Source organism: Tribolium madens, unplaced genomic scaffold (assembly GCF_015345945.1).
Source record: "Tribolium madens isolate multiple individuals breed KSU strain unplaced genomic scaffold, Tmad_KSU_1.1 Scaffold_91;HRSCAF=231;Tcas5.2_LG7, whole genome shotgun sequence".
NCBI classification, from domain to species: Eukaryota; Metazoa; Arthropoda; class Insecta; order Coleoptera; family Tenebrionidae; genus Tribolium; species Tribolium madens.
The window spans coordinates 17,495,572-17,567,106 of record NW_025401063.1 but is presented as its reverse complement, the minus strand read 5'-3'; the positions used below and the strand labels follow the sequence as shown (position 1 = coordinate 17,567,106).

Sequence of the window (71,535 nt, the reverse complement as noted above, 5' to 3'; positions counted from 1 at the left end):
TGGAATATACAGGATGTTCGGTCCAAGTCGCTCCGGCTAATAACACCTAAACTTACTTCTTTTTTTCAAAAAGTAAATATTTAAATAATAATATTATTTCTTTGCTTTGTTAATAAATGTATCAAATTTTTTTAGCACATCCGGTGTTGCCGGAAATGCTACCAAATTTAGTTTTTCAAATGGAACACCTATGTTTTTTGTCCTACAAACAATAATAATTGACATGAAAAATACTGTAAACCACTATTTATTACATTTTGCGTAACACAATGCAATCAAAAAACATCTTAAATCTTAGAATTTTATAAGGAAATTGGCCGCGTAGCCTGATTTTTAATTTTAAAGGAAAGGTGTGAATAAAAAAATGCTTGGCTACAGTTTAAATGTTGGTTTGACAAATCTAATTTGTCAGTTGATGAGCGAGTTCTCTTATGGAAACTCTTAGATTTTCTTCGACTGATAACAAAACATCCAGATTTTGATTTTCTTGTTCTTTCAAAGAACCACAGGTTTTTTATTTTTAAGAAGCGAACCTATTCGTCTCAGTTGTTTTTCAATTCGACTAAATTTCCAACGATTTGGGTGAACTCTATTTGAGTATTTTTCTCTAAACTGTCTTTCAGCTTCCGCTCTATTTTTATTGCACTTAAAAAACACTTCAAACTGATCTACCAATTCGTCGTAATTAATATCATCCATTATTAAAAATCTCAATAAGATTTATTGACAAATTAGGCTTTGGCAAAATAACAATTAAACGGTATGCAAGCATATTGCTTTTTTGCATGAATACCTTGACAAGTAAAATTCCATTACATTGTAAAATTTGCTAATAAATTCTAAAATTTAAATTATTTTCTGAGTGTATTATGTAAAGTAAAATGTAATAAATAGTGGTTTACCGTATTTTTCATGCCAATTATTATTGTTTCGAGCAAAAAACATAGGTGTTCCATTTGAAAAACTAAATTTGATAGCATTTCCGTATGTGGCAAAAAAATTGATGCATTTACTAAGAAAGCCAGGAATGAATAGTATTATTTGAAAATTTAGTTTTTCAAAAAATAAGTAAGTTTAGGTGTTCTCGGCTGGGGCGACTTAGACCGAACACCCTGTATTTTTTTAAGATTACTTGGAACTTTTAATTAAATGCGTATTACCTAAGTAATGAGACGTGCTAAGGACACTCTAGAGTGCAATAATAAATTTAATCAAATTATATTATATCTACCTCTTCAAGTTTCAGGGTACTGAAAAAATGTCATTTATTAGGAAAACTGCATTAAGAGATTTACTCCTATTTTTAGCAATACTTGTAATTCTTTGAAAATGTCACATTTCGTGCAATGATTGTTATACCACGGTGCAACAAAAGTAAATGACCGAATTTTTAAGCACCAAGAAATTCATACCCAAGTAGTTTGCATTAATTTATAATTTTTTGTAATTTTTTGTCCTATAATTTGACCGGTATTGGAATAATTGGTGATTCTTGTTTTTAACTAATTTAAAGTGAATATATTACGTTTAAAATTAGGCAAAATTGTCCATTTGTTAAGATGTAATGTTAGTGAAATACATTTATAGTAAAATCGTATTCCTAAGACCTACTAAAAATTTTATTACTTTTAAGTTAAATGCGGTATTGTTCAGAGTAAACCAGAGGGTAAACAAATCATAAATTACCCGGACCCTAAAACAGGTCAGTTTTTAACAGGGCCGGATTACTTACTTTCTTTTTGTCTAAAATACTTGAAATGTTTTAATTGTTTTTGATGTAGTTGTTATTAATATCAAGTATTTTAAGAAATTTAAAAATGCCAGGTGGTTATTAACAAGCTATTATTAAATAAAGCTGATTTTTTTAATAATAGCTTGGTAAAACTCTACCACTACTTTAGTTTAAAATACGGCCCTGTTTTGTTCTAGTGAACACTTGCAAAGGAACGTGCTTTTTATGGAGGGTTACAAATTCGAGCCATTGTTTGGTTAATTCCTTATAATGTGTCATAAAATTTTTAGTAGGTCTTACGAAAACGATTTTACTTTAAAAGCTTTATTAAATGAGGTAAAAAAAGTCATTTATTAAGAAAAATAGCAAATGTATAATGATTGTCATATAGGATGTATCAGAAATTAGTGATCTAATTTTAAGCATCAGAATTTATTTCGGTGTTAGAATAAGTCTATTCCAGCACTCAAATGACGTCATTAGAGTGCTTTAATAAGTCGTTGGCGTTAATTTAATTTTAGTGACGGACTTTCTTCACTATTCATTTTTAAATGTGAAAATAAGAATATTTTTATTTTTCACAGCCGCCTAAAATTATTCCACATAAATGTCGCCCACCGTCGCAAAATTCTCTAGATTTACAATTTCTGTCTGTTAATTTATAAAATGATATAAAGCGGCAAAATAGAAAAAATGGTATAAAACACTCGTTGTATAAGCTTCTTCAAGCACTCATTTGTTCCTCAACTCACCGCTACGCGGCTCGTTTCGAAATTTCAAATTCGTGCTTCTGCAACTTGTATTTTAATATACTATTTCTTTATAGTTTGTTGCAAAAGTTTATGTATTTGTACAAATTTTTAATCTGTAATTTAGGCCAGTGTTTAATATTATAATAAGTTTTCACCTAACAAAAATTTTTCTTGTCTCTATCTCAACAAACTTGTGACAATCATGTAAAATCTTTTTTATTGCGAATCTTAATCTAACTCTTTATTGAGTGTATTCTAATCAAGTACCATTAAAAGTTGGTGAATTTTCCCATTTGAACTACATTTGAAACAAGATTAAAGAAAAATGAAGACGTAACATCTCTTGCCAAAGAATATTAAACGCCCCTGAAAGATACCTACTTATACCTACAGGGTGCACCAGAATTCGCGCCCCAGAGAAAATTTTCAAGTAAGGTAAGATACCAGGAACATGAAAAAAATGTTTAAAAAATTCTATCTGTCAAAACATTTTGACATTTATTTTTTGACATTTGACATTATTTATATCTATTTAAGGATACTGATGATCTTATATATGTTTATTACAATTATTTAGTAAAGGGACAAAAATTTTGCCACTAAAAGCCACAAATGACATTGAACAGAGTTCCAATTTAGGATGGATACAGCTTGCTTGTTTCCTCTTTTAATAGCCTATAGCAAAAAAACTTGGAAAATTATTTTTCCAACAGAAATAAATAGAGTCAAAGTGCAAACTTTAAACCCTCATAACTTCGAAATTTTTATAGATAAAATTTTGTTAACATTTTTTCCAGGTTCCTGGTATCTTACCTTTTTCTCTGGGACGCGAGTTCTGGCGCAGCCTGTATATTCTCACATGCTAAAATAAAAAGTTTTGTAGTTGCATGCAAATTTGTGTGATAATTATGTATAATTTTGAAAAAAGATTTTTTTGTCGGAGGTTATTAGTTTTACTATACTTGTTTAAAAATAGAAATAAATAAAAGCTTTAAAATATTGACCAAATAAGTAAGTTTTTAATTTTTTTACTAATCGCAATAATATCACACGATAGGGGTATGTCTAAAACTATAGAGAAACTCAAAACCCAAAAATTTTGCTACAATTTATCATTATAGTTTGTTACAGTGGCGTAATATAGCAGAAGCCTAAGAAGCCCGGGCTTGCGGCGCGGCGCAAAGATTTCAAGAGGCGCAAAATTTTGAGAAAGAATTTCTTTCTTAAAAAAAATAACAAAATCGTGTTTGTCGGAGCAAAATATTATTTTTTCATTATTTTTTTTTTGTACACATAGGGTGCTGCATTTTGGATGTCCGAATAGGAAATCTCCGAAACTAAAAAATTAGGCAAAAACGAGTAATACATTCTGGGGCTCATTTTTTGAGAAAATAATATTGGTTAAAACCGCATCCCGCTATCGTCTTTTGTTTTCGACTTATAGACAAAAATTGACATTTTAGCGAAATCTAAAAAAATTCATATCTTCGTTATTATAGAAGACACAGATTTGAAATAAAGACATTATACAGGCACTTTTTTACGTAGAATTTAATAATGTAGTTAACAATTTTTTTCAGTTGTTTGTTTAGCCGTAATAAAATAAAGTTGTATTTTTTTAAATGGAAATCATAGGCAGCTATGGCAATTTTGAAAAGCTTGTTTTTTTCTTATCTAAAAAATATATATTTGTAACAAATTATTATAATACATTTTTAGTAAAAAATTATCTTTGAATTTTGTTCGCAGTTGGCCATGAAAAAATGTTGCATCTTTAACCAAAAGGATTTAAACTATATTATTCAACCAGTGTCACTAATGAAAGAGTTTTCTAAGTACTAAGTAATGGAAAAGATGCAAAATAAATTGTAAATCAACTTATTGGCGACTAATAACATTTCTTTGTTTTTAAACAAGCTAACATTACCATTACAACTTCTAGTGATATATAGAGTGTTGTAAAAAAAAGCCGCTTTAATTCCTCAATAAAATATATTTTATATGACACAAAAATGGCTATTCAAATACCCAAATTTCGTCTATGTGAAACGTTATCCTACCTCCATTAGATCATCAAAAAAATGTTTTTTTCTAATTGTGTTGACTGTTGACAAATTTGTTTTTCCTATTTTTGGATTTTTTAAAAATATGTAATAATTTTGTTCTGAGGCGCTCGGATATTTGTTTAATGCTTCTACCGTATCGTATTTTTTAAATCTCTATAATTTTATATATTTTTTTTATCTATTTTACAGTTCACAAAACTCTTATTGATTATTATTTACACATTTGGAGTGAAATAGTTTTTCCATGGCCAACTATTATCACACAAAATATGTATTTCACTTTTTAAGTATAGTTATAAAAAAATATTTTGTTACAAATATATATTTTTTAGATCAGAAAAAAATAAGCTTTTCAAAACTGCCATAGCCGCCTATGATTCCCATTTAAAATAATACAAGTTTATTTTATTACGGCTAAACAAACAACAAAAAAATTATTAACTACATTGTTAAATTCTACGTAAAAAAGTGCCGGTAATGTCTTTATTTCAAATCCGTATCTTCTATAATAACGAAGATATAAATTTTTTTAGATTTCGCCAAAATGTCAACTTTTGTCTGTAAATCGAAAACAAAAGACGATAGCGGGATGCGATTTTAACCAATATTATTTTCTCAAAAAATGAGCCCCAGAATGTATCACTCGTTTTTGGCTAAACCTCTTAGTTTCGGAGATTCCCTATTCGGACATCCAAAATGCAGCACCCTGTACAATGTTCGCTCACAATCTCACAAAATGACAAAGGTTTCTCGAATTTTGACTTAGAAAGCTATTACCTATGACCTGTTTTTGGAAAAGATAATACTAGAGAGTATTACCTATGACCAAGTGAACTAAAAACTTCAATCTGTAAATATTGATCCTGCAAGCAATCAAATTGTGTGATAATGCAAGTTACCAGTATGTCAGTAGAAGAAGGAAGAAGAGATTGAAGCAATTTGATGAGACAGGAGGAGACCGAGACGTTGAATCCAACGAAAAAGATGAATTTCGCATCCAGGTATTTTTTTCCACAAACCGACAACCTGAAAGCTGAGCTTTCCAAGAGGCCAGAGTCGTATTTAGAGAATAATGATGAATTCGGATTTTTGAGCTCCTTTCCAGTTATCACACCGGAGGAAATCAAAGAAAAATGCTTAAAGTTGCATGTAACTTACAAAGAAGAAGGCAAATTGCTTCAAATCAAGGACTTCTAGGTCTTTCGTCTAATGGACTTAATTAAAAAAAATTGAAGCTGAATAATATTGACGACTTGTTTCCTAATACTGTAATTTTGTTGAGAATGTTCGTTTCTAAAGTGGTGACTAATTTTACAGGTGAAAGATTGTTTTCAGCATCGAAGAGAGTAAAAGGCTATCGCAGATCTACAATACCTAATCTTAAATTAAACGCGCTAGCAATAATGTGCATCAAAAATGAAATGCTTAATGCTCTCAGTTTTGATAAAATTATTAACGTATTTGCTGACAAGAAAGCCAGGAAGAAACCTTTTTGAATCAACAGTCTTGTTTTTTTAAATCATCCCCCGTTTTTTTTTTCTATTTTTGAATTATGTATTATTAACAGAGACAACTTTTATTAACTAATTACTATAAATAAACAATACGCGTATATTAAGTAACAATTTTACAATCAATTTGATACTCACCATTACCATTATCAAAATTAATAAAAAAAACAGAAAAGAAGAGAATGCTATATCAAACACTAAAATGTAAAAAAGTAGGGGGAATTGACTTAAACGTAATCTAGTTAAACCACAGTTTGCCATTTTGAACCGTCTCCAACTGTAAATGTCTGTGGCTCCGTCGAATATTGCCAAATATCTGAGAATTTTATCGATAGCAAACTTAATTTTAACAAACACATTTCTGTTATGAAGCAAAACGCAGCATTTTAAATCTTTTACCTACAAAAACAAAGGCTCAATTACCGAACAGCTACTCATATCTACAAAATGCTCTCCAAATTTATTCTAGAATCTAAAGAGAAATAAAACGTCTGGCTCAAAGAAGAATAGAAATTGCAGAAACGACACTCGAAGAGTCACCACAATCTGCTAAAAATTCCTCTCTGATCCCAGAAACCCCAAAATCCTTAATTCTCTAAAATCACCCCGGAATTATATGCAAACGGACAAAGAAAACCAAACAGGCTGAAGGACTCCGGTTGACGGCCCATTGTTTGTTTAAATTTAATCAAATATTCTATTTATTTATTATTTGTATTATACTGTATTTTCAGCCAATAAAACAATTTCTTTCTTACTACGAGTCCATCAATATTTGTTGTCTTATTAACATGTTACAGTTTAATTGAATAATTTTCTTTACATAAATAAGAATACAATTTGTGTTACTTGTAAAATGTGAATAATGAGTTTTTTGCTTTTTTTGTAAACATTGGTACAGTTGGAGACAAAATAGTTTGTCAAATAGTCACTTGAGTGACATTAAATTGTAAAGCATGCTTTAGGACTGTTAACCTTATTTTTAGCTACAGTCAATCATAGTTGACAAGTTTTTGATAGGAAAATATAATATCTGTCATTAATTTTAAATTGTCATTCATTTTAACGTTAAAGCTTGAATTACTTTAAAGTGTCAGAAAAGTGACGACCAAAGAACATTATAAGTAATTATTATTTTTGCAACGTTATGTTTTCACCTATCCACACGTACAGTTGGAGACAAAATACTTTGGTCGTCACTTTTCTGACACTTTAATGGAATTCAAGCTTTAATGTTAAAATGAATGACAATTTCAAATTAATGACAGCTATTATATTTTTCTACCAAAAATATGTACAGTTGCGGAATTAAAATTTCGGGCAGTATTGTCATCTTCATAGTGTAAACTCTAAAACAATCTTTACATTAATAACCTCATTTATACTCTTGTCATGTTTATGTCATGATGACAGTAAAAGGTAGTTTACAGTGAACTTTTTGAAGTGACAGAAAAATACTGCCCGAAATTTTAATTCCGTAACTGTACATACAACTTGTCAACTATGATTGACAGTAGCTAAAAATAAGGTTAACAATTCTAAAGCATGCTTTACAATTTAATGTCACTCAAGTGACATTGACGACTAAAGTATTTTGTTTCCAACTGTACGTATGTTTACTTTTTTTCTATTTTTTTTTTCTATAAAATAAAATTATTTTTTTCTATTAAAACAAATGACATTAACGACACACGTATTATTTGTATTCATAATTTTTACAGCATACACTGGCGGACACAGAATTTTGGACGATTTGTCATTCGACAGAAATAAAAATGTAAAACGGGCCTTAGACAACTAACCACACTTTCAGTTTTTGTAATTTTTCATCTGATAGCTAAAGAAAAAACTGACAACAAATCAAAATAATTTATTGAACTTATATAAAAACACGTATTACTGGCATTATTGTTTCGGAAAATCGACGCCAAAAATAAATTTCTACAACTTTCAAATTGTAGTTTCAAACGTCAATCACAATGACAATAAAACGTGGCTTACATTGACATTTTTTGAACTGACATAAGTCCAAAATTCCGTGTCCTGTGTATGTATTTATAGTAACTAAAAAAACGCAAAAGTTGCAAAATAGGTTTAGCTATAGAAATCAATCAAATCAACTTAATTAAAAACATAAATTTAACACTTTTTCATATTAATAGTTATTTATTCGACGAGTTTGAGTGTAAATCGGACGCTTTTTATCACGAGTGGATTGTTAAACCAATTGCTTTTTCATCTACGAGGTGGACTAAATGAACCGATTTATACGAAGACGAGTTGAATACAACATTTTATTCTTCGAATTAGACTCGACAAGGCTTTAAATTGCTTTAAATCTGTTAAAAATAATCTGACGTTTCGCATTGAGATATGCCAAACAGTTGTCAAAACTTCCTTACAGAGAAAAAAAACCGTAAATTTTGACAATGTCGAAGAATAAAATATAATATTTTTAAATTATAGTAGTTAAATTTCTAGAAATTAGATTTAGTGTTTATTTCACTAAAAGAATAAAACTGAAATTAAGCGTAAAACTCCAACAAAAAAGCAGTTGTAGTCTGAGCTTTTGACCTCTTCCAAACCCATGTTTTTGGACTTGGGCCAAATATTTGAGGAAGCCAACTTTATTAAACTTACAATAAGTGTGACAACAAACAAAAACCGTGGAGACTGATGCTAAAAATACAAATCTTAATTAATTTATTTGTAATTTTATATCACCGTAGTTGTTTTTGCCAAATGTGTATAGTATTAAAATTTTCAAAACTTTATGCAAGGGCTTATCCGATTTTCAACATTATATTTGGCAGTACGTTGAAGTAAAGCACAAATCCATCTTGTCAGTCATTGGGTGCCAAGACAGGCTAGCGTGGGCCACCTGTCTGCAAATCCATCGAAAATCTGATTAAAAATAAAATACAATATGAATAATCGTGGCCTAGTTTTATTCGAATGTGGCATTTTGCGTCAAACTAAAGCTTTTCCTAGGAAAATCTATTCAGCAACGCGCGCATATTTATTTTATGATTTCCGGGGTCAAGGATAACAGTTCAAGGCAACCACTGTGCCACTTTGTCTGCATGTATTAAATTGAAGCCAGAAGGAAAATCGCTTTTCTGAATCACATTCTACATGATTTATGAGGAAAATTACCCGCCTGAAACTAATTCGATCCATTTTAAACTGTTGATATTTTCGTTAATGGGGAAAATTTGCTTTTCAAATTTTTTCATTTGGCAACGAACCAGTTAATGAATTATAACTCAAAGAAAAGTTGCTTTATTCTTTGTTTGTTTTTTCTTCAATAAACAATTAATTTCGAGCTAATATTATTTTTAAGCGAGTCACTAGCCAAGACATTAGGACCTAATCCAAAGAGACCAGTTTTCAGAAAAAAAATAACTAAATTAAATTATTTTATTCTGAAACGATGATTAAGTATGTTTCTAATCTGAGCATAATCGAAAATTAAGTGTTAATATGAAAATCAAACTATTCATTTAACTTGGACATCAGCCAGGTAGGCATCTACTTAACTTTTATTAATTATTTTAAAACAAATACTTTGAAGAAACTAACAAAAATCATGTGGTTTTTCTCGTTCTTTGAATTTAAAGTATTTTAGATGGACTCTTTTTCAGAATCAAATCATTTACTGTAGTTTCAGGAAGAAACTAGAAAATTGACAGGCAAATGTAAACACAAGAAAATACTGTTTTGAATGAATTTCTGTGAAATGTGGCTTGTGTATATGAATAAACTGTTTATACAGTAGGTGTCAATAATTAGCTTTCTAGTAAAAGCAATTCAAAAATATAAAATTTAATTTTTGTCAGAGTTATTTCATTATTTTTTTGCCACCTTATTAAAAAAATGCCACATTCGGATATGTTGTTTTATAAGACACGTGTGTAATGCCCTAGGTATTTTAAATTTTTAGTTTTTGTAATTTTTTTGATTGAAATTGACATGCATGTAGTTATGACATTATTATCATTACATCTTAGATATGTTAATAGTTATTTGTATTACAAGGGAGGAAAGTGTATCTTTTCCTTCCACAGGTGGAAGTTTTGCGATGGGTTTTGCCTTTTCATAAAAATCATTTCAAGTAAATGTCACACAAAATTAGTTTGGCTAATTAGAGCTGTCCGTAAAGACCAACCCATATAATAATTCCTAAGCAAAAACCGTCCTCAGTGAAATTAATATAAATATTATATTTTAATTTGTTATTTTTTAGGTTTACGTATTGGGCTTAGTGCCTTTATATTAAACCTATCTATTATTTTAATTTATTTTTAAATAGACGAATAATTAAAAAAAATGAAGTTTTGGAATGAACTAACAATTCTCTTCTTGAGGGGTGCAGATGCTATCTTTGCTTTGAACAAACGCAATAAAACGATAATGTTGTGGGTTACACCCTGGGGTGCGGTCGTATATCTTACAGCAGGTACCGGACCTTATGAAATGATTGTGTATTATTGGTTGCCTACTTTCCATTTAATTTTTGCTTTATATCAAAGAATCAAGAACAGTTATCAAATTCGCATTATATCAGGGCACTCTATTTTTAAATTACCTATAAAATGTTTTTTTTTTAATTCAATACGGTATACCGTTATCAAAAAATCTTAATAATTAAAATTTTCACATTTTATTCAATAAAAAAATATCTATTAACTTATTTAAAGCAGGAATATTTCTCTGGTCTCCATTTACCTTTAAAGAAACACTACAAACATCAAGAAACTCTTCAAGTCTAAATTTGCGGCTAAAAACAATGAAATAAATTTACATGTAATAGGTATACGCCAGCTTTCAGGGGGTCTGGAGCCTTAACTACCGTCATGTATTTTGAGGCGTAGATTACGAAAATATAATCGTTTTCATGTTAATGTGCATCGAAGTAGTCGTTGAAAGGGATCATTTAAGGTGGCAACCATGCGAAAATTCAAGCAATCCCAACCTCGATCTGCCCCAAAAATTATTTTCTCAAATAATTATGTGTACCCCAGTTTTTGAGGTAACAAAAAATAATTAAAATTAACAACGTAATTAACATAAGGTGGAAAAAAAAATCTCATTATGCTGAATGACATTAATGATACTTTTTGTGTGAATCGTCCTTTAAATAAAAGACGCATTTAGACTTTTACAACTTACTTGATGCACATTAATATGAAAAAGTATAGATGTTTTGAACTCCCTCCTACTACCTAAAAAATTAGAAAAATCAAAAATTATAGGTTTTACAAAAATATTAAATATTCCTAGATCTACATATATGATTTTTTGCATAGGGAAATCTCTGTTCGCAAAAACAAAAATTTTTCATCTTTTGTGTCTCTTTATACAGGGTTATTCACGAGAGGATTATTTCTGATTTTTTTGCCGCAACCCGTTATACATATTGCAACAATTTCTTGATTTCAAATTTTGTAAATAATTGTAACTGAATCCACGATATCTGTTATTAGTCTTGTCTCTTTGACATTAAAGCAAAAAAATCATCTCTCAAACGATGCATTAACATTGTTAATTTATTTGTTGAATTTTGATTAAATGTAGGTTATCTGTCAATCTGACAAATCTATTCAACTTACTTTGATTTCTAATTTCAAAGAAATAACATATTTAATTTAGCAGTTAGTGATATTGGTATTGTTGGTTGCGGCAAATTTTTTTCAAAAATAACCCTCTCGTGAATATACAATACTATACAATACTTAGTCAAAAAAAAATGAGTTATTTGCCAGTTACAAATAAAAGTAATTTTATTTTTAACTGTTTAATAATAATAAAATTAAAACTTGTAATAAACGTAATAAAAGTAAAAAAATATTTCACTTCAATAAAATAGCAGGATAGGTGCAACACGTGGGTAAACTTTTTAATGAAAAAGATATACATTTTTAACGTTAATAGAATGCTTTTGCAAAGACAATTTAAAAAATTTCATAAGTAAAAACAAGGATTTGGTGTAAAGTAAGTGCATGAATCAAATTTCTTATTTTTTTAACTTTTTGATTGCAGTACGTTAAAAAATTAGTTTTTTCGCTTTACCCCTCTTTTTCCTACTAAAACAGCTTTTTTACAAACAATGTTATGCAACCAACAATACACCATTTTTAAATATTTGATGGTGATTAATTCCATTATCAGTGATTATTTGCGAGACCGTTTGAAGGTTTTGCCAAAAATACATTTTGATCTTTGGTAAGTAATATGCATTTAAAGCTGTCACATAATTTATTGAAATTAAAAATGATAGAAAAGTGGGCAGAATTAAGCACTCTAGTGTCATCTGTGGTCGATTGTGTGAACCTTGTCTATTTTTCGCTTGATTCTGATTGGTGTAAAATTACGTCATGTGAAGTTCTATTTTTAGCAAAGCGCACGCGTAACGTCTTTTAAATTCGCCATTTTTATAATTTATTGTTGTGTGTTTATTAAAAAAGCATGAGATTTTGTTATGTAAATGATCAGGGAATCGAAGCATTGGTTTCGTGTGGAAAGTAATGTAAGTGTATTTAGCAAGCCATTGTTCGTTTTGAAATAGCGTCTGTTTACATCGTTCGTAGTGTCAAAATTTTGCACGTAAACACGATAGTTTTGAAAAATTTTTAACGAAAATTTATTGATTACAGCACGTGGAGTCGAATTAAGATGGAGCGCCGTTGACAAATATTATACAACCAATTATATACAAAGAATGGGAGCATTTCTTGACAAGCCAAAGACAGATAAATTCCAAGAGTGTGGAGAAGGCAATGGGCTGCGCTATGGAGTCGCCAGCATGCAGGGCTGGAGGGTCGAAATGGAAGATGCACACATGGCCAAGACAAACCTGGGGGACGCTCTTAAAGACTGGTCTTATTTCGCCGTTTTCGATGGCCATGCTGGGGCCAAGGTAAATCGTAGTGTGGCCAAACGAATTCCTCCTCAAGAATAAACAATCATTTTAACAATATTGACTGTTATGCAATGACACTTGCCACTTACAACCAAAAAGAAACAACAAAAGTGTTAAATACTTTAATTTACGTAATTGCGTTAATTTATTTAAGAAAAGGACAACCTTTCAATGGCTTTAATTGTTGTTTTTAATCACGAATTCCTCAGGACTTATTACGTCACCTCCATCTTAAAATCTGATGAATTATTGCATTTTTTAACAAAATTTGATATTTGGGTTATTTTCCTGGTTTAAACATATTGAAATGTAAATAATTTTAACATACAAGAATCTTTTTTGTTTTTTTTTTCATTATTGTTTATAAACAGTGTAGTGTATATCTACACAAAACTATAAAAGTAAGTATGGAACATTATTTTATAGAATCATAAAAGTTCCTTTACGATATACTACTTTTAATAAAACACAAATAACTATGTATTACTCTAAATGAAACTTTATTTATGTGTCACTATTAAACAAACTATGAGTGGGTTTTTCGTATTTTTGTCACATTTGTCTATTTAACAAAGGAAAGCTCATGATGGAAACGCATTACTAAATATTTATCTAATGCACATATTTAAATACACAGTAAACAATGAAAAATATATGTAACAATTTAACAACAAAAATATCTTTATCACATTTAGATTAAGATCTACATGTGTGTACCAATTTGTCGGCCAAAGATTCCTTTTAAATCATTAAAGAATAGGTTTTTTTTTACTTTTTGGGGTGTATTGGTGTTAAAAAAGGTAGAGTCAAAAATTGTTCAAAATCTGCAGCAACTATAGATTTTTTATTTTATGCAATAAAAATAGAAGTGTTAAGAAGACTTTTTCTAGGATTTTTTACTAGTGTAAATAAATGACTAATCATGTGTCAAGACCAGGCGATGTTGGTTTAACAGGGGCGGACTGACAAATTTTTATATGGAGTGCTAAGTTGAAATGAGGGCCCAATATACAATACAATAAAAATATGCATAAAAACTACTTGTCACTTAATGTAGTAATTTTTTTTTGAAGGAGTTTGTTGTGACGTCAGTTAAAATCATAATGGTTTAATAAACGGAAATAAAGTTTTTAGATGAACGTTTTCAGAGGCTGCTCGTAATTTTAATTTTTGCTTTTCTTTTCGTTTCTGTGCACCAAATTAAATTTATCTTATATTTAGAATTCTCCATTATTTATGCCCACTAATAATTTAAATTAAATTAAATAAAAACGATATTTTATATCGGTTGATTAAAAAATGTGTGGCATAATTTTAATTCGAATACCTCTCTACAATTGAGAATAAATAGTACAGTATTTATTGACCCACCTCAAAAATTGAAAAATTACAACTTCGGTATGAAAAAATGATTTTCTGGAAATATTTTTGTTACTGTTTATCCGATTATTATTAAATTTTGCATGTTAAAGGACAAAAAGACACTCTTTGATTTGGTGTAAACGGAAGTCTTGTAGAAGCAGTAGCAGTTTTGGGATCATAACTTTTTTTCGGCTTATTAGTTTCTATTTTTGATACAGCCCAATCATTTTTTTTTATAAAAAAGGTAGATTCATATCGCCAAAATGTACCGTTCTCGAGTTATTTGAGTTTAAACTAAATTCTACACCGCGCTGCAAAATCAGCATTTACAAATTTTGAGCGTACCTTAGAAACAATATATTTAATGTTAATTTCATTAAATCCAAAGGAACATTTGTTTATTTCTTGATGATTATAAAAGCTGTAATTTTTCTATTGCTTAATGAGTTGGATTAATAAATACTGTGTAATCTATGCTCATTTGTAGAGGAGTATTCGTGATTAAAATTATAACACAAATTTTTGAATCACCTGTATAAATTCACGTGGAATTTTTCTTACATGCGTGTAAGACCTAAACAAAATTGAGCTAAAATTATAGAACTTATAGTTTTATTTGTTAAGATGGCAATTTTTTAATTCCTTCAAACTAAACACACTTAGCTTCTGCGAAAATCGCGGTTTATTAAAAAATTTAAAATCATTGATATTATTTCAATGAGCTCTTGACATAATAAGTCTACCATAATTGGGGGCCCCGTAAGACTCGAGGGCCAGTCCGCCCCTGGGTTTAATAATGTATAAGCGATACTTTGTGTTAATTTATGTACTTTATTTAAAGAATATTTGAGCTATTATCCAATACCATAACGTGCTTATCGCTATGCTTATACAAAATTCCGTAATTTTTAACGAAAAGTATTAAAAAAATTAATAGAAATAAAAGTCAAGTTTCCAATATGGATTAGCATCTGAAATAGTATAAAATAAATAAGTAAATTTATTAGTGGTAACAATAAGTATTCTAGAAAATATTTTGCAAAGTAATAATTTTTTATGAATTGTAATTTTTGGGTTTTGTAACGCATGTGGTTAGTTTGCAATTGTTGTTGTGTTCACTTTTCACATTGCAACTGTGAGATTTTAATATTTATTTTTGGCAAAATGAAGTAAATGTTTTGTTGTTCAATGAGCATTTATTTCAGGCTGAAATCAGAGTATTCATAGGTCATGACTCCTAAGATAAAAAAAAATAACCCAATTACATAAATAATTTGTTTCCTTATCAAAACAAAACCTTTTGCGTCTTAATGTTGGTATAATTTGCAAAGGTATCAGCCCACTGCGCGGAGCACCTCCTTGACGCCATTATGCAAACGGAGGAGTTCCAAGAGGACGTGATGAAAGGCATCCACAATGGTTTTCTAGAGTTAGATAATAAAATGCGCTCGTTACCTGAAATGACGTCCGGTGAAGACAAAAGTGGGACAACGGCCGTCTGTGCATTCGTTTCACCTAGACTTATTTATGTAGCGAATTGTGGGGATTCCCGCGCTGTTTTGTGTCGTGGTGGCAGCCCCGTTTTTACCACCCAAGACCACAAGCCTGGTTTACCCTCAGAAAGAGAGCGCATTGTTAAAGCAGGAGGCAACGTAATGATCCAACGAGTGAATGGAAGTTTGGCCGTTTCGAGAGCTCTGGGGGATTATGAGTACAAAAATGTGGAAGGAAGAGGACCCTGCGAGCAGTTGGTGTCGCCTGAGCCTGAAATCTTCGTCAGGGATAGGGATGATAAAGAAGACGAGTTTCTAGTGTTGGCCTGCGATGGGATTTGGGATGTGATGAGCAACGAGGATCTCTGCCAGTATATACATAATCGCCTTTTAGTCACCGATAATTTACAGGAAGTTACCAGTCAAGTTATCGATACGTGTTTGTACAAAGTGAGTGGGTTTTAAGGGTTTTTGGGGGGGTTTTAATGATGAGTTTGTTACAGGGTAGTCGAGATAATATGAGTATTGTGTTAGTTGTGTTTCCTGGCGCTCCGACCCCCACTCAAGAAGCTATCGATGCCGAAAAGGAATTCGATGCGAGTCTGGAGAGGCGTATAAAAGGTTGTTTTAATTTTTTCTCTTGTCAGGGTATTTAACGTTGCTTTCTTTTCTATCAAGTGATCTTAAAACATGTTAACTCTCTAGTCAATGCCTGATCTTAGTATTTTTTTTAACATTTTTTTTTATCATAGCTGTGCTTTTTATGTTGTTTTTTGTTTTGTTTGCAATTTACAAAGATATTTTATGAAACACTGAACCAAATAATATAACTGCCCTCCTTTTTCATCAAGTTGTGATTATTTCAGTATTAGATTCCTCTTGCTCATTTTATTTTTACAATTAGTGATCCTCAGTATTAACAGTCATATTATACAATCCATAAAACATACCATAGCTGATAAGTTTTAAATAGTTCAACTCAAATAATGTATAATCACTCAATTCCCTTTAAAATCACAAGCATAGTAGATTCCTTCCTTGTTAACACTAGATTTTAATTAGGAGTAAATTTTACCACGATGTATGTGTTCATAGTTTACACAATAAATACAATGTATTATTTTAATAATTATGAGGAATGCAGAGGTCTTTAAAAACTCACTTTAAGGATGAGTAATATGCATAAACAATCAACTGTTTAGACAGTGACACCTTTTTTTCTGTTTTATTACCGTTAGTAAGTCTAAAAATCTCTAAATAAAAAAGGTTGTGGGCCAATAATATACATTGCAAGCTTGTTTTGGTTGTGACTTTGTTTGAAAAAGAAATGATCAACATCTTATGACTTTATGCCTACAAAAGAAATATTTTGGCAAAGTCAATTAGAATAGAGTCAAAAAAATAGTCTATTTTAGAAAATTGTTAAATATAAATGAATGTTAATTATAAATTCTGTGGTAAAAGTGAATAGTGCCATATTTTAACTACTGATCTTATGCATAATCCTAACAATTTTTTGCATGTTTACAGCATGCGACACTTAACTGTTGCTGTAATAGTGTTTTTAATAAATTTTTAGTGGTATTCAACATGTGACAAAAATATTAAACTAAGACACAAGGCAAAAAAATGACCAGTTTAAATGCCACTGGAATTGAAGTTAAAATAAAAGTTGCCAAATTGTGTACCTAAAATACGGGTAATAATGTAGTAAATTTTGTGTTTTTAGTGGAGTGGCTGGGATTGTTTATTAGTTTTTGAATTGCATATATTCAACCTTGTAGAATTGGATTTAACTTTGAGATCTCTGAATTCTCTTTGTGATCTCCCGACAATTTTAGCTTTACAATCACCCTAGTCCTAAGAAAATTCTCTCTAGTCTTTTACAAAACACTTTATATCGTTAATCTCTGTGAAAATTTTCTATATATTCTATGATACACTTTAATTCTAGTTATTTGAAAATTATGTCTTCCTGATTGTTTTTGTGTTGTCATTAACCATTTTCGTGTGTAACTTTGGCCATTACAAGAAGTTAAGGTGAAGACTGACCTAAAAATCGTGATTTTTACTCAAAGCAATAATTTTATCGCAGCATCCTTAACTTCTTTGATCAAAATTGATATTCAAGCTTCGGCTTGGACCATTCCATTTGTTGAAAATTTCTGGCTTGACTCGTTCTGTTCGTTGCTGTTTTATGTGCCATTGTAATATGGTTTGTTTGAATAAACGACTGTTTTACCAAAGCACGTGTTTTATTGGTTTTATTTTTTTCTTTGTTTGCAGAAATTGTGGAACAAAACGAAATCAATGAATTCTCCACGGTGCTGCATAAGCTTGCATCACTCAACATTGAAGGGTTTCCTCCAGGTGGTGGACTAGCTGCAAAGTAAGTAAATTCTACAGTTTCAATATTCATCAATTAGCAATCATGTTTGTTTCAGACGTACACTGATTGAAAAAATTTTCAAAGAACTGTGTCCGGATCTAGCTGAAACTGTAAGTTATGTTGTAGGTTGTAGTTTTTTGTATCAATAATACGATGTAAATATATCGTTTTGGGTGACTGAATTGTATTATGTTTTTATATTTATCATTAAAACGCAAATCTTCAATCAGGCTATTTGGGTTATAGCATAACTCATGCAAAGGGTGTGTGTCATCATTTTAAGTTGACTGTCTTTCGTGCCAATTTCATTCATTATGCTTCATTTCATTCATTTTTATACTTAACAAGGAAATTTGGTGGCTCAGTTGGCCATCACAAACTACAAAAAACAAAAACGTTTGTTTTGGCCTAAATTAAAACACCAGAAAGTTATACAGGATTACTTGATACGTAATAATTGTCTCTATCTTACATCTATGAAAAGGATTGTACAACAAGCATTAAGTTTGAAATATGTTCCTAATAAACTGAACACAAAATAGTATCGTAAAATGTCTAATTTCCTATAGCAGGATTTTGTTTTTTTTTATAATTGTAGCAAATTAAAGATAAATTCATACATAGCTGGTATTATTTATTATTTCTTGTTAATTAAATCTAAATAAGTTAGCTTGTTACGTGTCAAATGCATGTATTTTTGTAAAATAATGTCAGATTACTTACATTCGTTTTAATAATTTAATAAAACAGCACACAATACAGGGTGTTTCATAACTCGCGTTTTATTAAAAAGTACCAAGTAAGATACCAGGAACATGATGATCTTGTATATGTTTTTTCATAATTATTCAATAAAGGTAAAAACTTTTTCAATAAAAACCATAAATATCGTTAAACATTGTTACAATTCAGAGGATACAGCTTCTTTGTTTTCTCTTCTAATGGCAAAAAAACATGTAAAATTATTTTTCCAACAGGAATAAATAGGGTTTTAACATTTTTTTCATGTTCCTGCTGTCTTATCTTACTTGATTGGCACTTTTCTATAGGGTGCGGGTTTTGATACACCCTGTATGTTCCATATTACAAATAACTTACAAGTTTTTACGTTGTAATCTGACTATATTGCACAAAATTTTCCTTAAGTAAAAATTGTGCTTCGTTTTTGGGTAAACACAGTAGGTGTTGATTATTGAAAAGTAATTTACTGTACTGTATTTTAAAGATATTTCGGTAGAACAACAATATACAGGCTGTTCGGTCCAAGTCGCCCCGGCCGATAACACCTAAACTTACTTTTTTTTTCTAAACTAAATTTTCAAATACTATTCATTCCTGGCTTTCTTAGAAAATGCATCAAATTTATTTAGCACATACGGTGTAGCCGGAAATGCTACCAAATTTAGTTTTTGAAATGGAACACCTATGTTTTTTTGCTCGAAACAATAATAATTGACATGAAAAATACGGTAAACCACTATTTATTACATTTTACTTTACATAATGCACTCAGAAAACAATTTAAATTTTTGAATTTAATTGCAAATTTTGCAACGTAGGCGGATTTTACTTGTCAAGGTATTCATGCAAAACGCAATATGCTTGGATACTTTTTAATTGTTAGTTTGACAAAGCCTAATTTGTCAATAAATCTTATTGAGATTTTTAATAATGGATGATATTACGACGATTTGGTAGATTAGCTTGAAATGTTTTTTAAGTGCAATAAAAATAGAGCGGAAGCTGAAGGATAGTATAGAGAAAAATACTCAAATAGAGTTCACCCAAATCGTTGGAAATTTAGTCGAATTGAAAAACAACTGAGACGAACAGGTTCGCTTCTTAAAACCAAAAAAACGCGGTTCTTAGTGAAGAACAAGAAAATAGAAATCTGAATGTTCTGTTATCACTCGAAGAAAATCCAAGAGTTTCCATAAGAGAATTCTCTCATCATAACTGACAAATTAGATTTGTTAAACCAACGATTAAACTGTATCCAAGCATTTTTTTATTTACTCCTTTCTTTTAAAATTAAAAATCAGGCTACGCGACCAATTTCCTTATAAAATTCTAAGATTTAAGATGTTTTCTGATTGCATTGTGTTACGCAAAATGTAATAAATAGTGATTTACCGTATCTTTCATGTCAATATTATTGTTTGGAGGAAAAAAAACATAGGTGTTCCATTTGAAAAACTAAATTTGGTAGCATTACCGGCAACACCGGATGTGCTAAAAAAAATTGATACATTTATTAAGAAAGCCAAGAATGAATATTATTACTCAAATATTTACTTTTTGAAAAAAAGAAGTAAGTTTAGGTGTTATCAGCCGGGGCGACTTGGTCCGAACCAACCTGTATATCAACTTCTGGAGTAGTTTTTATTAGCTAGATACTCTATATGGATAGAAAATGAATAATATTTTTTTATGAAGAGATGTCATGGATGTCGGTGTATAATCATAGTGTGGTAAAAGTTTTAAACTTGTTGGGTTATTTTTAAAATTAGACTTGTGAATTTTCGTGAATCTTAGTCCATCCTAAATGTAATAAAATTTCGTTGTGTTAGCGAGAACATGAAAGACTTTAAATTTGTTATATAAATTAGTGTCGCTTTGATTGGATCATTTTTCGATCACAATTTAATGTAGTGAATTAAATTGTGGTTTAAAAAACATGCTTGCACTGTTTGTGCTTGATTGCTTTTTTCTAAAATATTTTGGGTGACTTGAGCTGAACTGAAAACTAAAATGTTAAGTTTATTGCAGGATTTGGACCCTTTCAACTAAATTTGGAGAGCACTTTCAGGTGTTGAGGTTAATTTTAGGCTATTGCTGTTTTATTTATTTAAAAGGATAAGCTTGATTGGCATTAGGAATTTGTAATATTAAAATATAATTTTATCGCAGCCTCTGTACTTTTTATTCATTAACACCAGGAACGATTTTGTAATTGCTTATTATTCCTTTTAAAATTAGGGCCTAATGTTTTCTTTTATTAGTTACCAATATACTATAAAAGTGATCCTGTTTTTTTTCGTAAGTAGTTAAAGTTTTGTATGTTATGCACAAAGCTCATCATTTTTCATCAGCGTTTTCCTCATAGGATAATAATGTAAAATTTGTAATTACTATTTTAAATTAGAGGTGCCACTGTACGTTTAGCCAATTGTATGTGGCCATCCTCTTTACCACTTTTAAAAATAATAAATGTTTGTAGTTGTTTTCTTTACTTTTATTTTGCGATCTATGCAAACATTTATTAACAACGGTACTTCTCATCATATCATTGCGCATTGATTCGTTATCTCTGTACAGCCATCGTGATTTCAAAAAATTCGTTGAAATTCTATTTTTTAACTACATAATCTATATCAACATGTGTATAAATCAGAATGTGTGCTGTATATTTCAGATAAATTGAGAATACTCTAATAATTATGATTAAATTATTTAAGTATAACATTTTTTTATTTATTGCCCCAACCCTCCACACCACTGTTCTTTACTCAGCTTAATTAAGAGATTTTTTCACAATTTATTTTTTTCAAATCATAATTTCTCCAATGAAGGAATCTCAAAATTACACAGGGCGACAAAAAAAAGTCATGTAAGACAAATCAAATGCACTAAAAAAATTTCAAGTCCACACACTTTGAACTAAATAATTTTGCACATGAAGCATCTGACTTATTGCATTCAACATCACTCGAAAGTGATGAGAAAGCATTTACTCAGAACATTTTCAAAAAAAAGTTCAGAAAGCTAGAACAAAGTGAACAAGTCGAAATCTGAATGAAAAGTGATTTGGTTTGAAAAAGATTTGCCCTTATATTTAAGGCTTGTGCCTTAAATTTCTACATCCTCTTTGCTCAATGATCAGTGGTCATTTTTACCACAAAAAAACTCTTTATTTGCTTTAATTAGTACGCAGGTACTCTTTATTTGTTATAAGTAAACAAACAGTTTTTGTTTATTCTGTTTAGAACAAAGAAGGTGCAATTGACCATTTTTAAGCAAAAGAAGAGTCTTAAAACAAATACTTTTATAAAAATGCAATTTTAAGTAAGATTAACATGCATTTCTCCTATATGGAGCAATGCTTGACTTCAAAAATCATATCTTGAAAACTACTCGGTATTTTTTTGAAAATTTGGATTACAACTAATAAAGAGATGCTTTACACGATGGTAATGATGAAAAAAAAATACTCGTAAGGTTTTTCTTAGATTATTTCGATTTACTTCGAACTTTTTCGAAGACTGTTCGAAAAAAGTTTGCCATTATTCAATTTCAAATTGCATATCATTCTAAAGGGCAAGTCCATCCCTTTAGAATGGTCTTTATTTGAAGGAAATCGGCCTAATAGTTATTGAGTAATGATTTTTTAAAATTAAAGTATTTTAAATTCATTTAAATTAGAAAAAATTATTTAGTTCAAAGTGTGTGGACTTTTTGAAATTTTTTTTAGTGCATTTGATTTGTCTCACTGAGACGAACAAAATAATATAAAATTTGTCAAGTTGTCCCGACATGACTTTTTTTTTGTCACCCTGTGTTATTTATTTTGAAAGGTTAGCAAACAGATTCAAATTTGGCGCGTTGTTTTTGACAGGTGGCGAAAATTTTTGTTTTGTTAGAAACTAAACAAACGTGATTTTTTACTGTTAATTTCCCTTAATTTTCTTTAAAAATTTCCGTGATTTTTCACTCGCCTTTGGCCTCTTTCGTTATCATTCCGCGAGTTATTAGTTGTTAAAAAGTGACTCGTGCATGAATAAATTAGTTTTGTTATGGCTACCAGCAGTTCAGACGAAAGTAGCACTGCTCCCAAAGATTTTCATATTTCCTCGTCGATAGACAGTGGCAGTCGTCTAAGTTTGTCAAGACAAAAGTGCTTGTTGTGCTGCAACTCCCGAAAAGTGTTTTATTGCAAAGATTGCATCCACAGTGGCCTCTTCTACCATTCAAAACATCAAGTCGCGGAAAGGTAAATATAACTTTCCAAAGGGTAACAACGCTCGAAAACTTATCTGTGGCTTTCAGTTATTTAGATAAACGTAAACTGTTACTAGAACTCGAGGATAACAAGAAGAATTTGGAGAAGAAGTGTCTTAAACACTTTGAGTCAAGACAGAAGGCTGATGTGTTGGTAAGACATTGTTGTTGGTTGGTGGCTTCGGGGGCTTAAGTTTGATTTGTAGCATTCCAAGATCAGGCAGTGCAGAGACAGGAATAGAATTATTAAACTTGCCGTGGAAGAGAAAAAGCAGAAACGTCTCAAATACATCGCCGACTTAAATAGGTTAAAAGAGGAAGTTAAAAGAACTTCGGAAAAGTTGATCAAATATGACCAGAAAGTGTCACAAATTGAACAGTATGCTGCTGATAAAAGAGACAAAGTTGAGAAACAACGAGAGTTGCTTGAGCAGAAACGACGCGAGATTATGAAACTTGTGAGACTCAGAATTGACCAACTCAAATATGTGTTTCCTATCAAAAAAGTGGAACCGAAATTGTACGTAAGCAGTTTGTTTTTATGGTTATGTAAATGGTATTTTTAGGGAAGTTGAATCGGCTGAATCTGATATGGTTAGTGCAATCGCAGAAGCCTCACAAACTATGTATGTAAGGGATAGGTGGGAATATGCAGATTTTTTAACTGATTCAAGTGAGCTGCAATATTCCATTGTGGAACCGACTCTGCCCGGGTCAGGGAATTACTCGCTCTACAATTTTTGGGGTAAATTTGCGTTATTTCATGAATTTAGAAAACAAATACAAAAGAAATTTTTATTATTGCGCAATTGTTTACATCAGAAATTGGGATGTAAAAAATTGCAAAATAAAACGCAATTTATTTTATCACTTCACTACAAACTGACCAACAAAACAGCGCAAATAATCCTAGATTTACAACATCTTAAAATGAAAGTCAATTTTTAATCTGGTTTAATCGTGATTATTTTTTTAGAATTTGAAAAAACTGCATGACAAATAATTTACAACAGCAAGGAAATGTACCTAAATAATTTTTCATCATATGTTGTGGGGCTGCAATTACTTTTTATTAGAGAAATAACATCGTTGTCAAAAAAATAAAACCGCCAATATGAAAGCAGAGAATAGTATATTACGTTATGAGGAGCTAAAGTGAATTTTTATGTACTTTAGCTTTTATGGTTCCAGCAGAAAATACGTTTAAAAAAAAAGAACTTTTCTTTCCACCGAGTCAGAATGATAAAGTTTTAATTACAGAATTACTCGTTATAAGTTAAGCAGAAAATGTTATTCCTTTGAAGTTTTAGCGTAAAGTCAAAGATAAAAATTGTTTTCCTCTTGTAAACTTATTCCGGGGACATACTGTCGATCAAAAAACCTGTAGATGTATTTAGGTACACATGAGTTTCAAGCAAATTTTGTTTTTCAAACACTTTAGTTTTCAAAAGTTTACAAAAAGAACCTTATAGTAAGGACAAAATTATAGAAAGACAAAACTTTTCTTATTAATAGATAACTTTTAAACGTTATTTCACTTTTAAAACCCAATAATGCAGCATTGGGCGAAGAAGTTTGTCTTGAAAGATTAATAATTTCTTGAATGATCTATTTCTTTGAGCTGGAATGGTTATTGATCATACAGGGTTAGTCACAGGAGAGTTAGTTCTGAAATAATTTGTGCTGCAACCCATTATACAATTCACATAGGCGTCTAGCTTCCTCATTTTTAAAAATTATAACATTGAATCCAAGAATACTTTGCATATCTTTTCAATTTGACATTTAAAAAGTAACAGTGAGTTTTCGTTAATACAATGTATTATTACACAAATAAGGAAAAATGGGGTTAATCCATAGAGAATGCAAGAAAATTGCTCCTGCGGCAGCATATTTAATTATTTATTTTAATTTTTAAATGTTTTTTGCAAGTCTACAATTTTTTTAATCCTGCATATCTGACACTTTCTTAGTCTCCCCAACTGTCTTTTGTAGCACGATGTTTTTAAACGTCTCTATTAACATTTTTTTTTAATCTAAGCACTTTTTTAATACATTTTTAAACTTTTTTTGCAAGTCTAGAAATTTTTTAATTCAGTACATCTAACACTTTCTTAGTCTCCCCAACTGTCTTTTGTTTGGAAACGTCTCGATTGGCATTTTTACTACCAAATTTAAACATTTCCCTAAGAATTTTTCTTCTTTTGAAAATCAAAAAGTCAATACATTTAACACATTCTTTTTACTCCAAGCCAAAGTAACCCAAAATGACCTGAACCGACCTGAAGCTACTCAAAGTGACCTAAACATTATTGTTTGCAATCTAAAAAATACTTTACTAAATAAAAATGAAACTCTTAATCAAATCCGACAGGATTTGACCACATTTACTAGTTTTCAAACTAATCACTGTTACATTAATAGTCATAAACTGCAGTTTTTCTGAAACAATTATCATTTGTTCTATCAAGAGACGGTATGAATATGATTCTAGTTTATCTATCTTAATCACGAACTAACTAAAAACGTTGTAATTTTTGAAAGGGTGAACAAACTAGAGAAGATTATCCAATTTTTCAAAATTTGTAATCGAGTTCGTAACGGAATATGTATTATTGATTGCATCTTACAGGCACAGGCCTTGTAAAATTATGTGAAACACCCTGTATTTAATTTAGTAGTTAGTACCATTGGTATTGTTGGTTGCAGCAACAAAATTCAGGAATACTGCTCTCATGAAGTAACACTGTACAGGGTGATTTTGAGGTATGTGCAAATATTAAAACAGGTGATAGTAGAGCTCAAAACAAGTCAAAATAACTCAACTTGTCTTATCTGAATGTTAATAGTTTTTCAAATAGAGAGGGTTTTGTTTGTCGAATAAAATTAAATTTGCGACACAGCCTTAAACTTCACCAACTTAAATCGTAAACAAATATGATCTCTGAGGTTAGTAAAAACAGCCACAGAAAGAAGAAATCATAAAACGGTAAAAATTTAGGATCAATTTTTTTTGTTGAAAATATCATGCAATTTTATTACCTTAAATGTTACCGGTTATTGCACCTTTTTCAAGTGTAATTCAGAAACCATCACATGTAATTCAGATTAGTATTAGTAAATTTAGTTTCAGAAAGTGTTAATTGTAATTCAAAAGAGTAAAATGAGTTTAAGAAACCATGAGATGTAATTCGGATTAGTTAATTTAATTTCAGAAAGCATAAATTGGAATTCAGATTAGTCAATTGTATTTCATAAAGTAATAATTGTAATTCAGAAACCATTACATGTAATTCAGAACAGTAAATAAATTCAATTTCATGTTACATGTAATCCAGAAAATATCAATTGTAATTCAGATGAGTAACTTACTGTTATCTCAAAATGAAGTTTACACATAAACACGAGTTATTTTATTTTCAGTATTAAAGAATTACATAAACTTGCCAGTTTGCAAAATAAATGAGATATTTTATTTACAAAGGAATTTTGGTAATGTAATTTTTAAATGAAAATAACGAATTCTGAATAACAATTGGCGAATTCTCAATTACAAATGACAAACTCTGAATTATAACTAACACTTTCTGAAATACAATTGACTAATCTGAATTTTAATTTACACTTTCTGAAGTTAAATTAATTCATCTGAATCACATCTGATGGTTTCTGAAATTCAGTTTACGGTTCTGAATTACAATTAATACTTTCTGAAATACAATTGACTAATCTAAATTACAATTAACGTTTTCTGAAATATATGTTACGCTTTCTGAATTACACTTTTGAAAAAGGTGTAGAAATGTAAACTTTGGGATAGAGTACTCAAAAGGTTCAAAATTAGTTTATGTTGCATTATTTTGATATTTTTTCAATGCCATCGCCAGGAGGTTTCACCCTCTAAATCTGAGAAACATTCGGATAAGACAAGTTGAGTTATTTTGACTTTTTTTGAGCTCTACTGTCGCCTGTTTGCACATACCTCAAAATCACTACTTTTGGCTCAACCGCACGACTAGGTGTTTTTTATTACCATTTGCTTAGGACATGAGGTAAACAATCACTTTTGTTCATAAAAATGAAGCCTTAATATACAGGCTGCGCCAGAACTCGCGCCCCAGAGAAAAATGTCATATAAGGTAAGATACCAGGAACAAGGAAAAAATGTTAAAAAAAATTATCTATAAAAATTTCGAAGTTATAAGGGTTTAAAGTTTACACTTTGACTCTATTTATTTCTGTTGGAAAAATAATTTTTCAAGTTTTTTTGCTATAGGCTATTAAAAGAGGAAACAAAGAAGCTGTATCCTAAATTGTAACTCTGTTCAATGTCATTTGTGGTTTTTAGTGGCAAATTTTTTTTACTAAATAATTGTAATAAACATATACAAGATCATCAGTATCCTTAAATAGATATAAAAAAAATGTCAAATGTCAAAAAATAAATGTCAAAATTTTTTGACAGAGAATTTTTTAAACATTTTTTTCATGTTCCTGGTATCTTATCTTACTTGAAATTTTTCTCTGGGGCGCGAGTTCTGGCGGGCGCACCCCTGTATATTAGAATTTATTACGTATTACCATTAATAAATCAAATAGACATGTATAAGTAAAAATTACAAAACAAAAATTTCGGCTAATAAGGCGGACTCTGAGAAGGTGCCCCAAATGCTAGCAGCATTTCCACGTTGAATTGCAAGGGAGATCTTCTCAAACAAGTATTGTTTAGCTTTTATTTCGCCAGAAACAGATATCAGCTTGTTACCAATTATAGTGAGAAAATCAAAAGCTTCCTTACACCAATTGTTCTAAAACATGTAATGAGAGTTAAAATAGTTTGTTTTTTAAATCCATATACCCTGATGTTGTAAGACTTATGTTGTCTGTCGCAGAAATTCGTTTTAAAAAGAAACTTCGAAGGAAGAAAATGATGTTTCCTCTTGAAGTCGTAGTATAGTCAAACTAGAATACAAAAAAATGTTTTTTTTTAAGTGTTAAACACCAAAAATTGATTTTCATTTTGAGATTCGTGCTTAAAAAATATTATACAATTTTAGTTTCGAAGAACAAAGATGTCGTCCCTGTAAACCCAAACCCCGACCTGGTCGAACACAACCCCGGTTATAACATCAGCGCAGCCCTTACTTACACGGCCCAACTTATTAACGTTTTAGCATTTTATTTCAACGTCCGTCTACCATATCGTATGGTGTACAGGTACAGTAAAATACCTAATTTCGGTTTATTCATCTTGTTTTAACAGCGATTTCTGCGGGAGTTACATGGACGAAGCCCAGTTTACACGACGAGTAGCACGACTTAATGCTAACGTTTTATACTTGTGTTTCTCCCAAAATATTGATCTGTCTTATCTAAAAGCGTGCGAAACTATACATAATCTACTGAGGCTGATCGACACTAGCAATCCGCATCTCGGAAGGTTTGTGTTTTTACTGGAAAAACCATCCAAAAACAGATTTTTTAGACAAGGGCCGTTTGAAGTTGATGGTCATCAAGCCGAATCGCTTGAAAAACCCCTAACAAGGGATTTGGAATTCAGTGGTGATAATACTGATTCAGATGAGGGCGATAGCTTCCACCGGGAGTGGGAAACTGTAATAATTTTCTTTTTAATTATTAATTGTTATTAATATTGTTTAGGTGCCCCATATTCCCTGTCCTGATGTCTCGACTGTCACGCCCCCAGTACAATCGGCGCAAATGATCACTACTCAACAAGCTACAAGTATGGCAGGAGGACTTGTCACTAGTGCTGCTCAAAGTCTTGCGTCGATGTGGCGGGGATTCACCGGAAGATAGTTTTTTTTTTTATTTCATTGAATAGCTTTTTTTTTCGATTCCATTTCTCTCGGTAATAGGCTAAATTAGATTAACTTATTAATGATTTTTGATGAGTCTTCTAACAAAAATTTCGTTTAATAAATGACTGAAAAGTTATTCACATTTTAAAGAGACTCAGTGGGATTATAAACCAGAAATGCGTATTTTCAATTAGTAATTTTTTAAACGTAACATTGAGCCTTTTTAAATGTTCTTAGGATTGTAATGGATAACTTCCTGCTTATGAAATTAATCTTAAGATGTTAATTTTTATGATGCACAGATCAGTTCCTTTTTTTCAAATTTCGGGATTAATGTAAATTCTGTTTGAATCGAAATATTTCGCATAGTTTGTTCTATAGGGTTGAAAAATATCACTGATGAGACCACATTTGTTTTTGTTTTCAGTTTTTTACGTGCTCTAGTTAGAATAATTATTGAAATAGAAGTGTTTTGTAATTAGAATCATAATCTATTGTGATATATTTAAAAATTGTACATTTTTCTATTATAAGTGTATGTTAAATTATATATTTTAATTAAATACAAAACTTATTGATGATATTTTATTGCAAAGAAAAATCACAATTAGAACGAAAAACTAAACTTAGGATAAAACAGTACATTAAATTACACAAACTAATTATAATTCATCACTATCTAAACCAGCCCAATTTGGATCATGAATGCCGTGCAGGGGGCACTCTACCGGACACCTACCATTACTCTACAATACTTTAATGAATATTTTATATTCGGGACGAATATTGGTAGACTTACATGGAATAACCTGTGACTTCTCTGAATTGAATTACTCTTCTTTATTTTGAGTACGAGATTGTACTGAATTTCCAACCTTTCAATACACTGTTCACAAACTGTCTTTGGTAAGTTATCGTATTTGTCAATCTACGATTCCAAATTAGAAATACTAAAATTATTGTAGGAATACTCACTGTGATAGGCAGTAGCTTAATTTTTTCCATTAAAGCCAATTTTTTAGCCTTGCCACTGTATAAATGTATGACCTTTTTCTTCTGTTCCGAGCACAATCTGCATATGAAACCTGTCATAATAGCCTTCGCGTAGCTCCCCATCGTATAAAACAACCCTCTTCGAGACACTCTCACACTTTATTAGCGTTTTTATTCTTCTAGATTACTCTCATAGCATTTTTCAGTAATTTATGAAATATTTTTTACTTCATAACAAATAAATAAAGGACGCGATCGTTGACACTTGACAGTGACACTAGTGCAAACGCGAAAATCACCAAATTCAATGACTTGTTTGTTTGCCGCCGTTGAGGTTATATAAAAGCTGTTTAAAAACAGTGAAAAGTTACAATAAAATGAATCTCAGATCAAAGAAAAACGAGAAGAAAACAGTGGAAAAACCGAAGACTCAACACGAGGCTAAAAAGTGCGTTGCTTCGAAGAGACAGAAGAAAGATGTTTGTGAGGCTTCTCATTCGAAAAAGGAGTCGATTTCTAGCGAATTCACGAAGAAAACTGATTCGAGGCCCTCAACACGGTCAAATAATCGCCTAAAAGCTTCCTCGGTATCTAAACTCGAAGTGCAAAAGAAGTGCGCGAATGTTTCTGTAAAAACTGGATCCCCAGGGAAAAAACCCCAAAAGAAAATCAGTGTTAACAATAGTACAGGAAAGAGTTTAAAACAGAAAGCTGTGAAAAAAGTACTTATTGATACATCAAAACCTCCAATACAAAACAAAGTTTTATCCCCTGTGAAAACCCCACTCGTATCTAGAATTAGGAAGAAGAAAGATGTTAATTATGCTGAAAGCAGTTTAGAATTGACAAGAAATGAATCAAAAACTGATAATTTTAAAAAGTTGCCCATTTACAAACAACCTCTGAAAGAAGAAAAACCCAAGAAACGTAAAGGAGACTTGTATGAATTTGACTCAGACAGTGAGAAGTACAAAAAGAGAAAAAAACAAAAGTATGATGAGGATTCAAGTTATGATGAATACAATAAGACAATCCAGAGTATTCTTAGAAAAATCAAAATCAGGGCGAAAAATAGAAGTCAGAAAGGTGTTTGCACTGATCTTAAGAAAACTGAGGAAAATCAGGCAAAGAAAGTACAAAAGGGGAAGGTTCCTGTAGTACTACTTGAGAGAATTCCTATAGAAAATCTTCACAAACCTAAAGAAAGTAATAAAGAAATTTCCGGTTTTGCTCTCAATAAGAATATTGAAAAACCAAATATTAATATCCTCAGTGATGAGTCAAATTTAAGTCACGCGAGTCCAGCAAATCTCCACAAACTTGAAGAAGTTAATGAAGAGTTTTTCGGTTTTGATATCAATGAGAATGTTGAAAAACCAAAAATAAAAATCCTCAGTAATATTCAACTGAAGCCCCCTGTTGAATTAAACTTAAGTCTTGTGAGTCCGGGTTTATTTAGGGAGGGCCGACCTGACGCAAATAGCACCATGGTCAACAACCTTTTGACTCCTTGGAGGTTCAATGATGTCAACGTACACCGTAATCCACATTTTATTACACTTAAAAAATCATCACTACCGAGCATTAATCAAGAAATGGTCTTGGATCATACTATCGTTGACAAATTCCAAGAATTTGAGCATACACCACGGAAAAAATTTCAGGAAAGTCGGAGAACACCGGTCCAAAAAACCCTCACTGAATATTTTTGTCCCAACAACGAAAATAAGGAAAATGTGAACATCACACAGAGTAGTCTTTTCGACAGTGACCAACTTAGTCCCCTGAAAAATAGAACCACCTTTTGCGAAAAAGTTCATCCAGTTAAAAGAAAGATTTTGGGCGAAAGAAATGAAAATGTAATTGAATCTCGTGTAATTTCGACGCCGATTAAACTTGCAAAAAGATCAAATCTCAACGAGACAAACTTTGGTTTTACTTCAGTTGATGACGAAAGCATTGAAGAAATTTTGCCAAAGAAAAATGCTGACCAAAACCCGTTCAGATTTTCTATGTGCGAAAACGATAAAAAATACATGCGAAAACGTAAAGTTAAAATTATGGAAAAGTTACCATCAAGTGATGACGAAAGTGAGGAGTATGATCTTAGTGACAATGAGAGCCGAAGTGGTGGTGAAATAAGGTTATTTGAAGACTGTGAACCAACTCAGAATCTTCTAGAGGTGAGTTTTGGCAATTTTTTTAAACGCAAATTGAAAGTTTTGTAACAGTTACAGGACGAAAAAACTGCTGCAAGAAAGAAAAAAGCGGTTGATAATAAAAAATATAGAAAACGCAAAGATATGATGACTAAGGAAGAGGTAAATGGAAATTAAATAATCGAATGTCTTTAAAAATAATTTTAATAAAAATGTTTCAGGAGCAAGAATATGAAAATTGGGCGTCGGCATTTAATTCTATGTGTGAACAGATTGAGGAGTTTCCCTTGGAAATCGAATAAGAGTTTTAGCATGACAGGACTTTTATTTATTTCACAGAATTTTTATTTGTACATATATGTTTAATTTTTACGAATCTTATAGTTGCGTAATTGTTTTTGCCATAACTACTTTATTTTTATTATAATTAACTTTAGAAGTTTAGTTTACATATTAATTTATGGTAAATTTTATATACAATAAAAATCTATAATAGATAAAGTTTTCTAATCACTCTTAATCGTTGGAGTGTTGCTAATTTCAGCCATGAATGGCGCCACCAAACCTAAGATACCAGGAACATGAAAAAAATGTTTAAAAAATTCTATCTGTCAAAAATTTTGACATTTGACATTTTTTATACCTATTTAATGATACTGATGATCTTGTATATGTTTTTTTTTACAATTATTTAGTAAAGGGACAAAAATTTTGCCAATAAAAGCCACAAATAACATTGAACATAGTTACAATTTAGGATACAGCTTTCTTGTTTCCTCTTTTAATAGCCTATAGCAAAAAACTTGAAAAATTATTTTTCCAACAGAAATAAATAGGGTCAAAGTGCAAACTTTAAACCCTCATAACTTCGAAATTTTTCCATGTTCCTGGTATCTTACCTTACGAGTTCTGGCGCACCCTGTATACCCTATAATAAGTTTTAACTTAACAAAAACTTTTCTTGCCTTCATCTCAACATACTTGTGACAATCATGTAAAATCTTTTTTATTATGCGAATTTTATCCCAACTTTTTATTGAGTGTATTATAATCAAGCACTATTATTTTCCCACTTGAACTACATTTAATACGAGATTAAAAAGTGAAGACTAAACAATTTCTTGCCAAAGAATACGTCCCTGAAAGATGTACGTACTTATACAAGGTGCGCCAGAACTCGCGCCTCAGCGAAAAATGTCATGTAAGGAAAGATACCAGGAACATAGAAAAAATGTTTAAAAAAATCTATCTATAAAAATTTAGAAGTTATGAGGGTTTCAGGTTTTGCACTTTGACTCTATTTATTTCTGTTGCTATAGTCTATTAAAAAGGAAACAAGTTAAGTTGAAATTCTGTTCAATGTTATTTCTTTCTTTTATTGGCAAAATTTTTGTACAGTTGGACACAAAATACTTTGGTCGTCAATGTCACTTGAGTGACATTAAATTGTAAAGCATGCTTTAGGACTGTTAACCTTATTTTTAGCTACTGTCAATCATAGTTGACAAGTTGTATGTACATATTTTGATAGGAAAATATAATAGCTGTCATTAATTTGAAATTGTCATTCATTAAAGCTTGAATTACATTAAAGTGTCAAAAAAGTGACGACCGAAGTATTTTGTCTCCAACTGTACCTTTAAAAAATAATTAATTATTTAATTAATAACATACCAATACAAGATCATCAGTATCATTAAATAGACATAAAAAAATGACAAATGTCAAACACTTTTTCCATATTCCTGGTATCTTACCTTACTTGAATTTTTTTTCTGGGGTGCAAGTTCTGGCGCACCTGTATAAAACTTAAATTTCACCTAAAAAGTCTTAATTTAAATTTAAACAATTCCCTATTATTAGTAAGATACGCTTTATCTGTCTATAATTTATCCATTTGCCTTGTGATAATAGTTTTCATAAAGCTATTTTTTCATTTCTTTTTTCTTAAAATGCATTTAAGCACTTGACTTCGATTCAAGCTTTATACAATACTAATTAACATTTATCGATTTAAATTTATGGTCATTGTTTGCAAACAGTGTGTTACCTCAACGATCAGCATATACGTTAGGCCTAGAAAAGTGCGGATGTAATAGTTTTTAGACATAAAAGTAAGTAAAATAAATAACCCCTATTGCATCATGTATTGTTTGTGCAAAGAAACACATTGTTGCTATGATTATGTAGCGAAGAATTCCTTTGTTTAGAGTTTGAAGACAAATAAAGAAGTTGTCGAAAAAGGGCAAACTATTTCATGTGGTTGTGCATTTCACCACAAATGAACTGTTCTGACCTTGTTAAGCTTAATATAGTACAAAACACTTGTCAGTGGATTAGCAAAGAAGAAACACAGATGGTTTTGGGCGGCGGTGCATTTTTTACCACTCAATCTTTCAACAAAATTACTTTTGTTTGTATTTTAAGTGGGTAACTATAAGAAATTGTAAAATAATGCGCAGTTATTTTGAGGTGAAACAAAAGCAGCAAATATTAATACTACAAATGAGTAAGACTGCTGATAGAACACACCTGGTGGAGTACATACCTGCGTAGTTTATAAATAAACAACACACCAACAGGTTATTATTTACTTTTACCTGAAAATTCTTGTAATGTTTGGCACAAGATTGTGTCAAAAAAATAATAAAACTTAAAATTGTAGTTTTATTGCATGGAGTTTAATATATCTAAATAACACATTTATAATCTGTTACCCACATTTGCATTACTATTTACGAACCACGCAAGTGTTAAAGCACAAAGAACCAACCAGTTGCCACAGCATGGAGTGACCGTATTTTTTCTTTGCATCAACTTTGATGTGTTTTATTTGTTAAGACACACGTGTTTCAGTTTCTCGCACTGGTTCTATTACTATCACATAGTATTTTCTTTGTGTTTGTTTATTTGAGTGGCAAAATTGCCGAGGAAATTTATTGTTACAGTTCGCTGCGTATTTCAGTTTCATTTTTACTATAAATGAGCTAAAATAAAACGAGCGCAAATGACTTCTTGCTACTTTATTTTGCTATAAAATATTCATACAACTGTATTTCCACACTAATCGAACCAAATTAAAAATAAACAGACAAATCAATAATAAAAATCTGTTTTCTTGTTTTGCATTGATACTAACTAAACAAAATATTAAACTTATTTGAGTGTAGTTAGTTTTTTTTTCTTCCAAAACATTTGTTATTTACTTAAATGCTTGTTTTTTAAAATTTTGTTTAATTACTTGTTACTATAACTTATTGTCAATGTTGTTTTTGCACAATATGTATGTAGGTGTACAGGGTGTTCCGTCTAAACCCCACATTAGAAGTATTAGGAGTTCGAATAATCGCATTTATTTGAAAATTGGACATAGCCATAATCCATTAAGTCTTCCTAAATGAAAATATTTTCAAGATGACGGCACTTCCGGTTGTACCGGAAGTCGGTCTCAACTTTCTTATTTTAAATGGAAAGCTATATTTTTTGCGTTTTTGGATAAATCGGTTATTTTAAGGGAGTTTTCATTAGCTTTTCCTATACCTAAATTTAGCCGTTTTTGAAATATTTGGAGTTTGTCCAATTTAAAAATCGGTAACTCTGCCATTCTTTAAAATTTTGGATTAGTTTTTTTTTTGGCGTTTGAAAGAGAAGGCTTAGATCTTTCTTCTAGGAGTTTTCAAATTTTGAAACAAAATTAAAAAACCCCAAAATTTTAAGGTTACTTTTGTAATAATTTAAATATCCATAACTCAATTTTTCCATATGAAATACCCCAATTTTTATTTTACTAAATGGAAGAGAATTTAATTCTGCATCGATCTGTATTAACATTCCCTATACCTAAATTTTATAATTTTTAAGTTATGGTGACTTTTTACTAAGACTGCGGGAAATCTATTAGCCGTTTTCGCATAGTTTGCTATGGAAATCAATAATGTCAAAATTGTTTCTCTATAAATGTCGACAGTGAATTATTAAAATATGGAGAATCAAATCTACTTAAACTTAGATTTAATGAATTTATTTTATATTTATGGAGAATGTAACAAAATTATGAGCAGAACATGATGTTGTTCATTAAAAAAATAAAAATAATAAATAATACTGGCTACTTGATAATTAATATAACTAATATTATGCGATCTCTTGAATTGATAATTAGATATAGTAGGCTTTATTAGGTTTTTAATTTGTATGAAAACGGTGATTATCATAGTTAATCAAGTTGAAGAGTCAAATAATAAGATTTCGAACAGCAGTATTCAATTAGAATACATTTTTTCCTTCAGTTTGCACTAGTTTATCATTTATAAAGAAAAAAACCGCCTACTTAAATTATAAATTCAAATGATCGCATGGTAGTACCTATAAATAAAAATTAAGTTTGAGTAATTTTGATTCTTCATATTTTGGCACTATTTGTTAAATAGTAATTTACTGTTGACGTTTATTTAGAGAAAATTTGGACATTTTTGATTTCCAAAGCAAACTATGCGAAAACGGGTGTGTAATAAATTTTCTGTAGTCTTAACAAAGAGTCACCATAACTTGAAACTTAGTAAATTTAGGTATAGTTAATACAATAATATAGTTAATATAATAATAATAATCAATGCACAATTAAATTCTCTTCTATTTGGTAAAATAAAAATTGGGGTATTTCATTTGAAAAAATTGAGTTATGGATATTTAAATTATTACAAAAGTAACCTTAAAATTTTAGGATTTGTTAATTTTCTTTTTAAAATTTGAAAACATGAAGAAAGATCTAAGATTTCTTTTTCAAACGCCAAAAAAACACATCCAAAATTTAAAAAAAAATGGCAGAGCTACCGATTTTTAAAGTGGAAAGTGCAGATCCAAAAATTTTTAAAACGGCTGAATTTCAAAAACGGCTAAATTTAAGTATAGGAAAAACTGATGAAAACTCCCTTAAAACAACTCGATTAATCCAGAAACGCAGTAAAAAATATACCTAAGAAACCTATAAGAAAGTTGAGACCAACTTCCGGTATAACCGCCATCTTGAAAATATTTTCATTTAGGAGGACGTAATAAATTATGGCTATGTACCAATTTTCGAATAAATACGATTATTCGAACTCTCAATACTACTAATGTGGGGTTTAGATGGAACAGCCTGTATAGTAGCATAGTATAGTTTTTAATAGAAAATAATTTTAAACGTGTCTCATTCCTGTTTTGGACTGAAAGTTGAAAACCGATTTAATCGATTTGAGTAATTCTTTTTTTATTATTTTCTTTATTTTTGCAGATTGATTTTTGTTATGCATTTTTGACCAATTGGTGACAAAGGCAGCAATGAGATTTCTTTTTTTACGTTTTATAGGTCTGATTGAACAATTTTGTTTTACTCGTAAGGTCAGTAATTAATTTTACAGTTTTTTATGTATTTTAATAAGTGTTAAGAGTCTGTAGATAAAACTTGACACACCCGGTATACATACATGTCGAGGATAGTTTTGAAAAATCTACATGTTATTAATTTATTAATAATTAATTTTTGTCACAATTAATTAACATAAATCCGGCAATATTTTACTTTTAGGAAGTATAAAAAAGTACATACAAAATAGAACCTCAATTAGGACAAAATGTTCATCTAGCCTTGCAAAAGTTCTTGTGATTTACGATTTTTACACAAAAATGTGGGAAATTTTACAGGGTGCTGCATTTTGGATGTCCGAATAGGGAAACTCCGAATCTAAGATGTTTATCCTAAAACGAGTGATACATTCTGGGCCTCATTTTTTGAGAAAATAATATTGGTTAAAACCGCATCCCGCTATCGTCTTTTGTTTTCGACATACTACAGACAAAAGTTGACATTTTGGCGAAATGTAAAAAAATTCATATCTTCGTTATTATAGGAGATACGGAATAGGAATTTAATAATGTAGTTAACAATTTTTTTCAGTCATTAGTTTAGCCGTAATAAGATAAACTTTTATTTTTTTTAATGGAAATTATAGGCGGCTATGGCAATTTTGAAAAGCTTATTTTTTTCTGATTTAAAAAATATATATTTGTAACAGAATATTTTTTATAACTATATTTAAAATATTTTGTTTGATAATAGTTGGCCATGGAAATACTAATTCACTCCAAATGTGTAAATAATAATTAATAAGAGTTTTGTGAACTGTAAAATAGATGAAAAAATAGATACGGTAGAAGCATTGAACAAATATGCAAGCGCCTCAGAAAAAATTATTACATATTTTTAAAAAATCTAAAAATAGGAAAAACAAATGTGTCAACAGTCAACACAATTAGAAAAACATTTTTTGACAATAAAATATATTTGAAGAATTAAAGCGGCTTTTTTTTACAACATTCTATGTATCACTAGAAGTTGCAATGGTAATGTTAGCTTGTTTAAAAACAAAGAAATGTTATTAGTCGCCATTAAGTTGATTTACGATTTAATTTGAATTTTTTTCATTACTTAGTACTTAGAAAACTCTTTCATTAGTGACACTGGTTGAATAATATAGTTTAAATCTTTTTAGTTGAAGATGCAACATTTTTTCATGGCCAACTGCGAACAAAAATCAAAGATAATTTTTTGCTAAAAATGTATTATAATAATTTGTTTCAAATATATATTTTTAGATAAGAAAAAAACAAGCTTTTTAAAAATGACATAACCATCTATGATTCCCATTTAAAAAATACAAATTTATTTTATTACGGCTAAACAAACAATTGAAAAAAATTGTTAACTACATTATTAAATTCTACGTAAAAAAGTGTCTGCATAATGTCTTTATTTCAAATCTGTGTCTTCTATTATAACGAAGATATGAATTTTTTTAGTTTTCGCTGAAATGTCAATTTTTGTCTATAAGTCGAAAACAAAAGACGATATTATTTTCTCAAAAAATGAGCCCCAGAATGTATTACTCGTTTTTGGCTAAACCTCTTAGTTTCGGAGATTCCCTATTCGGACATCCAAAATGCAGCACCCTGTACAACTGGTTGCCTACCACTAAGAATGGATTGACCTCTTTTATTTGTACCAATAAAGATTATTAAAAAAAAAAAGAGTCTAATACAAGAAAAGGGCGCTTGATATATGTTTTTCGTATCAATTTTTGTTAAAAAAATGTGGGTCGTAAGAGTGTACCTTCTAGTTCTAGTAGGTGTGTATTTTTAGTGAATCATATATTTATTCGTGCCAATTAGTAATCTTCCGTAACAAACAGGTGTGAAGGAAGTACAATAATTATTGTAGTAAACATCATGTTTGAGTTCCTGAAAAAAAATAATTTAAGATTATTTTAGCACCAAATGAGAAGTAAAATTTGTTTACTCCGAATGCCATATTTCCAAATAGCCGTACTTAATTAACACCATTGTGTTATTCCACCTTTATCAAGCTCATTAAAGTTGATTTCGAATAGGAATTAATGCATTGTGTGTATATCTCGGTGAACTATTATGTTTTTTATCTGAAACGTTTAAACATAAACTACGTAAAAAACATCTAAAATGAGTCATTCTTATCAAAGGTTGTGGTTCGCGTTTCCGGTGAGTGGTTGATACAGTAAAAAATTGAAACAAACAAAAATCGCTCCTCTTCAAAATTAAATAACATGCAACAAATCAGAAGCGAGTATGAGTCATCGTTCTCCGAAACCATTCTCCTCCTTGTTAGAACGTGACAGTTTCGTGTTCTTCCGCTTCACTTCGTTTCATTTCGTTGAATGTAAGTTTGCCATTGGCGAAAAGTTCTTTAGTCATTCGGATATTTTTAGTTGTGACATCATAGTCAGTGGTTCTGAGAAAGGGTTTCCCTTCGTGAGTCATCCAGTCGTGTTTTTCTTGTGGGCCGTGCGATTTTGCGCCGGAATCGGGGGGCTGTCGACGTAACAAGTGTCCGTTTGGGTGCAGGAGGCCACTCAACGAGCCAAATTACCTCTGAAACAACAGCTGTTCATTCAAGGTTAGAACGAGAGTTATTGAGACCATTGATAATAAATTCGGTGCGAAATGAAGCTGGAGTTGAGTGATGGCATGTCCAACAACTCGGACTTCTCCAACGACAGCCAGAATTCGCAGATGTCCACGGCGGACTTCATGACATCGATGGGCAACGGAATTCTGACACCCACGACGACGGTAAGTTGGGCTTCGCCTTTTATGGGCCTTGATTCGACCATCTGGGCTCGACCTTCACCGATTGTCGTTAAAATCCAATTAGACTACACAAGAATTGGATTTTGTTGTAAAGGAGACCGAGTGTAAACAATAAATTAACTTTCTCTTCTGGCTTTGTTCGCGTTGGGCCTCTACGCCCACTTTATGAAATGTGCTTAACACGGATCTAACCTCAAAATTCAATTGTTTTAAGCTACTGCCATTTGTTTATTTTATTCTTTCTGTTTTGAACACATTTTTTCATGTTGAGAAAAAATTTAAATGAAACGAATAAATCTTTAAATTTGTTTTTAATAACTTTCTAACTATTAATATGTTAATTGTCGCAAAATTACAATTCACATAATTCTTTCTATGCAAGATTTTAGTTCTCTTATGTAAATAGTCTTCTTATTTTTAAAATATTTTTGAGTAAATGAAAACGTAGACTAATTTTTATGAACGTATACTGGCGGATACGAAATTTTGGACATCAAATTTATGTCAGTTCAAGAAATGTCAATGTAATGCACGCTTTATTGTCATTATGATTGACGTTTGAAACTAAAATTTGAAAGTTTTAGTTGAAATTTATTTTTGGCGTCGATTTTCCGAAATAATATTGACAGCAATACGTGTTTTTATATAAGTTTAATAAATTATTTTGATTTGTTGTCATTTTTTCTAGAGCTATCAGGAGAAAAATTACAAAAACTGAAAGTGAAGTTAGTTGCCTAAGGCCCGTTTTACATTTTTATGTGCTTAACACGGATCTAACCTCAAAATTCGGTTGTTTTGGTATACTGCCATTTGTTTATTTTATTCTTTCTGTTTTGAACACATTTTTACGTTGAGAAAAAAATTAAATGAAATTAATTGATCTTTAAATTTGTTTAATAACTTTCTAACTATTATTATGTTAATTGTCGCAAAATTACAATTCACATAATTCTTTCTATGCAAGATTTTAGTTCTCTTATGTAAATAGTCTTCTTATTTTAAAAAATATATTTGAGTAAATGAAAACGTAGACTAATTTTTATGAACGTACACTGGGGACACGGAATTTTGGACATCAAATTTATGTCAGTTCAAAAAATGTCAATGTAATCCACGCTTTATTGTCATTATGATTGACGTTTGAAACTAGAATTTTAAAGTTTTAGTTGCAATTTATTTTTGGCGTCGATTTTCCGAAATAATATTGCCAGCGATACGTGTTTTTAGATAAGTTTAATAAATTATTTTGATTTGTTGTCATTTTTTCTCCAGCTATCAGGACAAAAATTACAAAAACTGAAAGTAAGGTTAGTTGCCTAAGGCCTGTTTTACATTTTTATGTTACTCGAATGACAAATCGTCCAAAATTCCGTGTCCGCCAGTGTATGTCTTGTTTAGATTGTTACGTTTAATGAAATGTCAAAAAAACATTTAAAATATACCAGTGTGGAAACGTATAATATTGCAATAATGCACCCGAAAATATGGTCAATATCAATTGTTAAATGTCAAAAATATGGTCAATTTGTCTTGGTTTTTAATTCTACAAATATTGTTTTCCTGTTTCGTGGTTTTCTATGGTGGCTAGTTATTTTGCGGTTTATGGACGAGATAGTACAGTTGCGGCCGTTGAAAACTAGCAAATCCAAAATTTTGTGGTTGTAAAATGCCCAGAAACTAAAGTTACTAAAAAGTCATTTAAATAATACGAATCAATGCCAAAGAGTAGAAGATTTTACTCCAGATCTGTACTTAAATTTTGTAGACATAAGTAAGTAATAATTTGCATAAATTTTCTTGAAATTTGAGATTTTGGAGAAAAAAATTAATATGCACCTCGGCACTGAAGTAATTATTCATTACTCGTTTATTTATTTAAAAAAAAAACTCCAGTAGGCGAACGTATGTCGTCTTATGTATTGTCCACCAATGAGTTTCACTTATCTCTCCTCTTGACAAGTGGGTAATTGAATTAATCAAAGACATTCAAAATGTTTTTGTCAAAGCACTTCTTTTCAGTTTTTTTTTAATGAACACACGTTATTAAATTTGACCTCTAGTCTATTATGTGCAACAAATCAAGTTAGCCTTATATCTCCAAAACAGATGTGGGTAAAAATTTGAAAAATATTGGACGATGGAATTTAAATTATTTTAGCCTCACTTTTCATATATTTTTTGAGCCACGAGTATATTCAGTACAGTATAAAATAATGTAAGAGACACGTTCAGGCTACAAAAATAAATAAAAACCGTTTAAACATACAAAATAGTTATTATGTCAAGACGATAAAATTGAATTTTATCTTTGAGAGCAATTTAGCGCCGAGGCGTCAGCCGAGAGACCTTTTTTATGCATGGCAACGCCGCTATCTAAATTGAGATAAATAAATGTCAAGAATTGATAAACGTAAAACTTTCAAATCGGGGGTAAAGAAAATTTGGCTTTTCGAAAGTGCCATTTTGTGATATTTTGTGTAAAAGTTGCTACCACATTTCTGGGCGCTCTGTATAAAATTTGATTCAATCCTCACTAATTTTGTAGTCAATTTGGTCGATATTTATAAATGTCAAAGTAAAATTCAACAATGAAATCTAATGTCAAAGATCGTTAGCAACCAACAACCGCAGATATACAACAATGGATGTATTTTTTATCATCTAGACGATAAAATTTTATTTTAACATGAAGAAAATAGTACATAGATAAAAATCGATTTTAACATAGATGATTGAATAAAAGTAAATAAATCTGGTCAAAAATGTCATAATTTTAATAGAAAGAGCAGAACCTTTCCACTAAACAATGTTTTTGTTTTTTCTTAATTGTGAATAGATAAATATTTTTTTTTGGTACAGTTACATAATTAAAATTTCGGGCAATATTTTTCTGTCACTTCAAAAAGTTCACTACTTTTTACTGTCATCATTACTGACATTTAACAATTAAATTTTTCTGTCGGTGACGCTATTTTTAAGTCAAAATGACATAAACATGACAAGAGTAAAAAATGAGGTTATTAATGTAAAGGTTGTTTTAGAGTTTATATTATGAAAATGACAATGCTGCCCGAAATTTTAATTCCGCAACTGTACGAGGAAATTATGATAGGGCTAATCAAATTTGATTAACAAATCAAATTAATTTTACTAAATCTCTATGTCAAAATGGTAAATACTGTTAGTCATTTTTAATGTTTTATTTTATTTCAAAATAAAAGGTGTGACATTTTATTACATATAACAAAATATGCAAGACATACAGGGTGATAAAAAAGATTGTAAAATATTTAAGTAGGTTATAGTAGGGACCAAGATAAACAAAAAAGTCTTAATAAACATGGGTCCGCAAGTAACGATTCCGGAAATATCAAATGTGACAATTTTTAAAATTCTTACTCGAAGCTTCTTTTTTTTTTGTTTGGACAGACTGCAAATAAATGTTTCAAAAAACGGATAATTTTCAATATCTCCTTTGCGGACTCATGTTTATTAAGACTTTTTTGTTTGTTTTGGTCTATACTAAATATTACCTTTCTTTTTTTAACACCCTGTATTTATGAAATTTTCACAGCACTCTTGAGCACTTTTTTTACTCTTGTTACAAGGATGGTCAAATGCGTTTAATAAAACGAATTTTTAAAGCGACTTAAAAGGAGAAAATTTTAATAGTGGATATTAGGATCTTCCCCTCCCGTATAAAAGTTTTTAAAAATATCTTCATTATTTTGAATTCTTGATTATGGATTATTAAAAGCATAAACACGGAAAGTAGCTTGCTATATGCAAAATTTCTTTTCCAACGACCATATACGAAACATCATAACGCACAATTACATATGCGCGAAAATTGGCAATATCGTTCGAGGTCAAAAACCTGTGCGATTTGTCTAACGCACAATTCACACTCGAATGTTTTGTATTTTTTCATTTAACGTATTTTTTTTTTGTATCCATTATAAAAAATAAATCGTTATTCAACGTATTTTTGTATCCATTATAAAAAATAAATTATGTAAAAAAAATATGTTTGAAAGAAAAAAATTATTTATGGTCGTAGGAAAAATAGTGTACAGAACTTGCAGGAAAGTGTCTAACGCACTCGCGGTATTGCCTGCACTCGGCTAACGCCTCGTGCGCAACTTTCCCGCTGTGCGTTATTTATCACTTTCCATGCTCGTTATGTAATATACTATTTTATTATTCATTTTAAAACGTAGCCTTATGTGTATGTATTCGTATTAATCAATTATTTTGCTGCAAAATTGCGAAATGTTATTAACATTTGTAAAATAACTACTTATTTTTTTCAAAAAAATTCTGTGTATATATGATAAAATTTTGGTTCTGAAGTCTGAAACGGAGAAACAAAAACTTTGAAATAGATTTGAATTTTCAATATCTTAATCATTTATTTTTTAACTTGAAATTATTTTGCTTAGAGACAGTATGTGATTTTATATTCTACTCAATACAAATAAATGTAATGTATCTAGTACTTTGTACATTCTCCAAATTGAACTAAAAATAGACGCTTGAATGCACACGTTTATGGCATATTACGCGTATTAATAATTATAAACTCTATGCTGCTTAATGAACTCACTTACGGCTTTGTGTTATTATAAGATTGACAACTTTAACAATTTGTTAACTTTCTCGCAATAATAGGCATTTTTTTTTCTTTTTAAGAATTGAAATGTCTAGACTTAATGATATTTTAGGGGAGTCTATTGTTGACCTATCTGTTTATGCTTGAAAACAGTGGATCATAACTTAACTCCAAACAAAGATTAGGAAACCTCCTGAAACATTTATTTCTTTCTATATTTACTTCAAGTACGTCAAGAAGAGGTGGTTTATTATTATCGTAATGACACGGAGTGCATTTATCCATCTCGAGAGCATTTTAAAACAAAACGAACAGTACTTGACACCTCTCCCTTCATGTAAATGTTGTACAGTTGCATGTGCCATTTTTCCGACAAAATATGCACCCCTGTCCTTTTATTGATCTAATAAAAGGGGAGTCTACAAGACATGGGGGTGGTCAGTCAGCGGAACCGCGGTGGGACGCCTGGCTCCAGCTCCTGGCGCCTGTTTTCGCCATCACGCACATTTCGCATCGGCGACCTGTCTCCAAGGTGTAATTTGTACCGGCGGCGACGGCATTAAATATGCACAACCCTCTCCGATAGTAATTTACATTCGAATTTTTATCGATTGAATTATACTTGATTGGAAATGTATTTCACATTTTCACCCTCACTCTTTGTGTGGCAACCCTAAAACTAGTTCTCCCCTGACCTTGGCTCGACTAATCGATAAATACATTCTCTGAATGAATTTCAAAGTACACAAAATGCTTTTGTCGTACTACTTTGCAAACAATGGCTTGTTTCGGAAAGGCGCAACGATGTGTTTATGAAATATTGTTTTTCAATTCGACACACACCTAGAAGTCATTTAAATATCTAGTACAAAATTATTTTTAAACCAAATAAAGTTTTTTTTTCTGTTATTCTCTATGTTGAAGCACAAGTAAATAATAATACATACATACAGAGTGTTCCAATGAAAACGAGCCATCCCGAATATCTCAGAAACTAAAAAGACTGCAAAAACGCCGAAACAGGTCGATTTTGTTTCTGAGGGGGACATTTTTTGACGCAATTTTTAAATCACCCCCACGCACCCCACAAATTTAAATAGCACCACCCTAGTTGTAGCACATCAAATGAAAACTATTTTAACAAGATTTTTAAAACTTTTTACCAAAAAATAACCAGAAAGAATTTGCAAAAAAAAAACGAAACAGGTTCATTTTGTTTTTAAAAAAGACATTTTTTGACACAATTTTAAAAGCACCCTCACTAAGCCTTTAACTCTTCCCACCTCAATTTCGGAATTTCAAATGACACCGACTCACGACAGATCAAATGAAAGTGTTTTTAAAATGTTCTTTAAGCCTTTTTTCTAAAGTTGAATGGGATTATCTATTCATAAGATATTCGCAAAAGATAATGTTTCTAATTAGTAATTACTTCTAATAAAAACTATTAAAAAAAATTGCAAGAAATTTACTAATATTGTTATAATAAGTTTATTATTGAGGCTGTAACAAACTTATTTTTATTTTTTTATTTTATTGTCAAAATAATCGGACTAAAGAAAAGTTTCTTATAATTTAATGTAAGTATCTAAAAAATAGCAATATAGTTCTTAAGTTCCTTTGTACAGGGTGCTGCATTTTGGATGTGCGAATAGGGAATCTCCGAAACTAAGAGGTTTAGCCAAAAACGAGTAATACATTCTGGGGCTCATTTTTTTGAGAAAATAATATTGGTTAAAACCGCATCCCGCTATCGTCTTTTGTTTTCGACATACTACAGACAAAAGTTGACATTTTAGCGAAATCTAAAAAAAATCATATCTTCGTTATTATTGAAGACACAGATTTGAAACAAAGACATTATACAGGCACTTTTTTATGTAGAATTTAATAATGTAGTTAACAATTTTTTTCAGTTTGTTTAGCCGTAATAAAATAAACTTCTATTTTTTTAAATGGGAATCATAGATGGCTATGTCATTTTTAAAAAGCTTGTTTTTTTCTTATCTAAAAATATATATATTTGTAACAAATTATTATAATACATTTTTAGCAAAAAATTATCGTTGATTTTTGTTCGCAGTTGGCCATGAAAAAATGTTGCATCTTCAACTAAAAGGATTTAAACTGTATTATTCAACCAGTGTTACTAATGAAAGAATTTTCTAAGTACTAAATAATGAAAAAAATGCAAAATAAGTCGCAAATCACCTTATTGGCGACTAATAACATTTCTTTGTTTTTAAACAAGCAAGCATTACCATTGCAACTTCTAGTGATACATAGAGTGTTGTAAAAAAAAGCCGCTTTAATTCTTCAATAAAATATATTTTATATGACACAAAAATGACGATATGGTTATTCAAATACCCAAATTCCGTCTATGTGAAACGTTATCCTACCTCCATTAGATCATCAAAAAAATGTTTTTTGTAATTGTGTTGACTGTTCACACATTTGTTTTTCCTATTTTTTGATTTTTTAAAAATATGTAATAATTTTGTTCTGAGGCGCTCGGATATTTGTTCAATGCTTCTACCGTGTCGTATTTTTTAAATCTTTATAATTTTATCTATTTTTTCATCTATTTTACAGTTCACAAAACTCTTATTGATTATTATTTACACATTTGAAGTGAAATAGTTTTTCCATGGCCAACTATTATCACACAAAATATGTATTTCACTTTTTAAGTATAGTTATAAAAAAAAATATTTTGTTACAAATATATATTTTTTAGATCAGAAAAAAATAAGATTTTCAAAATTGCCATGCCACCTATGATTTCCATTTAAAAAAATAAAAGTTTATCTTATTACGGCTAAACTAATAACTGAAAAAAAATGTTAACTACATTATTAAATTCCTCATAAAAAAGTGCCTGTATAATGTCTTTATTTCAAATCTGTGTCTTCTATAATAACGAAGATATGAATTTTTTTAGATTTCGCTAAAATGTCAATTTTTGTCTATAAGTCGAAAACAAAAGATGATAGCGGGATGCGGTTTTAACCAATATTATTTTCTCAAAAAATGAGCCCCAGAATGTATAACTCGTTTTTGGCTAAACCTCTTAGTTTCGGAGATTCCCTATTCGGACATCCAAAATGCAGCACCCTGTACATACTGACTGCTAAAAGATTAGTTTTTTTGCCGATATGAATGGTATAAAAATCATTTCATTTTGGAAAAAAGCTTCTAAAGAGCATTTTAAAGGGGTTTTCATTTTTTGTATCACTAGTGGTTGGTGCTATTTGACATTTAAGTGGCATAGAGGTTAAAGGGTTAGTGAAGGTGCTTTTAAAATTGCGTTAAAAAATGTTCCCTTTTAAAAACAAAATTAACCTGTTTCGGTTTTTTTTGCAAATTTCTTCTAAAATGGTTTGTTTTTATTAGAACACTCTGTATGTCATGATGTCTGATTCAATTTTGGTACAAAGTTTTGAAAACCTTGCTAAAATTGATTTTGAATTCGAAATTTTTTCTATTATGCTTTCTAAATTAAGTCCCCACATTGGCGGTTTAATTTTTTTGACAACGATGTCACTTTGACAATTAATTAATTAATTGAATAATGATTGTTCTTATTAAAAAATGACAATTTTTTTTATCTTAAAGCTTTTTCTTTGAGTTGCTATTTATTAAAATTATGTTTTTCACAAATATTTTTGTTATTTAACTTGCGTAAACTCATTTGTCAAAGTGTCAAAAATAAAACCGCCTATTGATGGAATTTAAAACGCATAGAAAAATTATTTTTTTCCAATGAATCACAATAAAGCAATTTCAATTTCAGATTTGCTGGTTTCAGGTAAAGCAAAAAATATTTTTCCTCTGCAGTTTAAGCGTAAAATCAAAGATAATTTTTTTTTTGCTCTTGGAAACTCAATCCAGGGACATACTGTATATGTAATTAGTTTAGATCCTTTTTTACAAATTAATCTTAAATTGATCTTTCTTAGTAACTCACTATGTCACATGTTCCTATTATCTTTTTATGAAGCAGGTGGTACTTGATGTTTTTGATTAAATTTATTAATTTAATCTCATCTCATCTTTCAGACTGCTTTTGTCACTTCACAATGCACAAAAGTGATGAACTTATTATACTGCATGATATTCAGTTTTTGAGAAACAGAAAAACGTAACTGGATTATAATGAAATACAAAAATTTCAATGCAATGCAACTCAAGAATTATGACTTTTTCTTAACTTAAACAATATATTTTTAATCTAATACAGATAGTAATATCTAAAAATTCAAGTACTAAGTAGAAAAATGTAAATGTAATTTTAACACCTACGTCTCATACATTTAAAATAAATACCAATCTGTCAATTTTTACAGTTTATTTTTTGCTGGTGGGGGTAGTGTAAATCAAGAACACGACATGACCTCCGTCTGTTTTTGACATTTGACAGTTTCTGAAATTTCGGTTCGAAAGTCAAAAATTAAAACTTCTCCTTGGAATTAGGATTTTTATAGGGCTTGAATTACGATTGTTATGGTTATAAATATTAGCCTCAGAACAGTTTTTGCTATTAAAAATGATCTACGTGACGGTAAGACACACTTTTGACGTACGTCACTCGCTCTGCGTTACTTTAATCGCATTTACTAAAGAGAGATAAATAGCGTGATCGACCTTACGCAAATACGTAGTGAGAGAGCAACAAGGCTGTTTACAAATGTTGAAAAGAGATAGCTATCTGGTACGTCTTTCCAATTATTAATTGGTCCACACGCATAAATAAAAAAAACGGACTTTAAGTCAAATTGTAAGCAAGCATCTCAGGAATTGACAGTTTTTTGAACCCAATATTATATTAAAAACTGTCAGTGTAGATTTTTAATAACGACGTTTTTTATCAGTTAATAGTAATTTACGTTAGAAGCCTGATAAGTTAAATATTACAGTATGAATATCGAAATAAGTATAAACTAAAGTAAATTTTTCTTTGGTAGAAATTAGATGTCGAAAAAATGCATAAAACCGAGAATTAAAAAAAAATACCCAATACTGTAAGAGGCATACGGGATATACAGAGCGCCCAGAAAAGTGGTAGCAACTTTTACACAAAGTGTCACAAGATGGCACTTTCGAAAAGCCAAATTTGTTCTTGCAACATTCAATTTTTGAATTTTTTTTTAAAAGTCATTTTCCAAACAATCTTGGCCATAATGGGGGTCAATTTGAACATTTTCAATAAAATTTAAATTTTAATGTTTTACGTTTGACAATTCTTGACATTTATTTATCTTAATTTAGATAGCGTTGTTGCCATACATGAAAAAGGTTTTTGTAAAAAAGTGTCATCTTCGAAAAACTTGCTACGACATATCTGGGTGCTCTGTACATACATACTATTTATGTATATTGTAAAGTATTTTATTTTATTTTAAATTTTTAAAATGTTTTATTATCTCATTTTTTACATTACTTGACACTGATTGGCCTCTGATCCCTCCACATAATGAACTGTTTTTGCTAAGATATTAAGAAATGTAATATTTAAACATTCTCATTTCAATTTATAAACTTGCGTTTATAAACTTTTTTGCCCCTAAAGGCCAGTTTTATAATCGAATTTAAAGGAGCATTAAATTAATAGTATATTAAGCATCAAGAACGGTAAGGACGTTTTACCGATCGAAGACAATTATTGTTCGAGATCGGTAAGTCCTTAACGTTCCTGATGCTTATGATATTTTTTGCGCGATTGATTTTTGTTAAATAAAATAAAATATCTAAAAAATATCTAGAACATTTTTGAATACTTACCGACATAGGAACAATAAACAAAATACTTATTGACGCGTTTGGGAAAGCAACGAGTAAATACAACTTACTGTCTTGGAAACATACGTGGTAAACAATCAAATAGAGCTCAATCGAGCAAAAATGTTGTTTAGAATGTGTTGATTACTACGGAATTATTATTGATAGAAATTTCATATTCTAAACCAACATTAAAACTTTAAAGTCTCTTTAATTCGGTTATGAAATGCATACTAGAACGATTTAAGTTAAAATTGATTTTTTAACTGTAGGCAACATTTCAGTTTATTGACAACTGTGAAATATTGTTGGTGTTCGTTTATTCATAACAAAGATATTAACCGAAAAAAATCTTTGCTGGCACACCTTGTAATCTAAATGTCCTAAAAACGTCGGACTAGTTGTATATTTTATTCAAACTGCTTGATATGTGTTTGCTTATGTGAAATCTCGTAGATCAAGACAAATTTTTCATCGTTTAAAAAAATGTCGGTATACTTTGATTTTTTTTATCCGCTTGAGGTGATTTAAGTCACAAAAATTAGATTTTTCTTTAGAAGAATAATATGTGTTGTAACAAATGATCAAAGAGAACCAACCTACTGTTTCATATGCAGAAAATGAAAAGGAATAGATTTTTTTAGAAATGTCTGGGCACAATATCAAATTATGCAAAATTTTTGTGGAAACTAAAAAAAGTAAAAACACAGAAACAAAGTTATTCTGAATTGATGGAAAATAAAAAACTCTTAGTTTGTCGCAATATTTATTTACTTGCTTAATCATTCATTAAACAACAATGGCTTCCATTTAAGTATACGTCGTACCATTCCAATCGCCATTCTGTCACTTTTCGAAATTTTTTTCTGTATGAAATAGTGGAAATTTCTGGCTCAAAATTTGTCAGTGGGGTTCAGTTGTAAAACTAATCCATTTACACAGGAATTAAATGTTTGTGACCTATTTGCGACTATGCCAGTGTAGCAATTTTTAAAAATAAAAAATCATATATCTTTTTTAGCTTATAAGTCTTGAACAATTTTGGATTTTATGGGACACTGGAATAAGTAGTTACATAATTAGAATTTTGTGCAAGTGATGTTTGGCAAAAAATACAGGGTGATTTAAAAGGATTGGACCACCATTTATGTGTGACAGAAAACATTAATAAAACCTCATATACAGGGTGTTCGGTCCAAGTCGCCCCAGCCGATAACACCTAAACTTACTTTTTTTTTCAAAAACTAAATAAAAAAACTAAAATAATACTATTAATTCCTGGCTTTCTTAGTAAATGCATCAACTTTTTTGGCACATCCGGTGTAGCCGGAAATGCTACCTAATTTAGTTTTTCAAATGGAACACCTATGTTTTTTTGCTCGAAACAATATAATAATTGCCATGAAAAATACGGTAAACAACTATTTATTACATTTTACTTTACATTATGCACTTAGAAAACAATTTAAATTTTAGAATTTTATTAGCAAATTTTGCAATGTAGGCGGATTTTACTTGTCAAGGTATTCATGAAAAAAGTAACATGCTTGGATACCGTTTAATTGTTATTTTGACAAAGCCTAATTTGTCAATAAATCTGAGATTTTTAATAATGGACGATAATAATGACGACGAATTGCTAGATCAGTTTGAAGTGTTTTTTAAGTGCAATAAAAATAGAGCGGAAGCTGAAAGACAGTTTAGAGAAAAATACCCAAATAAAGTTCACCCAAATCGTTGGAAATTTAGTCGAATTGAAAAACAACTGAGACGAATAGGTTCGCTTCTTAAAACTAAAAAACATGTGGTTCTTAGTAAAGAACAAGAAAATAGAAATCTGAATGTTCTGTTATCAGTCGAAGAAAATCCAAGAGTTTTCATAAGAGAACTCGCTCATCAACTGACAAATTAGATTTGTGAAACCAATTATTGAACTGTATCCAAATATTTTTTTATTCACACCTTTCCTTTAAAATTAAAAATCATGCTACGCGACCAATTTCCTTATAAAATTCTAAGATTTAAGATGTTTTCTGATTGCATTGTGTTACGCAAAATGTAATAAATAGTGGTTTACCTTATTTTTCATGCCAATTATTATTGTTTCGAGGAAAAAAACATGGGTGTTCTATTTGAAAAACTAAATTTTTATGTCTTAAAGTAATTTTTACATTTTTACATTAAGTGTGCGAAACGACTGTTTTCTTTTTAAAGTTTTGAATAAATGATTTTTGGCGAAAAGTACAGTTGCGGAATTAAAATTTCGGGCAGTATTGTCATTTTCACAATGTAAACTCTAAAACAACCTTTACATTAATAACCTCAGTTTTTACTCTTGTCATGTTTATGTCATTTTGACATAAAAAATTTCGTCACTGACAGAAAAGTTTAATTGTCAAATGTCAGTCATGAATGTCATGGTGACAGTAAAAGGTAGTTTACATTAGTGAACTTTTTGAAGTGACAGAAAAATACTGCCCGAAATTTTAATTCCGAAACTGTACATGCAAACTTTTAAATTGGCAGATTAACTGAATACTTTTCCTGTTAAAAATGTGTATTTTTCCGGAATTGATTTTATTTTTATATTATTGCAATATTTTTCGTACATACAAAATTTCATAATGAGGAGAATCAATATTTGCACATAACATCCGATTCTATGAGTTCGATAAATAAATAAAATTTGATAATATACACAAATCAATTTTTCGGAAAGATAAATAATTTGAAGTTACTGGTATTTTGTAACATAAAGTATTTGAGCCTGCCTGGGACACCCGGTATACTTTTTGTAAGTGTATGTAACCTCTTAAAATTTTGCAAAAAAGAGAATTTTTTTCTCTGTAAAATGTGTGCAATTGAAAAATAATTCTTGAACAATGTTGAAATTCGAGAAGAATTCGTAGCGTTTATCTGTTAAAAATACAGTTAACGGCGTGTTTGTTGAAAATAAACACTCAAAATATTCGTTGATTAACAACAAATCTTTTGTTTCAGCTTAGGTAACGAATGTATTTTTGATAAGACTAATGGTAGTTTTATCTGTTGCACGCTTTACCCTGGTAGTTAACCCAACGGTCGTAATTACAACAACGAATGGTGGACTCTATTAAAACCCATCAAAATCTTAAGATGTGACTTGATTACTTTAACGTTAATATACATGTATCGTTTCTTTTAAGTAACGCTGAAGTTCAAATACCGCATTGACCAATGACCCCTTTGGCGACCCGTAAAACGGCAGCTGAAAAAGAAGAGCAAAGCAGCCCATGTCAAGTCGTTGACGGGTGTGGTCGTTACAACGTGTGGGCGATAATAACTAATTTTTATACCTACCGGTTTCAAATTGACAGATTATAAGTTTGCAACAGATTAGGTGTTGTCTTCCTTTTCGGTATTTCGTGGATTTGCTACTGGACGTCAATTCATTTATCTTAAAACCGCAAAATTAACGACGCCAGTAGTCGTGACGGGAAGTTACGAACTCTAATTTTGATGTCACATTCTCAATTATGTAAGGAGTATTTATTTGAAGTTTGCCAAAAAAGTTTTTCATTGGATTTTCCTACATAATTCAATGACAGGCAATTTTCGAATCAGCTGTTGGATTTATTTCTGTGGAATGCAATGAATGCTTCAATGGTATTGGGACAACGTTTTGTTTTCTTGGACTCGTTTCAGAAACGGTAATTCAGTGAAAACTATAAATGAAATGTATTTTTTCTTATCAGGCACAGGGTGTCACTAAGAAAACAGTCATAAAATGTTGCTATTTTTACTCATTATAAAAATTAGAGCACGTGGAAATTTGCAATATTTGTTTTAAGAAATGGGTAAATTACAATCAGAGTATCAAAATGTTGTTAAAATGTTCAAGTGATTTACTTTGAGGTAACGTGGAAAATCAATTTTTCGTCAAATTGTCTTTTGTCATTATTTTTGGAAATCGATTGAATACCATTTCTCATTATTTACAATTAAGCCTTATACAAGTATATCTCTTCAAACATTATTATTTGTTTTCGTGATTTTATTGATAGTACGCATCATTTTTTTTTTTTTTTTGGTTTTTCCAAAGATAAACTAAAGAAAGAAGCTCATTCATAAAAATGAACCAAACTTTAATTTAAATTAAATTAAATAAATTATTTCATAAAATAAATAAAACTAATTTTTATAATACGAAAAAAATGATTTAAATTAGTTTCTTGTTGTTTTTATTATTAGAAAAAATTGCTTGACCAGAAACCAAATTTGAGTCTGCTTCATTTACAAAAACATGATCTGTAACCGTTTGACAATTAATTAATTTTATTTCACAGATAAAAAATGTTTTTAGGGCGGCTTTTGCAATCACAAGATAAATTTATTCCGAAAATAAATTTTGACACATGCATTGTTATATATAACAATTGAAGCTGTAGCAATTGGACTACAAATATTTTATCCGGGATTTGTTAAATTTAATTTTCAAATTGCCTAAAAAATAAATAATAGTAATAAATAGTGCCCTTGTTCAAACACAATTTTAACGCGGAAACCAAAAATAACAAAATATACAAGGTGTTCCATTTAAAAAACTGAAATACAGCGTGTCCGGAAAGTCGCGCACCTCCGAAACACTGTATCTGTGAAACTGTAAAATGTTTAAAAAAATCTATCTGTGAAAATTTCGAAGTTATGAGAGTCTAAATTTTGCAATTTGACTATTTATTTCTGTTGGAAAAATAACATTCCAAGTTTTTTTTGCTACATGCTATTAGAAGAGGAAACAAGAAAGCTGTATCCTAAATTGTAATTCTGTTTAGTGTTATTTGTTATTTATTTATTATTATTTGTTATTTATTTGTTATTTATTAGCAAAATTTTTGTACCTTTACTAAATAATTATAATAAAACATGCAGTATATCCCCGGATTGAGTTTACAAGAGGAACATTTTTTTTATCTTTGAATTACGCCAAAACTGCAAAGGAAAAAAAGTTTTTGCTTTACTTGAAACCAGCAAATCTGTAACTTCATTATTCCAACTCAGTAGAAAGAAAAGTTCATTTTTCTCTTGATTTTAGACTTTTTCTCTGCTTTGTAAGTCTTATCACATTGGCAGTTTTAATTATTTGACATCTATATGTCACTTTGACAATTAATTTATTAATTAAATAATGATAGTTCTTGTTAAAAATGACTGGTTTTTACCTTAAAGCTCTTTCTTTGAGAAAAAAAAGTCAAGAGAAAAATGAACTTTTCTTTCTACTGAGTTAGAATAATGAAGTTTTAAATACAGATTTACTGGTTTCAAGTAAAGCAAAAACTTTTTTTTTGCAGTTTTGGCGTAAAATCAAAGATAAAAATGTTTTTCCTCTTGTAAACTCAATCCGGGGACATTTTGTATACAATATCATCAGTATCATTAAATAGACAAATGTTAAAATTTTTTGACAGATAGAATTTTTGAAACATTTTTTCAGTATTCTGGGGACTACCCAATTACTTCCTTTCAAGGAAGTGCGCGACTTTCCGGACACCTGTAGATGTCAGTTCCGGTGAAACAGGAAGCATCATTGATTACAGTTTTGAAAAAAATTGCATTGAATCTTTGATCGTTAATAAAAAATCAAGGAATTGTTTAATCTTATTGAAAATTGCTGAAGGTTTAAGTTTTGGTAATAATATTATTTATATTTAAAGAAAGTTTTTCTTATTTTTTTTGCATTTTGGGCCCTGCATAAGCCATCGTAACTCAAAACCAATTTTTATGAGTTACTATAGTTTTCGTTGGGAGAGTGATATCTTTAAAAATAATGCAGTTTTAGCTTGGGGCGTTTTTCATAATCCAGCCTGAATAAAACAATCACATACTACGACTAATACTCTGCTAGGATTCGGTATTATTTTGTGATAAATTTTATTTAAAAAATTAATAATATTGTGTTTTTAACAAGTTTTTTAAATATTTTTTCTGAATCATAATAGTTATTATTAGATCTTGACTTAGGTAAGGATTATTTTTGGTTCACTTTGCTTTTTTGTTATAGTCTTTTATTATTAAATTAATAAACGTAAAGTGTAATAAGCTGAAACGGTATTTCAACTTTTTGTAGAAAAGATTTAATTTAATTTGGTTTCGGTATCTCTTTCTAATGTTATATCGTTAATTATTATGTAATTTGTTGTCATTCATAATATGTACTGTTCTCGTGAGTCATACGATCATAACTGCTTGTGACTCGATAAAACGAACTAAAAACAATTTATAATTAAATTTTATTGTAGTAACAATTTTTCTAAGTTTGAGGGTGGATTTCATAAATTCTCGCAACTATTGCGTAAACAACAAAAGTATTTTTCCTTCGTGTCGTCCATTTTTTTATTTTTTGGCACGTTCTCTCGCCAACAGTTCGCCGAAATCCGGGATTTCCGTCGATTACTTCCTTCCGAGTTCGCCGGAGTTTCCGAGAATTTCTCGAAAACCTCGGTCCTCTCACAATCGATTCGACCAATAACTAACAAGTTTCAATAAGAATTTGTTCCGGGAACAATTTCTACAATCTCCCCACTCGCTACGTTTTACGTCACAAGTGACATACCAATCACGCGTAAACGACAAGGATAGTCAGATGCATAGCGCGTAAAAAAGAAAGAGAAGGAAAGTTCATTCGGCCTTGTGTATTAAAAGCTGTATTTGCAATCGCGCGATACCAGTTGTTCTACTGTCGTCCTGTGGTTAAAACACGAATAAGAGGTTAAACTTGAGTGTGGTCAAATATTCTTTGACTTTTTTTCGATAAATTTTCAAAATAAAATCGGTCACGAACAGCAGCCATATGTCTCAGTTAGTGCCCTATTTGAATTTTGGATTGGACGATTCGCAGTCAGCCGAGGGTGATTTTTTGTATGGGTACGAGAATTTTGAAAATTCGAAAATGGTAAGTCTACTAACTTCCAAGTTAAATAAGTTATCATAAAGTTGCGCTCAAACTCGAAAAGGTTAACAGCTATTTATAAATTAAAAGAAATGTAAACTTTCTTTACAATGTGTGGATTAATTTTATCTATTTCCTCGCAAATCTTAATGTCAGACTTACGCAATTCATTGTTTAAAATTAGATGAGTCATCGTTTTATTTTTTCAAATCGACGCGCTAAATTGTCAATTAATTTTTGATTTCGGTACGTTTTACAAATCAAACAAAATAAAATACAAGATTGGTAAATCTGACATTTGAGTCGATGATTATTATTTTCGGTAGCTTATTTGTATAACTGATTTTGCGATGTGTCATGCTTGGCTATGGACACCTAAGTTCAAGTACATACTGCATTTTTTTAGGCATTTATTGATTTTTATCATTTTTTTGAGAATTTAATGTGTGAAACAATTACTTATTTAATTTTTGATTTTTTTAATTTGAGTGAAATATTTTTGCAGTGCAGTAAATTCGTGTCTTCGAAAAATTGCACAGATCAATGCTATTTTTCACAGATTTTGAGCGTTTTTTTCTTTTTTTGCAAATTTTTTTAAAAATTGGATTTTGATTAAATTAAATAAAATTTCAATTAAACCAAACACCAATTATTGGCGTTTTTCATAAGGAAAAAAAACATAAAATCGCAGGTGAAATACCATGCAATAATAGTCTTACGACGAATGATTTTTGAATTACTGGCGTTGTTTTTTTAATTTTGTCTAAGGACGAAAAAGCATAAAATTCGTTAATAAATTTTGAAAAAAATCGGTTTTATCGTATTTTTTCCAAACTGAAAAATCGTGAAATGGTCAAGAAACTTTTTCCAACAAAAAAAATCGGAATATTGCTTTCTAGATGTAAAATCGCCTTAATGTTTAAGTAATAGGCTAATTGAAAACATGCTATAATTAGAAAAAAAAACAGAATTTTAAATTCTCTATACAGGGTGCGCCAGAACTCGCGCCCCAGAGAAAAATGCCATATAAGGTAAGATACCAAGAACAAGGAAAAAATGTTATCTAGAAAAATTTCGAAGTTATGAGAGTTTAAAGTTTGCACTTTGACTCTATTTATTTCTGTTGGAAAAATAATTTTCCAAGTTTTTTTGCTATAGGCTGTTAAAACAGGAAACAAGGAAGCTGTATCCTAAATTGTAACTATGTTCAATGTTATTTGTGGCTTTTATTGGCAAAATTTTTGTCCCTTTACTCAATAATTGTAAAAAAACATATACAAGATCATCAGTATCATTAAATAGATATAAAAAAAAATTCAAATGTCAAAAAATAAATGTCAAAATTTTTTGACAGATAGAATTTTTTAAACATTTTTTTCATGTTCCTGGTATCTTTCCTTACTTGAAAATTTTCTCGGGCGCGAGTTCTGGCGCATCCTGTTTTTAAGATAAAAAAAAATTGGAGTTTTTGAATCTAAAAATTGTAACTTCTTTTCGAAGGGACGAGCTTTCCGTGTTCATAGTTGTTGCTGATAAACAAGTGAAAAAAATTATTCCATTTGTTTTAATTAAACAGACGACTTTTATGTACTATTGATTATACCAAAGGCCCTAAATTTTTACAAATTACAATTCATTTTTTGCATAAATAACTTTTGTAAGAAGAGTTCCTTTTTGGAGCTTTTGTGTTATCTTTGTACCAACTGCTTTACAATTACTTGTACCATGATTGATGTCAAGTACTTAATTAACGAAACGATGAATGAAAGGTCACTGTTGTCAGAAAATGTCCCTTTTATCTCTAAACTCTGAAAACTGCACACTGTGGTCTGTTTAAAATAACTGAAAAGCTTTGAAAGTTTTTCCTGTGCCCAGATAAGAAATTTTAATTGTATCTACGTGGGCGCCGTAAATAGAGCTTAATCACCATGTAAATATAACCAGTGAATTCTAGATTGCATTGTTCTTAATTGCTAACAATTATAACTTTCGTGCTGACCAAAAACAAAAATCCAAGACATCCTGTAATACAATACCAGCAATTTCATTACATTATCGTATAAGACGATTATTTTCTTATCTACAGTTATGTAAATATGGAATTGGGTGATGATAATTAATTTTTCTTTGTCTTCTTTTAGTGGAAATGGCACGAATATCTCCTTGGTAAAAACACGTTCCTCGCTTATCTGAAGGAATTCCTTCTTTGTGCAAAATCGCACGTACTTATCTTTTTCTTTGTTTCGCCAGGTCGGGGGTCAATTAAAATTTTTTACTAATTGCAGGCAGGTGGCAGGCGGTTAGTAATGATTCAAAATTGTAAATTAATATTTTTCGATAAAAATAAAAATCGTGCAATTACTGCCACCTCTTGGGGATTAAAGTAACGAATTATCGATATCGCAAATCTTTATGTACAACTTTTAAATAAAATGACTAGATGCCGTGCCCAACTTTACTATTTCTAGTTAATTTTTATTTAAAAAAATATTTACTAACAATCAATAAAAATTCGTGCTTATAGGTGTATTATATTAACAACCGAACTTGTTTTCGAAGTAAAACCATCAAACAGCCGTTCTGTAGAGTAGTAATTATTTATTACGATTACAGTTATGGCCGTCTAACTCGTTTTTTATGATAATTTTTCGAAAAACAAAATCATAAAAATTCCATGAAAGAAAGTTTGGGTTTTTCTGTACTTGGCCATTGACTTTTTAATGTTTCAGTTTTCAACTTTCACCCCTTTTAATTTATTGTGTAATTATGAAAAAAATTAAGTAAGTTTACGAGAAGAAATGCATCTTTCGTTTTCTATTAGTTCCGCTTCTAAATGCTTCGTGGCCTCTTTCTTCACCTGTTGGAATATCCGTGACGTCACAAATGCGTCATTCCGTTATCATCGTCTGTTGGGTACACTTTCTCCAATTTACCAGACTTATTGCCTTGGTTGATTTTCGGACAAGAATATTCAGGTCGCGGCGATTCTAGAAAGATCTTACGCAATTTCCAAAAATTTTAACCAATTCACACTTTTTTATTGTGCCGCAGATGGCCATGACAAACAAAACGTAACTCTTTGATTGATTTACTCGCTGTCATCAATTGTCAAAAACTAGGTCGCATCTGTCAATTTTTCTGTCAGTCATGGTCACCACTAACTAGATTTTACCTGATGCAACTCAGACCTTATCGCAGTTATCAGTGAATGTTTATCAAACCTTTTTGGAAAAAGAAATAATACGTTTCCTTTTTCGGTGGTCGTACTTTTGTTATTGCGAATCGCTGGTTCAATATGAACCTGTTTATCGCCTCTCGGATAATTAGCCTTTCAATGTAAATTGTTTTGTGTATTCTGTTAGTGTGTGGGTTGGTGTCAGGTTCAAAGCCCTACCTCAATTTAACAAAGATAAAAAACTTTTATTTATTTAAATATTTGTGGTGATAATCGTCCAACCTTTGGCCAAAACACAATCAATAACGGGGCCTACTTCAAGTCTCGGACAAAGTTTTTTTTTTTCTTCAACAGGTTGGTGCCGGTCTGCGCACGTTTAAATTCACAACGTGGTGCAAGACACCGTCGACCAATCACAACGTTCGATTTCAAACAGAGGACTGTCGTTTATGGAAGGCCGTGACGTCAAAGTCATGTGAGTTATCACTATCTGACACAAGGAAAACAATTTCAACTATTTGATGGTAGTGTTCTGACAGTCGGCGGACGCGCATGATTATCTTTTATACGCACTTGCTTTGTTTTTCTGTCAAGTTTGTGTGTGGTTAGTTTTTCTATGTTGGTACACTGGATTTTTATTTCTAGATTGAAGGAGAAAAGGTAAATGTCTGATTTTTTGTTTTTCGGTCACGCATCGAATGTTTGTTCCGGAAATGCCGTTTTAAAAGGGGAATGTTGAAAGTATCCGGTTTGGAAGTAATTTTCCTGCGCAAATACATCGGACCGGGAAAACCTCAACGATAAAGTACAGCGGAAAATCCACGAGTAGGCTGTTGAGGCGTTTTTTTTTCTCTGAGAATATAGTTAGTCGTTTGTTCACCCTGTCAAGGCCCGCTATGATTTTTAACTTTGTTGATGACCCCGTATTCCATTCTTGTACAACATTATACTTAGAAGAGCGTTTTTTATTGCAATCGCAATTCCCACATTTGTTATTCAAGGATCATGTAATTTATTTATTTACTTTGCTTTTGCACGCTTTTAAATCGTTTCATTTCCAATTAGAAAATTCATAATCGATTGTTATTGATCTATAAATAGGTGCCAAAGCCGCTTTAGAACCATTACCATTAAGATAAAGTTTTATTTGTTGTTGGTTCGGCAAACAAGTCGTGCTATTTGTTTTTAGTAAACGCCTATTTACTTTGGGATAATGTTCGTATTTGATGTAAAAGCGAAAAAAATGTTGGATTTTAACGTCAAGAACACGTGTTGCGTCTCGTTAAAGAGTAGCGTTTAGTATCGGTATGTAAAGCATTTCCGACTACCGCCGTCTGAGTCATCGACGGTGTGGGTCCTGTCCAGGTGACCCCTATTAAAGACTCCGCCTCCTCACTTTGTCTGGAGATGAAGGGGGCACAGCCTCCTCGCCCATCATCACCCTTTTCTCTTCTGACTACTCTGAAGGTCGTCAGAAGGCTACTATGAGAAAATTTTTGCCCGACAAGTTCTACGAAGAACTCTTAGTCATTCTTCGCTCGAAGAATGCAACAGGCGGTTTATGAATGGATTTGTAATACTGAAAACGTATTTCAAACACAAATGCCGATTAGAGAGACAAGGACAGACTTAATTAAATTTATTTATACAAATACCCAACATTCTTGCTAGACTATTTTTACAACGAAGAAATAATTCACGACAAGTGTAGTTAAGAGCACAAAGAGGCTTTGAAAAAATAAAAAAGGCAATGATTTACACAACAGTTGCAATAGAACTGATTCCACATTAAAACACGCACGTATTATCAGATTTTTTGCTTTTTCTACTAGATTTTACTTAACTAAATGGTCCAAAATCCAATAATGAAATAAGAAAATAGAACAATGTCTGTACAAAACTAAATAAGTCAACATACCATGTGACATACATGTGACTTTAAAATCAATTTAATCACCCGGTATACAGGGTGTTCGTTTCTCGAGCTCCACCATAGGGATCTCAGTTATTATAAGAGATACGATGTCGGTTAAATTAGGGCAAAGTTGTGCATTTATATGCTAAACAATAATCTGAAAGAAAATTGTATGTGTCACTTTTAGTTTTTGAATTATTGGAAAAAAACCGGAAATTTGTAATTTTCGTTTCTATTTTTTTAAGCGAAAACTAAAAGACCTAGACGTTTTTAACTAGGACGTTCTTAAGGCACTTTCTTACAAGGAATCTAAATCTGTCATTCTATTTTCCAAGGCGCTCTTGATATCAGAGTTACAACACTCAACTTTGGATTTTCTTATGGACGCCATATTTGATTTCTGTATTTTTGAAAAGCCTTTTTGTTTTTGATTACAACGATGTATCACAGTGCTTTGGAAAAAAACGGCAACAATTTTAATTAACAAACTAAATTCTGAGCTTCTTTTATAACTTTGTGTTGTTTTGTTTTGCAAAGAATAAATTCTAGTTTATCACTTTGTTCCTATTTCAAAATCTTAGTTTTTAAAAAGGTAAGCTCCAAAGTCAACTGAACCGTCAAAATCTAGTTTGTTAATTAAAATTGTTGGTGTTTTTTCCAAAACACTTCTCAAAAACGCTTTTTTAAATTTTGATCAGCATGTAAAATCTGATCATATTGTGTGATACATCGTTGTAATCTGGAACAAAAATACTTTTAAAAAATACAGAAATCAAATATGGCGTCCATAAGAAAATTCAAAGTTGAGTGTTATAACTTTCATATCAAGAGCGTCTTGGAAAATACGATAACAGATTTAGATTCCTTGTAAAAAGTGCCTTAAAAATATCTTAGTTAAAAAAACGTCTTTTAGTTTTTGCTTGAAAAAATAAAAACAAAAGTTATAAATTTCCGTTTTTTACCAATAATTCAAAAACTAAAAATAAATTTTCTTTCAGATTATTGTTCAGAAATTTTGCCCTAATTTAACCGACCTCGTATCTCTTATAATAACTGAGATCCCCGTGGTGGAGCTCGAAAAACGAACAGCCCTGTATACGAGACTTCACCTAGTGAGTGTACCGCCAAAAAAATTATTGGTAACATGTTGCCAGCTTGATTCCAACGACACAGGCCACTTTGATGAGAGATTGAATTAAACGCAAGCATAATTTTTTTTTTTAATAATTCGACAATGCTTTGTGACAATCAATTCGTGAGAATTAATCAAAAACCTGACTTTGTTGATGTTTTGCGGCGATGTAATTAATTAGGTGCGTTAAAAGTGCCAATTATTGCATGAGCTAAAACGGAAATTCTTCAATCACACAAATTCAATCATCGTTTATTTTTAAATATTTAAGCTACCTTCGAATAGTAAAAGTTACGTAAATGGTATTGAGAACAATGTATTTTGTCCCGAAAAAATTAGTCGATTTAGTTGTGGCGCCCACATCCTTCAAGGTGATGTTGCGACCTTTATACCATGTAAATTCTCCAACTTGTGTCATGTTTAACGTCACCAATAGTAAATAATTTGTTAAATTGTTCATAATAAGAAAGTTGTAAGCGTCACGTCCGAATATAGAAGTGTAAATTTGACGTCATTTTAATCCAGGCACGTAACTGTAAAATTTTTTATAGCCCTCATTCCTGTTATAAATTAAATTTTTATGTATGTACGGTATAAAATTTTGCAAGAATTTTATCGTCTTATCTGCGAGGATAGTCGGACATTAATACAGGCAACAAATCCTCATTGTTTGGGTTCTATACTCTGGAAAAACTATTGAGTAACAAACGTATAGATATCCTCACACACGTTTCAAATTAACTTGCCAACGAACGACATTAATCAACGTCCAGTGCGTACTTTTTTTTTGAAATTGTGCCAAAATGTGCACAACCTTGAAACTGCTGTTGCAGTGTGAAATTGTCAATGCCCTTTGTCCCCAAACTTTGACCAAAGTAAAACAAGAGTTTTTTCGCTGCTGCTAATTTAGGTTGATTAACCGCATGCCTTGGTGTTTAAAACGGAAGTTGGCGCCGGAGCGGTTTAAAAAAACGCGGTTTTGGGAGTATAATTAATTAACTGATGGATTTTTCCAGAAGCTGATAAGTTATCAATACTCGAACTATTGCTAAATATTTAGACACATATAGGTACAAATTGGCAAGGTTGTCCGTAAAAGGAAATTGTAAAAATCGGTTCGTTGATCGATGAAAAAAGTGGAGGAAGTTGTCCGATAACGCGTAATAAAACAATGAAATCCTCGTGATATAAATAAATGCAAAGTAGTTAATGCGAACTTAAAGCTACCTCGATCTAAATAAAGCAGAGGTGGGCGACAAACCAAAATTCCCGCTTGGCAAATTCATTCTTCGACTAGCTGAGCCTCGGGTAACGCAAAAGCTCAGCAGTCAATTTTTCGAACGAACGATTCCGATAGCAACGATATTCGAATATCAACAATTTTCTTTTAATTTTCTTTTTAATCGATTTTCGTGTGGTACTCAAAATGGCCTATTTAGACCAAAGAGAGATTGCTAATTTTCTCGCACAGGAGTTATTTTACCAGCAGGTATTTGTGTGTTACCCCCGTACTAACTTTTTTAACTTACCTTGCAAGAGTCATTTCCTAGTTTAAATTTCTATTTTTAAACCTGACTAAATAACGTCAACAAATGGCGAGCAAGCGTTTACTGTTGTTTTCCAAACTTATTGGCAGTGTTTTTTTTCTCTTGCAGTTTATAGCTCTAGAAGGCATCAATTCGGGAGTACCAACTCGAACAACCCCTACTTTAACTCCGACAACTCTTCGAAGTATCGAGCAAACCTTTATAGAATTGCAGACGAAGCCGGAATCTCACGAAAACGAAGCCGGTTTTGTCCCACCTCTAGTTCATTCTATAGGTATTTGCAACCAAAACAACATCAAATTCACAACTAATGTTTTTTTTTTTTTTGAAGGAAACAATCAGTATATCTCAGCATCGGATGCTGATATCTACTCATCCAAGTCACAAACGATGTGGCAAAATTCTCTATCTCAATCTAGTTCTGATTCAAACACCAGGTCGACACCACCCCTGACCCAAAAAACTAGTCTTATTAATAATACACCACAAACAAGGCGTAACATGGGGGGGAGGAAGCCCGCTCGAGATCTCAACATTAGTCCGGAAGAGGAAGAAAGAAGACGCATCCGAAGAGAACGAAATAAAGCTGCAGCAGCACGCTGTAGGAAACGTAGAGTCGACCATACAAACGCTTTAATCAAAGTAAGCCAGGATTCATCTTTATTAACTCTTTCAAGGACGGTGGGTTAAAATTTAACTCACCTTAATTTATATTTTTGACCAGTTTTGCGCATTAATGGTAATGTTTTTAATAATACAGATATTATTCTTGTAGAGTTTACCACATTTTTTTATTTACAAAGAATGAATTTGAAATCATTTGAAATACCTACATTTTTATACTTATTTTAACTTAAAAAAATTGAATTGTTTTTTGAGAATATACACATAATGGATAATGATTGTTATAAATACAAAGAGGAAAAAAACAAAACAAAAAAAATTTCGTTCATTGGGATTAGAATTAGGCAAATACTTTCCTATTTCGACTAGTAGGCTTCATGTTGAGCATTTCCAGCCTATTTAGGTAACCACTTTCGCTTAACATTACATTGATAAAAATTTTGCATTTTTACTAACTGTATTTCGTATTATTCTTAGTTTTTTGAGATATGAGTGGTATGTCCTGATGTTGTGGAAAATTACAACAATAACATGAACTTTGTTGATAAATTTGATCAGTTGATGATGGCCAGTGCATTTCGTCCACTCAATTTCTGTGAATTCACAAAAATTCACTGTAGTCTGTGCTTTATTGTCATGATAACTGACACTGTCAAGTTTAATTAAATTCTTATTCATTTTGGACCGGATTTCCAATCTAAAAATGGATTGGTACTATACCTCAAGCAATGTAAGATAAAGCTCAGGTAAAAAGTATGTAAGGAATGTTCATCAAAGTTCTCAAACAAGGTTAGAAAAACCTAAAGACTAATTTACACTTTTAGTCTGTCATGGAAATTGGTTGGACAAAATTCACAGTCCGTCACTGTACTCAATTGAAAAAGTAATAAATGGTGTCATTGAATTTTTTCAACAACCAAGCAACAAGAATCTCGAAGTAATTGGCAGTGTGTAACTTGTAGAGTGTCTTTTTGTTAAGGCAAACAGAAAAACTGCTTTCAAGCATATTATTACAAAAAATAATAACTTTTGTTAGCTATCGTACGTATTATTTAGTTTGCTTTTGTTTTCATTATTTGTTGTTATTTTTCTTTGTTCAAATAATACTATTTTTTTCTTAATTTATTTTTTTAAATGCCTATTATGTCACTAAATAAGTAATGACAATGACTACTTCATATTAAGAATGTTTTGAAATTATCAAAAATGTACGAGATTTTATGAGGGGTTCATGAAGTTTATGAGATTACCGGAGAAAGTAAAAAAATCTGAAATGAAAAACTGTCATTAGTGCTATTTTAATGCCTACTTTTTAAAACAACTTGAAAAATGATTATTTTTAAAATCCAATAAATACCTGAAAGTATATCATATATGTATATACAGGCTGTATTATGAAAAACGCCCCAAGCCATAACTCCATTATTTTTAAAGTTATGACAATACTTCTTAGAACAAAGTTGAACATTTTTTGTCATCTATCGTTTGGGATAGATGCTAAATTAATGCTGTTTTCTGTTTCACCGGAAATCACATCAACTTTATTTTTTTTAATGAAACACCCTGTATATTTTACCACTTTTGGATTCGTTGTTGAATTGTCTTTTAACAAGTTTTAGTACCAAATGCCTAAAACTAACCGTTCGTGAGATATTCACAAATAATGTATTTATTAAAGTAGGCAGTGGAAAACAATAATATCAAGTAATGTTGATAAATATTATTCCTTTTGCATTTTCTCTTACTGTACTTCTCTTACTATACTTTTTAATGTTAATCATGGATGATAATGTGTTAACAGAAATATTTTGAATAAAATAAAAATTGTGGGAGAGCACTACGCTTTTACACTGTGTGATTTCTGATAAGAAACGTTCCAAATCGTCGAAAATTTAAGCGACTTAAAGAAAATTTGAGGATGTTTTGGGCTTTTAGAAAACACAAATTAAAACATCTCCAATTTCAAAGAGATACAGAATTAGATAGGTATTAAAGAAGATGCAAGAACATGAATTCAAGAAATTGCAAGTAACGTTGGCTTATCGCAGGCAACTGTTCTAATTTGGGTTTTCTAAAAACCCCAAACATGCTCAAATTTTCTTAAGGTCGACGAATTGGAACTTCTCTTATTGGAAACCGCCCAGTGTAAAGGCGTTGTGGTCTCCAACTATTTCTATTGCTTTCAAAATATTCTTGAATCGTGTCTGTTAACACATTATCACCAGAACACCAAAAAGTATAAAAATAATAAGAGAAAATGCAAAATAATAATATTTGTCAACATTACTTAATATTATTGTTTTCCGCTGCCTAGTTTAATATATTTTTAATTGACTCATATCTCACGAACGGTGGGTTTTAGGCACATGGTACTAAAACTTGTTAAAAGACAATTAAACAAAGAATCCAAAAGTGGTAAAATATATAGGTGTTCCATTAAAAAAATAAAGTTGATGTCATTTCCGGTGAAACAGAAAACAGTATTAATTTAGCATCTATCCCAAACGATAGATGACAAAAAATGTTCAACTTTATTCTAAGAAGTATTGTCATAATTTTAAATATAATGGAGTTATGACTGGGGGCGTTTTTCATAATACAGCCTGTATAATAATAAGTACCTGAAAGAGTTTTGAATGTCATTATTTTGATTGGCAATTGTTTACAGGAAACTGAAGATTTGGAACAGAAAAAACAAGCACTCCAGGAGGAGATACAAGAATATCAACGAATGAAAGATGAGTTGGACTATCTCCTGGAGTCGCACCGTTCCTCGTCGAGTAACTGCAGACTCCACTCGCAGAGCCCTCCTGATGTGAAGCCTTTTGTGTTCGGGAATCGCGTCAATGGAGATAGAGTCAAGTCCGAGTTAGACGAGCCGCTTCCGACTTCCGTGGCAAATGAGCCGTTTTGTATGCCATCGCCGGCGAAAAGAGTGATGTTGAGTTCAACTGTTCCCATCTCGAAGCCTTGCAGACCGAATTCGTTAAATGTGATGTCGACAGCCCCCAAGAATAACAATATAAGCGATATAGCGGGCATTCCGATAACGACGCCTTCTACCGGCATTCAGTTCAATTTCGATTCGTTGATGGTGGGTGGGACTGGGCTTACGCCCGTGTCAGCCCCCTTGGTGCCTTCGTGCAGCACGCAGCAAAGGAATATCCCTACGAGTGCTGCCGATATGACATCACCAGATGCATGTGGACCTCCGAAACTTGTTAGTTTATAAAGAAAAGAGTTGTAGCGAGATGTGTATTATGTGAAAAAAAGTTCATGTTGTTGTATTATTTTATAATTAAACTAAGAGTTTATTTATTATATTTTTGGACTTTTTTTCACATAAGCATTTTCGAGCTACGAGTTAGGTTAAGCCGAGAGATCAATGTTGGACGAGCTCATCTTTAGCGAAAGTGAAATTTTTTAAGGATTTTATGACTGCCGCATGTCATGTCCAACGTTTACCAACCATGTTTAGTATTCTTGAAACCAAACCAAAAATATTTATTACTAATGTGTTAGTAATGTTCTAGTGTCATTTTTTGCATTATTTATTGTTATGTATGTTTTTTTTAAATAGTCATTTGTATATAACGTGTACTAAACATGGACCAAAAATGTCAAAGTGCTCAAGCTATTTTGCTATGCTAAATGCAGATTTATTTTTTGCTACCAAGAAATGCCTTTTTTGTAATGGTAAAAAAAATCTGTATATTTTCACTTAACGCAAAGTTATTCCCTCCATACATTTTTATATGATAGATTTAAGGTTAATGTTATACTTTTGCAATAGGAGTGCTCCTATTCCAATAAGCGAATTTGTGTTACTACTATTAAGTATATAATTAATAATATATTGAGAATACTTTAACAAATAGGACTATCAGCAATACTGTGGTTGCAATATTTGTAATCACTTGTCAATTTTATATAGAGTTTGTCAAATTTTGTATTTATTTTATGCGATGCCAATTATAAAGAATAAAATCTATCTTTTAAAACTATCAATTTTATTTCAAACATCATCCCCCTTACTAATAGCCCACACTGGTATTTAATTAATATTTTTTTGTCTTTTCTTTTGACTTCTCACACTAAAAAAAAACAAAAAATGAAATTGTAATTAGATAAAGTCTTTATTTTCAAATTTGAGGAAATGGATTATCAATACAATTAGTTTCAATCAGCAATATCCTGCCTGGGCATTTCCGAAAAAGTGATTCCGAGTTTCCCTTAGTTAAGGAAAAACTGGATTATTATTAATTATTAAAGAAAAATAACGCAATTAATAAAAGCTGGGAAGGAAAAACTAATATTAAGAGGTTAAACATTTTAAACTTAAAAACTGAAAGTGTCAGTAAAATGCCCAGGCGAGAAAAGGATTATTTCTATCGAGAGGATGGCTTCAAATTTCAATATTTCCACTCCCTAATGTAATTTGGCAACTTGAGGTAAAATAATCGTACTTAAACATTTTATTTGTACTGTAAGTTATTTGGTTTACCGTACTGGCAATTGTTCATCAATCAAAAAAAAAATTGAAATTCTAAATTGAGACACTATGTATAATGTGAATTTAGATCAAGGTTGCCAACCATAAAAGTGGAAAGCGCTGCAAGGTAAATTTCTGACTGTCTCACACAACATGCATAAAATTACTACAATTGTGATACAAATAGTTAGTTATAAATAATAATGTAATATACAGAGTCAATTGTGGTGGATTTGGCAACCAAAAATATTAATGTCAGTGTTCACTAAATCGGCTATAAATTTTTAAATAATGTTAAAAAAATTAATTGTTAAAAGTCTTGCTAAAATTTCATTGTAAATATTACACCACGTTTAAGTCCTTTTTAAAACAGATATTAGATATAGAAAGAATTTGTTAAAATTAATAAAATTTGAGTTTTCTCAAATAAACTGTTCCACAAAAGGTAAAGAAGTGTGCAATAATTAATAATTTTATCGGTTTCTGTCTGTTAAGAGCAATGTTACATGCACAAAAACAGTCTGGTAACTTATTTATTGCTGTAAAATTTTACAATAAAGAAATGTCAATTTTACTGACATATCGATATTGTAAAATTGTAAACTCGCTCGAATGTCAAACTGACATCTGCAGCTGTCATTACATCCTAGATTTTTTGGATTTAATTTGTTCCAATATTTGGATTTAATTTGTTCCAAAACCGATAAAATCTTGAACAAACCTCGGATGTAATAATGTCATAACAGCCTTAGATGTCTTAAAATCCTCGCTCGCAAACTCGCTCGGATTTCAAACTGACATTTGCAGCTGTTATGACATTTATTACATCCTAGGTATGTTAATAGCTAAAATTAATCAATTATTAAAAAATAAATTAATAATTAACTAAAAGTGAGATAATAAATGCAGATATCTTTTCACTTTTTGTTTTTGCTGGATTCCAAAAGGTTTGGAAGAATAATATTTGTTT

General features: G+C 30.6%; 5 protein-coding genes and 1 long non-coding RNA gene across 11 annotated transcripts; 4 read left to right on the top strand and 2 right to left on the bottom strand.

The window, feature by feature from the left end:
- Positions 1-12,431: 12,431 nt before the first annotated feature.
- On the top strand, positions 12,432-21,690 carry LOC123011200 (protein phosphatase 1A). Of its 2 annotated transcripts, none has more exons than XM_044408539.1 (7): positions 12,432-12,590; positions 12,718-12,980; positions 15,677-16,288; positions 16,342-16,459; positions 18,125-18,227; positions 18,283-18,337; positions 20,997-21,690. In XM_044408539.1, exons 2-7 carry the CDS (start codon positions 12,783-12,785, stop codon positions 21,015-21,017), a joined length of 1,107 nt encoding a protein of 368 aa, XP_044264474.1. In that variant the 5' UTR covers positions 12,432-12,590; positions 12,718-12,782; the 3' UTR covers positions 21,018-21,690. The 2 variants fall into 2 exon arrangements, with proteins under 2 accessions (XP_044264474.1, XP_044264475.1); XM_044408540.1 differs by having other exon boundaries at positions 12,549-12,667.
- A 1,144-nt stretch (positions 21,691-22,834) lies between these two features.
- On the top strand, positions 22,835-29,630 carry LOC123011131 (beclin 1-associated autophagy-related key regulator). 2 transcript variants are annotated; one of them, XM_044408442.1, is made up of 8 exons: positions 22,835-23,217; positions 23,274-23,379; positions 23,432-23,745; positions 23,792-23,970; positions 28,283-28,442; positions 28,489-28,665; positions 28,711-28,830; positions 28,887-29,630. In XM_044408442.1, exons 1-8 carry the CDS (start codon positions 23,021-23,023, stop codon positions 28,948-28,950), a joined length of 1,317 nt encoding a protein of 438 aa, XP_044264377.1. In that variant the 5' UTR covers positions 22,835-23,020; the 3' UTR covers positions 28,951-29,630. The 2 variants fall into 2 exon arrangements, with proteins under 2 accessions (XP_044264377.1, XP_044264376.1); XM_044408441.1 differs by having other exon boundaries at positions 28,711-28,840.
- On the bottom strand, positions 29,619-30,333 carry LOC123011132. Of its 2 annotated transcripts, none has more exons than XM_044408444.1 (3): positions 30,023-30,333; positions 29,847-29,975; positions 29,619-29,801 (listed from the first exon to the last, which is right to left on the bottom strand). In XM_044408444.1, the coding sequence occupies exons 1-3, from the start codon at positions 30,161-30,163 to the stop codon at positions 29,772-29,774; spliced, it is 300 nt and encodes a 99-aa protein (XP_044264379.1). In that variant the 5' UTR covers positions 30,164-30,333; the 3' UTR covers positions 29,619-29,771. The 2 variants fall into 2 exon arrangements, with proteins under 2 accessions (XP_044264379.1, XP_044264378.1); XM_044408443.1 differs by having other exon boundaries at positions 29,619-29,793; positions 30,023-30,332.
- Positions 30,313-32,792, top strand: LOC123011130. Its single transcript, XM_044408440.1, has 3 exons — positions 30,313-32,223; positions 32,272-32,361; positions 32,421-32,792. The coding sequence occupies exons 1-3, from the start codon at positions 30,418-30,420 to the stop codon at positions 32,499-32,501; spliced, it is 1,977 nt and encodes a 658-aa protein (XP_044264375.1). The 5' UTR covers positions 30,313-30,417; the 3' UTR covers positions 32,502-32,792.
- Positions 32,793-39,098: 6,306 nt separating this feature from the next.
- Positions 39,099-40,466, bottom strand: LOC123011211. Its single transcript, XR_006413132.1, has 3 exons — positions 40,192-40,466; positions 39,536-40,143; positions 39,099-39,477 (listed from the first exon to the last, which is right to left on the bottom strand). It is a non-coding gene; the product is annotated as an uncharacterized LOC123011211 (long non-coding RNA).
- Positions 40,031-70,077, top strand: LOC123011210 (transcription factor kayak). Of its 3 annotated transcripts, none has more exons than XM_044408558.1 (4): positions 40,031-40,344; positions 65,558-65,723; positions 65,781-66,091; positions 68,742-70,077. In XM_044408558.1, exons 1-4 carry the CDS (start codon positions 40,216-40,218, stop codon positions 69,303-69,305), a joined length of 1,170 nt encoding a protein of 389 aa, XP_044264493.1. In that variant the 5' UTR covers positions 40,031-40,215; the 3' UTR covers positions 69,306-70,077. The 3 variants fall into 3 exon arrangements, with proteins under 3 accessions (XP_044264493.1, XP_044264494.1, XP_044264495.1); XM_044408559.1 differs by lacking the exon at positions 40,031-40,344 and adding an exon at positions 57,470-57,683; XM_044408560.1 differs by lacking the exon at positions 40,031-40,344 and adding an exon at positions 65,180-65,391.
- Positions 70,078-71,535: the final 1,458 nt, after the last annotated feature.

Excerpts from the sequence above, each read along its gene's own strand:
- LOC123011200 (XM_044408539.1), top strand. The coding sequence starts at position 12,783 with ATGGGAGCATTTCTTGACAAGCCAAAGACAGATAAATTCCAAGAGTGT. Across the intron at positions 16,289-16,341 it reads TCGATACGTGTTTGTACAAA|GGTAGTCGAGATAATATGAG; the intron begins GTGAGTGGGTTT and ends AGTTTGTTACAG. Across the intron at positions 16,460-18,124 it reads TCTGGAGAGGCGTATAAAAG|AAATTGTGGAACAAAACGAA; the intron begins GTTGTTTTAATT and ends CTTTGTTTGCAG.
- LOC123011131 (XM_044408441.1), top strand. The coding sequence starts at position 23,021 with ATGGCTACCAGCAGTTCAGACGAAAGTAGCACTGCTCCCAAAGATTTT. Across the intron at positions 28,443-28,488 it reads CCATATCGTATGGTGTACAG|CGATTTCTGCGGGAGTTACA; the intron begins GTACAGTAAAAT and ends TTGTTTTAACAG. Across the intron at positions 28,666-28,710 it reads AGCAATCCGCATCTCGGAAG|ACAAGGGCCGTTTGAAGTTG; the intron begins GTTTGTGTTTTT and ends CAGATTTTTTAG.
- LOC123011132 (XM_044408443.1), bottom strand. The coding sequence starts at position 30,163 with ATGGGGAGCTACGCGAAGGCTATTATGACAGGTTTCATATGCAGATTG. Across the intron at positions 29,976-30,022 it reads TTAAGCTACTGCCTATCACA|ATTGACAAATACGATAACTT; the intron begins GTGAGTATTCCT and ends TTGGAATCGTAG. Across the intron at positions 29,794-29,846 it reads GAAGTCACAGGTTATTCCAT|AGTAATGGTAGGTGTCCGGT; the intron begins GTAAGTCTACCA and ends AAAGTATTGTAG.
- LOC123011130 (XM_044408440.1), top strand. The coding sequence starts at position 30,418 with ATGAATCTCAGATCAAAGAAAAACGAGAAGAAAACAGTGGAAAAACCG. Across the intron at positions 32,224-32,271 it reads CAACTCAGAATCTTCTAGAG|TTACAGGACGAAAAAACTGC; the intron begins GTGAGTTTTGGC and ends GTTTTGTAACAG. Across the intron at positions 32,362-32,420 it reads ATATGATGACTAAGGAAGAG|GAGCAAGAATATGAAAATTG; the intron begins GTAAATGGAAAT and ends AAAATGTTTCAG.
- LOC123011210 (XM_044408558.1), top strand. The coding sequence starts at position 40,216 with ATGAAGCTGGAGTTGAGTGATGGCATGTCCAACAACTCGGACTTCTCC. Across the intron at positions 40,345-65,557 it reads TTCTGACACCCACGACGACG|TTTATAGCTCTAGAAGGCAT; the intron begins GTAAGTTGGGCT and ends TTTCTCTTGCAG. Across the intron at positions 66,092-68,741 it reads ATACAAACGCTTTAATCAAA|GAAACTGAAGATTTGGAACA; the intron begins GTAAGCCAGGAT and ends AATTGTTTACAG.